The sequence below is a fragment of the Natrix helvetica genome (genome assembly GCF_964273705.1).
Source record: "Natrix helvetica genome assembly, chromosome: 3".
Classification (NCBI taxonomy): domain Eukaryota; kingdom Metazoa; phylum Chordata; class Lepidosauria; order Squamata; family Natricidae; genus Natrix; species Natrix helvetica.
In genome coordinates this window covers 14,939,629-15,011,717 of record NC_138549.1, presented here as the reverse complement: position 1 = coordinate 15,011,717, position 72,089 = coordinate 14,939,629, and the positions used below count along the sequence as shown (strand labels likewise).

At 42.2% G+C, this 72,089-nt stretch overlaps 1 protein-coding gene across 2 annotated transcripts; it reads right to left on the bottom strand.

Annotated features, from left to right (window-relative positions):
* Positions 1–25,332: 25,332 nt before the first annotated feature.
* NDFIP2 (Nedd4 family interacting protein 2) lies at positions 25,333–69,873 on the bottom strand. Of its 2 annotated transcripts, XM_081947077.1 has the most exons (9): positions 69,390–69,873; positions 51,219–51,375; positions 48,654–48,790; positions 46,944–47,003; positions 39,710–39,797; positions 33,160–33,284; positions 31,166–31,232; positions 30,431–30,536; positions 25,333–28,602 (listed from the first exon to the last, which is right to left on the bottom strand). In XM_081947077.1, the coding sequence occupies exons 1-8, from the start codon at positions 69,435–69,437 to the stop codon at positions 30,433–30,435; spliced, it is 786 nt and encodes a 261-aa protein (XP_081803203.1). In that variant the 5' UTR covers positions 69,438–69,873; the 3' UTR covers positions 25,333–28,602; positions 30,431–30,432. The 2 variants fall into 2 exon arrangements, with proteins under 2 accessions (XP_081803203.1, XP_081803204.1); XM_081947078.1 differs by lacking the exon at positions 46,944–47,003 and having other exon boundaries at positions 69,390–69,731.
* Between the last annotated feature and the right edge of the window lie 2,216 nt (positions 69,874–72,089).

The window sequence follows — 72,089 nt, the reverse complement described above, 5'->3', positions numbered from 1 at the left end:
GTTTTACCTAAATTTGTCCAATTTGCATGATGTTTGCTAGCCTCAAAGATTATCACAACTCTATTTCTGTGGAAAAGATAGCCTCCTTAACTAAGGGATCACTTTGCCACGGTGCAAATATCTGTAGCTCGGATGTAGGATGAAGGTGGAGGTTTGTTCTCTGAGCTTGTCGGTTGGTTTCCGAACATTTCGTTACTAGGCTAGGTAGTTACCCTGTTTCCCTGAAAATAAGACCCAACTGGAAAATAAGCCCTAGCATGATTTGTTAGGATGCTCATAATATAAGCCGTACCCCCCCCCAAACTAAGCCCCAGTTAAGATGGATGCATTTAGTACTGCATTTCCCTGAAAATAAGACCTAACCCAAAAAAATAAGGCAAGTCTGTCTGAAGCAGTTCGACTCCATCTAGAACTGAAGATGGAAAATCTCCTAACACTGGAAGGTCTAAACACCCAAAACCATTCAAATCTTGCTTAGATTGAGCTGAATTAGAGATCCAACTAACCAAGTTTTTGATGCTCCTTGCAACCCTCCAGTCACATTAGCTGTCAGCTGCTACCATCAATTATTGTAATACTCTACATAAAGTGAGGTTGTGATGGTTACATTATTGGGGAATCTTTGAGGACACATATGTTTTTACTCACTGTAAACCTTGCTGAATTCATCAGACGCTATTTCCAGATACATTTGAATAGGATTTGCATCTGCAGCCTTCTACCCACAATTTGAGAATACTCCCCATCCTATTTCGGGGAGTATATTTGAATCAGCCGTGAAATTTGGGAAAGAAAAAGATAAGAGGAAGACGAGCAAGGCGGTTTTCCCTATGAAGTAAATGAGAGGAATGGTTTATTCTCAGATCTACTGTGTTTCTCCCAAAAGAAGGACAGGTCTCATTTTCTTTTGAACCCTGAAAACATGGCTAGGTCGTCTTTTTGGAAGGTTCTAATGATTGAATCACCTTATGGAGTTGGTATCGACAGCCCCACCCAGCAGGAGCCTACTGCTGGCCACTTCTTCTGCGGCCACTTGCCACCACTTGCACGCATCTCCCTGGCCTCTGTTTCACCTTCAGATGCCTGCCAGAAGGCATCTGCAACTGATAACAGAGCTCCGGATCGAAGAAGCAGCCGCAGAAGAAGGAGAGGCAGGTGTTGGGGTGTGCGAGGCTTGGTACGTAAGGCAGCTCCACCCCCCACCATCCCCACCCTACCTTATTTTTTTGCCTGTATGCCTCACCCCACCCCCTGCAACCCAATGTGGAGGGGGTCTAATTAGGGCTAATTTTGTGGGTGGGACTTAATTTGATCGCATGCACTCCAAAACATGACAGGGCTTCTTTTCAAGATAGGGCTCCTTTTGGAGAAACATGGTAGGAGCCAAGAGTCCCTGTCAAGATTGGAAGTTCCCAGTCTCACTCCAGATCTTCTCAACAAGCTATTGAGGCAAGTTTTTGATCCATCGCACTCAATGTAAGAGGGTTCCCCTTCAACAGGAAGAGACAAGCGAGAGAGAGAGAGAGAGAGGGAGAGAAAGAAGGAGACACAGAGATGAGCTTCGACCAACAGCATGAAATTCTTCAGGCAGGCAGCTGTGGCTTGTCAATCTCAGCAACGCTCCCCACCCAAAAAAAAAAAAACTATTTTATATCTGCTACTATAGAATTACACATCCCAAGATTGTAAATGGACCTAAACATTCAAACTCATTTGTTGAAGAAAAAGACAGTATGTCCAGTTTCTCAATGCTGGAAACTTCTGGATTAGTGCACTGAAGTGCTATCCTTCTGTCCTCAGCTCGTCAGCAAAGTATGTTGGCATAAATAGTGCCATTCCCACTGCCAATCCCTATTGTGTAAGATTAATAAGGGTTGGTGAAGTTAGAAGGGTCCTTAGAGGTCTCCTAGTCCAACCCACTACTATGGCAGACAAATGACTGTCCGTTCTCTCCAACACCCACAATTTCTGGCAGCAAGCTGTTCCACTGATTATTTGTTCTCACTGTCAGCAAATTTTAGGTTGGGACTCTATTTGATTAGTTTCCATCCATTGCTTCTTATCCTGTCATCAGGACTCCCTCTTTGACTCCCTTTTCTTCGTGGCAGCTTCTCAAAATATTGGAACACTGCTATCACGTCTACCCTACTCCTTCTTTTCACTAGACTAGAGACACCCAATTCCTGCAAATGTTTGTGTGTTTTATCTTTGTTGCTCTTCTCTGCACTCTTTCTAGAGCCTCAAAAATTGTCTCTATAATGTGGCGACCAGTGATGAAATTCAAATTTCTTTACTACCGATTCTGTGGACATATCCTTGGTGGGTGTGGCAGGGGAAGGATACTGCAAAATCCCCATTCCCACCCCACTCTGGGGCCAGCCAGAGGTGGTATTTGCTGGTTCTCCAAACTACTTAAAATTTCTGCTACCGGTTCTCCAGAACCTGTCAGAACCTGCTGAATTTCACCCCTGGTGGCAACCAAAACCGAATGCAGTATTTCAAGTGTGATAGTATATCGTAGTACTAAGAACAGAATAACAAAGCTGGAAGTGAACTTGTAGGTCCTCCAATCTATACACCTACTCAAGCAGGAAACCCTGTACCATTTCAGACAAATGGGCACCTAATTTCTTCTTTAAAGCTTCCAGTGTTGGAGCGCGCATAACTTCTGGAGGCAAGTCATTTCACTGATTAATTGTTCAAACTATCAGGAAATGTAAAAGTTAATACTTCACACGATCTTGATTCTATCCTTCTGTTAATGTAGCCTAGAACTGTGTTGGCTTTTTTGGCAGCTGTTGCACACTGCTGGCTCATTTTTAAATGGTTGTCCACTAGGACTCCAAGATCCCTCTCACGGTTACTACTATTGAGCCAGATTGCATCTATTCTGTACTTGTGCAGAAAGTAACATGATTGGTGGAATTTTACTTCCTCTCCAGCCTGCTTTGAATCTAGAACAGCCAAGGACAAATGAGAAGAGGGAAAAATGGGAGAATAGGTTTTCTTTCCCTTCCCCTATCTTTTTTTCTAAAAGACGCTATTCCATTCTGTCTCTGTCTCTCTGTCTCTGTCTCTGTCTCTGTCTCTGTCTCTGTCTCTCCCTCCCTCCCTCCCTCCCTCCCTCCCTCTCTCTCTCTCTCTCTCTCTCTCTCTCTCTCTCTTAGTGAATTAGTGAATGTGAATGTCCAAAAGCTAAGTCATGACACTTGGCCTGAGTTCAGTTCTTGACACATAACTCAAGAGTTCACATATGCTGGGGGGGGACGGACACTGGAGGAGGGAGTGAGGCAGGAATGAAGTGAAGCACAACTGCAGATCATCAGTCTGGCTTAACCTTGACAGGGAGCAATGAAACAGGAAATGCCTTGTGACACTGACTGGCAGAAACACAAATGGATGAAGGAAACATGCTGCAGAGAGAAGATCTCAGACAATCAGCTGGAACACAGGAAGAAGGTTCAGGCAATAGCCTGTCATAACAGAGATTAGAGGAAACTGAGAAAGGTTGGTAGACATCTCAGAAGGAGAAGCTGTTCCAGATACATTTTTAAAAAAAACAAAACCTGCAAGACTATTTGCACAACGGGTATGTCAAAGAACAAATAATATCACAGAGAGGTAACATTAAAAAAAAAGGGTTCCATTGATGTCATAATCAAAACACGAATAGAGCTGTAGGGCAAAAACAGATGCAGAGAAGACAGCAAAGGGGGAACTGGGTTCATTCTGTTTCTTATGCAGAAGTTCAGCCAGGATAAGGTTTACACATAGTTTATGTTTTGGTTGACATGATTCTGGCACCTTAGCTAAAACCGCCACTTCATCCTAAGAAAGACAGCAGTAGGAACAAGATGCTAGAAGTGCTGGTGAGGCTAAAACATAGGAAGAGCAGTTGCAAGATTTGCTGTGGTGAGATTCAGCCAGTTCGCACCTATTCGGGAGAACTGGTTATTAACTTTCTAAGCAGTTCGGAGAACCGGTTGTTGGAAGAAATCTCATTTTTGTTTTGTTTTTTACTTTATAGAAATAATCCTGTAAGGAAGGCAGGAAGGAAACATTCTGGTGCTGTTTCTAGCCTAATCTTTATTGCCCTGCTTATAGAAACCACCTCTTCAGTTAATACTTATTACATTGTAACAGCTAAGGCAAAGCGCCCATCGACCTGAGTGACATTGAGTTGGCCATGCCCACACAGTCACATGGCCACCCAGCCACGCCTACCCAGCTGATCATCAGGGCAGAGAACCAGTTGTTAAATTATTTGAATTCCACCACTGAAGAATTGGGTATGTCTAGTTGAAGGACAAGAAGGACTAGAGGTGACATGATATTGTTCTGATATTTGACTGGCTGTCACAAAAAAGAGGGGAGTCAACCTATTCTCCAAAGCCCCTGAAGGAAGGAGAAGAAGCAATGGATGGAAAGTAATAAAGGAGAAAGCCAACCTAAAATTTGCTGACAATGAGAATAATTAATCAGTGGAACAGCTTGCTGCCAGAAATTGTTTTGCTTTGATCTGTAGAGAACTGCAAGATATAAATAAGGGATGGATGGGCTGGTGAGCTGAGTGGAGAGAAAAGGAAGAAGAGAAACAAGGGTCTGTACTTAAATGGAGCAAAACATACCCCAGCCAATTTGTACTAGGTAAAGATAAAGGTTCCCCTTGCACATATGTGCTAGTCCTTCCTGACTCTAGCAGGCGGTGCTCATCTCCGCTCCAAAGCAAAAGAGCCAGCACTGTCCGAAGACATCTCCGTGGTCATGCGGCCGACATGACTAAATGGTGAAGACACACGGAACGCTGTTACCTTCCCACCAAAGGTGGTTCTTATTTTTCTCCTTGCATTTTTACGTGCTTTCGAACTGCTAGGTTGGCAGAAGCTGGGACAAGTAACGAGAGCTCACTCCATTACGCGGCACTAGGGATTCGAACTGCCAAATTGCCGACCTTTCTCATGGACAAGCTCAGCGTCTTCGCCACTGAGCCACCATGTCCCTTACCAATTTGTACTATTATTATGCTATTTAGCAGCGTAGCATAATAGGATAAGGAAAGTAAGAGGAGCATTCTGATTTTAATGTTTTTTCTTTCCTCTCTAAGAACAAATCAAACCAACAGTCCTAAAGCCCAAGGAACACAGGTAAAAGCTATTGAGTGAAAGAAAATGCACGTGAGGGGAAATAAAACTCAGGAAGTTAGGTGTGGTGGAATGTGTTCTAAGGAACAAAAGACCTATTGTTCTCGCAAAAAAAGCTTACCTTGGTATAGGAGAGAAATAAAAAAAAGTGACAGTTTTTAACCTAATCAGGGTCAAGCATGTTGAGGGAAAATAAATAACATGAAATAAGGCAAGAACGCTCTTCTTAACAGTACACAAAGATCGGGAACAATTTGTCAGGGTGTGCTTTATGCTTCCGATTTGCAGATGTAACAGGAGATCTGGTACAAGACAGCCCTCAGTCATTGAAGGTGACGTTTGGGCCAATTCTTTTCTCTCCCCCTGACTTCATCCAAATCACAGGGCTAAACATGCTACCTAGACCATGAGTCCCCAATCCCTAATTCTGGGACTGGTACCGGACCGCAGCATGCCGAAAATCGGGCCGTGTAAATAAATGGAAACCTATCCATGGAATGCAAGCGGATATCTATATTATGGAGGAAATATTAGTGTTAGTGATCTAGAGAGCCAAGATGGTGTAGACCATGATCCAGTGTCAACTCCAACATCATCCATGGAATCTCATGGAGTAATTTTGGATCACTCACTCTTTCTCAGCCCCTCCTTCCTCAAAACATTGTTGCTGTAGAGAGAGAAAAATGAGGGAAATGCTATGTATGCTACCTTGAATTCTTATTGCGTTGGGAAGATAATGGATGATAATGTAAAAAACATGCAGAGTAACCCATGTTGTTCTTTATTCAGATGACTCTCAGGATCCTTAATATAGATATGGGTTATGGTAGTGTTTCCCAACTTTGGGTCTTCAGAAGCTGAGGTTTTTAATTGCCAGAATTGTAATCCCAAAGACTTCGAAAGCACCACCTTGTCAGAGAGTCTTTCCTGATTATACCTAAGCACAGCGAAACACATCCTGGCATCCTCTGTTTTCTGTCATATCTCCATAACGTTCACTTCATCTCCTCACCTACCTAAGAGACAGATTTAAGAAGTCCTAAGCAATGCCTGTATCAGCTGTTAAGGGGTGTTCTTAATATGTAAAATAATTGGAAAATGGGATACTGGGTAAAGGCAGGGGTGGGATTCAGACGGTTTGGAATGATTTGCTAATTTTGCATCTGGTTTGCCGAACTGGTAGTTGGAAGGACAGGCTGGCCACACCCACCCCTCCCCTCCCAGGAGTCTCCACGCAGCCTTTTCATCATGTCAGGTAAGTACAGGGCCCTTGCAGAGGCTCTGGGAGGGTGAAAAACGGGCCTCCCGGACGTCCAGAAATAGACCTGTTTAGCCTACAGAGGATCTCTGGAGCCCAGGGGCTGTTTTTACCATTCTGAAGACTCAAGGAAAGCCTCCAGAGCCTGGGAAGGGCAAAAACCAGGCCTCCTGGAAATTCTGGAAGTCTAGAAATGGGCCTGTTTCCTGCCTCTAGAGGGCCTCTGGAGCCCAGGGGAGGCCATTTTCGCTCTCCTGGATGCTAGAAGAAAACCTCTGGAGCCTGGAGAGGGTGAAAACACCCTACATCCACCGTGCTGCAGGAGGCCAAGTAGGCCATAGCCCCCTAGCAACCAGGCAGAGAACCGGTTGCTAACATTTTTCAATCTCACCCCTGGGTAAAGGTGCATGTGTCCATTTTTTTAAAAAAAAGAAAGAAAAAGAAAATGGGTCCATGAAAAGATGCAAAGAGAAGCAACTTAGTTCCAGAACGTCAGAATGGCATCGAGTGGAGATCAATGTGGAACACAAATTAGACTGTCAAGAATGCATTTTATGCTGAAGTTCCAGTTGTGCACATTCTCTCCTCTTGTAAAATTATTACCGACCATCATAAGGAAACAGAGTGTTGCAACACATGCAGCTCACTCTAGTCAGAGAAATTGGGAAAACAGAAAAGACACAGGACAACGTCAACATTCTTTCCCTGAGAATGAAACTTTTCTTTGATGTACTCCAAATCATTTCTCATTTATGAACAGTGCAAATGAAGATTTACGAGCTGGGCAATTTACAGCCTTGAATTCAACAGAGTCATTATACCCAGTTAGCAATCGAGCCTGGGGGGGGGGGGGGGGCGTGAAAGGGGAGGAGGCACACACCAATTCCTTTCTGCAGGACTGGGCAGGCGAAGTCAATTGAAAATCTGGCCAGTGTCCATGTTTGCCATCAAATGTATTTTGCCAGCAGCCATGCTATCCTTCCAGGTAACTTTTGTCTAGAAATTCAACATTATTACAATTGGATGATAGGAGGGGCCACTCCTTGCTACGCCTTGAAAGAGGTCTTTGAAGCATTTGGTTTTATAATCCTTGGCGGAATCTATCAAAATCTCCCCTTCCCATTTCTTTCAGGATATATAACTTACAGAATACTGACAGTTGGTACAGTGAGCAGTTAGCATATTTTTGTTGTTATTGCCATATACAAAAACTCAAGTGACCACAAGATGGCATCAAAGAGTTTTTTTTTAATCCTTTAACTCCCTGCTACCATCTAGAGACTTGTTCCTATTTTTGCAGCCTAGATCTTATTTATATATTTGGTTTTTATTATTGATTACTAGCCTGCCAGTTGAAGATTCTCAATAAACTGTACTTCAGCTGCATGATAAATTTATATTCACTGGGTTTTTACTGCCTTCTCTGTTTTGATTTGAAACTTCAGAATGATTTAAAAAATGATTCGGGATTTGGGGGAATTCCTTCTAGCCCACATAAAAATATTATTAGCTTTCTTTAATTGTTCACCTTTGCTCAGAATTCCTCAAGTATTTCAGCAGAAGATAAAAATCCAGTATGTTAAAGAGTTGTGATAACAACTATTGGACATAACCAGTGGTGGGATTCAAATTTTTTTACTACCGGTTTTGTAGCTGTGGCTTGGTGGGCATGGCTTGGTGGGTGTGGCAGGGGAAGAATACTAAAAAATCCCCATTTCCTCCCCACTCCTGGGAGAAAGATACTATAAAATCTCTATTTCCACTCCTGGAAGAAGGATAAGGGAAAGTTCCTACCAACATTGGTATAGGTTTTCTTCTTGCACACTTCTCACACGTGCTGCTAATGATCCCGTTTAGTAACTAAATGGGTTCAGGTGGGAAGAAAGGTTATGGAATCACCCTACTCTGATCATAAAAATCCAAAGTAAGGTGTGCTGAGCAATATGAACACTAAAAAGCCAAAATATTACAATGGTAGGACTGTGAGGATTCTCAGTCATTGAGGTTAGAATTGACACATGACAAATGGACTTTTGTTTGTTTGTTTGAAATGATTTGCTGCTTGTCCAAGTCGCTAGAAGAAAAGAAGCTCAGCTGCCATGAGTCAATTTCCAGACATTACAACTGTAGGTGTATTATAAGATTCTTGGGAAACTCTTGAGGGTTTCCTCAGTGATATGATCAACCCAATGTCCCCAAGGAAAGTTTTAACCACTTTTAATCAACCTTCTCTAGACTTATGGAAAGCACCCAACAAACTTGGCCCACTGTAAAACAAACTGTTGGCTAGTGTACTTGAAACACTGAAATCGCACAAACATTTCTTCTGTCTTGTAAGGAATCATGGTGGCGCAGTGGTTAGAATGCAGTTTTGTAGGCTAACTCACTGCTCACTGCCAGCAATTCGATCCTGATTGGCTCAAGGTTGACTCAGCCTTCCATCCATCCAACGTTGGTAAAATGAGGACCCAGATTGTTGGGGACAATAGGCTGACTCTGTAAACAATTCAATTAATTTCAATTTATTAGCGCTTATAGACCGCCCCCTCTCCCGAAAGGGACTCGGGGCGGTGTACAGTCCATGTCAAAGAACAAAATTAAAACAATTAAAATTACTACATGGAAAATATATATATACAAATATAAAATGGATAGATGCATAAGAGGAGGATAAAAGATGTGCAGGACTGTATTGCTAATAAATAATTAAAATAAACAGACATTAAGATCCCAATACCCAATAAAATTAAGACTAGAATAATACCCTTAAAAACCAGTAAAATATAAATGCCAGGAGATAGGCGTTGAAATTATGCCAGGCCAGCCAGTCGAAACAGGTGATTCTTTAGTTTCTGCCGGAAGGAGCGGAAGTCGGTGGTGGTTCTGATGTCGGGGGGGAGGTCATTCCAGAGGGTTGGGCCCATCACAGAGAAGGCCCTACTCCTTGGCGTCGCCCGCTGGCATTGCCTAGCGGACGGCACCAGGAGAAGCCCCTCTCTGTGAGAGCGAATTGGCCGCTGGGATGTATGTGGGAGGATGCGATCCCGCAGGTAACTGGGCCCTATGCCATGGAGCGCTTTAAAGATGGTGGTCAAAACTTTGAAACGCACCCGAAAGACCACAGGCAGCCAGTGCAGCTCACGCAGGAGCGGTGTCACATGGGAGTACCTGGTACTCCCCATGACCGCCCGCGCGGCTGCGTTCTGGACTAGCTGCAGTCTTCGGGCGCGTCCCAAGGGAAGCCCCATGTAGAGAGCGTTACAGTAGTCCAGGCGAGACGTCACCAGTGCATGAGTGACCGTGCATAGGGCATCCCGGTCCAGGAGGGGGCGCAATTGGCGCACCAGGCGAACCTGGTGGAACGCCCCCCTTGCCACGGCTGACACATGATCGTCCATTGACAGCCGGGCATCTAGGAGGACGCCCAAATTGCGCGCCCGTTCCACAGGGGGCAACTGCTCGCCCCCTATGGTCAGCGTTGGAATTAGCTGACTGAACCGAGGTGCCGGTAGCCACAGCCACTCAGTCTTGGAGGGGTTGAGTTTGAGTCTGTTGTCCCCCATCCAGACCCCAACGGCTTCCAAACACCGGGACATCACTTCGACAGCCTCACTGGGGTGGTTTGGGGTTGAAACGTACAGCTGAGTATCATCAGCGTAGAGGTGGTACTCAACCCCAAAACCACGGATGATCTCACCCAGCGGCTTCACATATGTGTTGAACAGGAGGGGCGAGAGGACCGACCCCTGTGGCACCCCACAAGTGAAGGCCTCAGGGTCGACCTCTGCCCCCCCGTCAACACACATTGCGACCGGTCGGAGAGGTAGGAGCCGAACCACCGTAAAACGGTGCCTCCGACTCCCATCCCCTCCAGCCGGCGCAATAGGATACCATGGTCGATGGTATCAAAAGCCGCTGAGAGATCTAATAGGACCAGGATAGAGGAGCAACCTCTATCTCTGGCCCTCCAGAGATCATCAACCAGCGCGACCAAAGCTGTCTCTGTGCTGTGTCCGGGTCGGAAGCCGGACTGGCGTGGGTCTAGATATTCGGATTCGTCAAGGTGTCATGGAAATTGCTGCGCCACCACATTCTCAACAACCTTCGCTAAAAAAGGAAGGTTGGAGACTGGACGATAATTAGCCAGCTCCATTGGGTCCAGTGAAGGCCTCTTGAGTAAGGGCCTCACCACCGCCTCTTTCAAGGCAGTTGGTAAGGATCCCTCACCCAATGAAGCGTTCACCAGGCCCAGAAGCCAGCCTCGTGTCACCTCCCAGGATGCCAGTACCAGCCGGGAGGGGCACGGGTCCATTAAACATGTGGTGGGCCGCAGCCGTCCACGCAACCTGTCCAAATCCTCGGGGGCAACAGAGTCAAACTCCTCCCAGAGTGGTCTTACAAGACTCACTGTTGACGGCTCGTCCGTGCCACTGGAGGGGGCCCATCCGCTCCGGATCTGAGCGACTTTGTCCTGCAGATATTCCCCAAACTCCTCTGCTCTACCCTGCAAGGGCACCACCCGTGCCCCCTGTGATAGGAGGGAGCGGGTCACCCTAAACAGGGCGGCAGGGTGGTTATCCGTGGACACAATAAGAGCGGCACAATGTCTACGTTTGGCCGCTCTCAATGCCACAAGGTAGGTCCGTAAATAGGATCTTACCTGTGTTCGATCAGACTCGGAGCGTGAGGACCTCCACCTGCTCTCTAGATGTCTCCTATGGCGCTTCATCGCCCTCAGCTCCTCGGTATACCAAGGGGCTCGGGCGGATCGCTGCCGCAGGAGAGGTCGCAAAGGAGCAACCCGGTCCAAGGCCCCAGCCACCGCCATATTCCAGGCGGCCACTAGGTCCTCCGACCGAGCGCGGGTCAGGGCTACAGGTAGCGGCCCAAGCTCCGTCTGGAACCTCTCCGGTTCCATCAGGTGCTTGGGGCGGTACCAGCTTGGACGAGCTGGCTCCGCCTCCTCGCGGTGAGGGGTAGCGACAGGGAAGTCGAGCCGGAGACATGAGTGATCTGACCATGACAGGGGAGTAATAACTAGGTCCCCTATTCCCAGATCACTCGTCCACTGTTCAGATACAAAAACAAGGTCCAGTGTGTGACCACCCTCGTGTGTGGGGCCCTGAATTAGTTGGGTCAGGCCCATGGCTGTCATGGAAGCCATGAATTCCCGAGCCACCTCAGATGCTGCTCCCGTCGACGGCAGGTTGAAGTCACCCATGACCATAAGCCTGGGGATCTCAACTGCCGTCTCTGAGATCAGCTCGAGGAGCTCGGGCAGGGCCACTGATGTATAGTGAGGAGCCAAGTATTCAATCAGCAGGCCCAACTGCCTCCCTGGGCCCCATTTAACACCTAGGGACTCACAACCGGGTATCTGAGGAACAGTGAACTCTCTCGGTTCTAGACTCTCCCGAATAACTACCGCCACCCCGCCACCCTTACCCAGGGCCCGGGGCTGATGGAATGCACGGAAACCTGGTGCGCTCATTTCCACGAGGGGTAAACCACCCTCGTGGCCCAACCAGGTCTCCGTTATCCCTGCAAGGTCCAGCTCCCCCTCGGAGATCAACTCACTAATGAGGGGGGCCTTGTTGGTTACGGACCTTGCGTTGCACAGCATCAGCCGCATGCCCTGGCCCTGTAGTTCCTGACCACCCAGTCTGCGGGGGTTGGTACAAATGACCGGGCATAGCCAACAGCCACGGTCTCCCAACCGACCTCGTGATTTTCTCCTATCCTCGCATCCCCCCCTCCCAACGACCGATGTAATAAAACAACCCTCTACTGGAATAGCTTGTTCCCTCTCCCCCCCCACCCCGCTCACTCCCCTCCTTGACTCACCTGCTCGACTGTTGCTTGCTTCTCTCCCAGCCTGGTTACCCCACCCCCCTCCCTGGAACCCCCTAAGAACAGTGTAAAACATTTCGATAAAAAGCCCCTCAGCTTCCGTTTCTTCCACCTCTCGGGGTTCACAAACCCGTCATCAAGGCAGGCCCTTGAAAGCGCCAGGGGCCATACCTGCGAGAGAGGGGCCTCTCGCAGGCGGAGCAGGTCTAGCCTTGAGTAGATTGGTAAAATATTAAAACCCAATTGGGTAAGGTGCAGATGGTAACAGTTAATAGTTAATAGCCGGAGGCGAAGATGTTAAAGATGTTAAAGAGGAGCTGGGGGGGAGAATGTTCCCAGTATTTCCAGAACGTGAAGGTGATATTTCCAGTAGAGGTGAAGCAGGTGGAGAGATCATAAAAAATGGGGAACAATCAAGGTGGTTGAAAGTAGATGTAATTACAGACGTAGGTTCTTTAGTAAATGGAGGGTGGCCTTCTAAGCCCAGCTGTTCTTAGTCTTAGTCTAGTCTGGGCAGTCTGGTTCCAGGTCATCCCCAACCATTATTTAGGTCTTCTTCTTCTCTACTGATTCCTAACATCCTCACCTTGACCCCCCTATCCGGCGTCTCAGTTCTCAGTTCTCTTAACATTCAGTTCTCTTAACATTCGCAGCAGTTTGGGGAAACGCTTCCAAAATTATCCAGACACCAGAGCAAGTTCCCGGGAGCCTGGGAGCAGCCAGGATACGGCCAGCTGTTATGGGGGAGTCCCTGGCTGCAGTTCTTTCCACACACCCAACAACGCAGCCATCTCCCAATGCCGTTCCCTGCTGCCCCCCCATTCTGCTCACCACTCAGTGTCCTCAATGTTCTCTGGTGTCCTTTGGTGTCCTTTGGTGTTGTAAGGCAGCTCCAGAGCTTCCATTGCCTCCCCGTCCTCTCTGGTGCCGCTGGCTTGCCTTTTCCCCTTTCCTCTTTCAAACTTCGCGCCACGCTGCGCGGTTGTGAATGCGCCGCCGCCGCCATTGCCTCACAGCTTCCTTCCTCGGCTTTTCGGCTCCGCTCCGCTCCGCTCCTTTTGCCTCCAAGCTTCTCCGACCACCCCTGGTGGGCTAAAACAAGCCCCAAACACTCCAGGGTGGTCGGGCTATCCAAATCTCAGCCCCCCGATGCCATGGGGGCTAGCGGCAACCTCCTACCCCTGTTGGGCGCTCCACGGTAAGCTAGGAGCTCAAACAGGCGACCGCCATCGCCGGAAGCTCCTCCTCCCAATCTGCGAAGAGAGGGGTGCAAAAGCACTTGGAAGCACTATATAAGTCTAGTTGCTATTGCTAATGTTACTAAGCTATTATTGCTGCCTGTTTTGGTCAGAAGAGTGCTGCAGGAGACCATTCAGGCTGAAAACAGGCCATGGGGGCCAGCAAAATGCTGCAGGAGGTGTCCATTCTGTCTCTCCCACCCTGATCCACGGAGGAGAACTACACTGCTGATCTGGCCCTCGAAGAAATCCAGTTAGACATCCCTGTTATGGGGCATCTGGATGAACGGCTATCCTTCAGCTACATGTCCAAGCTGGTTCATCTTATAGGTTTATATCTTTTCCCTACTTCGGAATTGTTCATACATGCTTATCAGTGGTGGGTTCCAGATTCCGTTCCAACCAGTATGGTTGGAACGGCCCCGGCGTCACCCACATGGACGCATGTGGTGCACGCTTGCGTCGTACTTGCCTGCGATGCTTCCGCAAGCCTCTGTGATGCTCCAGCTGCTCGGCGGAGTGTCGCGCAGGCGTCGTACGCACCATGAGTGTACGCAGAGGTGCCAAAGGCTTAAAGGACAGGTAAGGAGCTCAGGCAGGTGGGCCCTCTGGAGCACCATACCGGAATGGTACCCGGTGCTCCGGGCAGGCTCCGGTATGCCCGTACCGGGGCGTACCACCTGCAACCACCACTGATGCTTATGAACCTCTGTGGTAAAAATGCATTTCAGAAACATTGACAGCTTCTAGACAACTGACAGAGCTATACTCAAAGGTGGGATTGAAAAATTTTGCTTGGGGGGCATGGCCTACCTGGACTCCTAAACCACGGTGGGGGGTTCACACTTCCCAGGCCCTGGAGGCCCTCCAGAGGTCAGGAACAGGCCTGTTTCCTGACTTCTGGAATGTCCAGGGGGCCTATTTTTCATCCTCCCAGAGCCTCTGTGTGGACCTTGCACTCACCTGGCATAATGAACAGACTGCATGGAGACTCCTGGGAGGGGTGGGGTGGGGTGGGCATGGCCAGCCAGTCCTTCCAACTACTGGTTCAGCGAACCAGATGCAAAATTAGCATCCAGTTGACTCGAACTGGTCCAAACTGGCTGAATCCCACCCCTGGCTATACTTTGTAATTATTATTAGGTTGTTGATATTAATTTAGTACCCGCAGTAGCGTTATCATCTCTAGCTTGATGTAAATGTTCTTAGGTTGGAATAGCAGTCTTCATTTATAACACGGAGTTCTAAGCAGCTCTTTGTGGCCTTTTATTGACCCAATCTCAGCCCAAAAGGTAATGAAATGTTGTTCCTAATGAACGTGAAAGAGCTTTGTTCTGGCAGGTAGAAGTTTCTAATCTGCCAGCTTAAAATTGCAGGTTGAAGGGAAGCTTCGTTGGGTTGAAACCAAGCTGTCAGAGAACTTGATAAGAGCAATAATTCACTGGTGAATCAGGCAATTTGTGGTTGTGAAACCCTCCCCCCCCCCCAAATTAACAAGGAATGTTCAAGACCAAAAAAGGAATATCTAAGTATCAGTGGAGTTCAAAATAAATTTCTTTAGGATAGTTTTACAAAGGGTGCCAGCTTCCCTCAGATCTCAAGAAATCCTTAGATCTCAATCAAAGGTGAGGTTAACAAAAAAAAACACCAGGAAGCACTATGAACTGCAGATGGTACCGTTCTTTAGAACTGCAGGGAAATCTACCGCATTTCAACTTTTGGAAAAATCCCCTGTAGTGCTTGTGTTGCAACTTGTGTGTGCTAAAAGCAGGTTTCTCAGTGTTATGGATGTAAACGTGACAGAAAAATATAGGTGGCAAACATAAAAATACCAGCTGATAGAAATAGGACTTCCTTCAAAGAAACTATGGGTGAGATTGGGCTGCGGGTCCTACTTGATTTGAGTGGCACCTAGTCAGGGGTGGGTTCCGGCAGGCACTAGTGCCGGTTCGCTCGTCTGTGCACTTTGTGTGCATGCAAAGTGCAATTTAAATTGTTCTGCACATGCCCAGAACTGAAAAATAAGATGGCGGCACCAACCAGGAACCAATTCAGAGGCATGGCAGGCCTGGGCCGCTCCTGGTTCCAGCAACCCAGGCTGCCAAGCCACTACCAGTTTGGCCGAACCCAGTGACGTGCGGTGAGGTTTATGGCTGGTGAGGCTGGTGATATCATCAGGAAGGCGGGGAATTCTTAACAAGGTGCTGGCCACGACTCGGTTTCCAGGGTCCTTTCACGACCGAGCTGGCAGGGAAACGGTAGCTGATGGTCCGAAAAGTCCGTCGCACTTTCTGCTTTCGCAAGCAATGTCCCATAAACCTGCCGTTGCTCAGTGCGAGGAAGGGAGCCACTCGTGCATGCACATTCGCCCTGGAACATGAGCTCTGGCGTCAGAACTCGACAGAAGGTGGGGAATGGAACCATGTGTGCAGGAGGGAGGCTGAGGCTAGAGGAGCCTCCTGCACCTCCCACTGTCCTGCACACGTGGTCCCATTCCCCGCCTTCCTGAGTCAAAATGAAGGGGACCGTGGCTCGCACAGTCCCATTCCCCAAGGCTCCTCAGCGCCTTTTCCCTTTTCCATTTTTTTTCATGATGAGAGCGGTGAGGCTCTGCCTCCCCTGCCTCCCCTGACGGCACATCCCTGGCCGAACCAGTCTGAACCAGTAGGAACCCCCACTGGACCTAGTCCTCATTATTGTTATACCCCAGAGCAAATTTGCTAAGATAAGGCAGTGTTTTTGAACCCAATCAAGTTTACAATGAGTGGACTTCAAATCCCAGAAGTCTAGGAGATGAAGTCCCCCCATCTTAAACGTGATGAGGTTCAGAAATACTGGGATAAGCTAGATCTCTCTCTCTCTCTCTCTCTCTTTCTCTCTCTCTCTCTCTCCCTCCCTCCCTCTCCCTGCCTATCTATCTATCTATCTATCTATCTATCTATCTATCTATCTATCATCTATCTATCTATCTATCATCTATCTATCTATCTATCTATCTATCTATCTATCTATCTATCTATCTATCTATCATCTATCTATCTATCGTACCTTAAAAGACTTCCACACAGAGAATAAGGAACCATATAGCTGCTTTTTCTTTCTCAGGACTTGCATTTGGCAAGTATTAAGCAAGGTCAGAATCCATAACATTCTATTTGTCATACCTCAGGAAATATGGAAATAGAGAGTGTTAAAAGTCAGATTGCATTGGGTGGAATTTCCCCTGCTTGCATTAATGGATGATTTATTCCCAGTGCAAATAACAGCATGAAAGGAAAGAGTTTTTCCAGGACTCTAGTAAAGAACACAAGATTAAACTTTAGTTCCTTCCATGGTGCAGCAGTCCTCATAATTATTAACTCATTCTCAAAGCTTCTATTTATATGGTCAAAAGTGTGTGCATTAAATTCGGTTAGCGCCAGGTTTGATTTGGTTGGCCGTTGCACCAAGATAAGAGATGGAGCATAAAGAAGAGCTACAAGCAGAAGTTACTTTCGAAATGTTGTCAATTCACCTCATTCTTGACTTGTAACTCTGCTGCCATTTTTATCGGTGACCTGTTTATGTGGTGGTTTTGAGATAAATAGAAATACAAATAAATCACAACTTCAATAGATTCCCTCTGACAAGATTGAAATTAATGCTTCAGACCAGGGGTCAACAACCTTTACATTCATAATTTTAAATCCCGCGGACCACTAATAAGATCTGCCTAATGATCGGAAGGGTGGGCGTGGCTAGGTGGTCATGTGACTGGGTGGGCGTATCCAACACGATGTCACTCACGTCAAGGGGCACTTCAACCAGCCTCTACTCACCCCTCCTCTCCCAGCCTTTCCTCGCCTGCCCACCCAAGCTCCTTAGGGCCCCAACAGGAAGCAGTTGTTGGAGCTAAACAGCCAGAGAAAGAGTTGGCAAAACAGCTCAGTTCAAATTGGATCTGACCGAGAAGGAGGCTCAGCAGAAGCACCTCACTGAGGACCAGGAGGCTGAAGCAGAGCAGGAATGAAATGCTACTGGTTCGGGCCAGTCTGCCCAAACCAGTAGTAAAAAAATGCTTAGCAAAGTAAAAAAAAAAAAAAAAAAGCTCTGACGATCAGCTGTCCTGCGCGATGAAAGGAACTTTTTTAAAAACTTTTTTAAAGCATTTGGGGTCTGTTTTTGCTCCCAGGGGGCTTCCCTGAGGCCTGTAAGGCCAAAACCGGGGGTGGGGGTGCTGCGAAAGGGAAAGAAAGAAAGAAAGAAAGAAAGAAAGAAAGAAAGAAAGGAAGGAAGGAAGGAAGGAAGGAAGGAAGGAAGGAAGGAAGGAAGGAAGGAAGGAAGGAAGGAAGGAAGGAAGAAAAAAAAGAAAAAAAAGAAAAAAGAAAGAAAGAAAGAAAGAAAGAAAGAAAGAAAGAAAGAAAGAAAGAAAGAGGGATGGGAGAAGAAAAGGGAAAAAGAGAGGAAGGGAGGGAAAGAGGGAGGAAGGACCACAAACCTGGCACTAGACGCAGCTTCAGAGGATACCTTGAAAGGCCACAGTAATCCAGGGCTGGAAGGGACCTGGAGGTCATCTAGTCCAACCCCCTGCTCCAGCAAGTCATTATTAAAGTGAGTTTCTGTCTTTTGACACACCACCCCAGTCACATGACTAAATAGCCATGCCCACCCAGTCACATGACCCCCAACAAGCCATGCCCACAAAACCAGTAGGAATTTTTTTTAGATTTCACCACTGAAGCAGACCCTAAGTTGGAATTTCTCCCCCTCTCCAACCCCTACAAAGAAAAAACCCAACGGGGGAGACTCTCTGCAGCAACACAAACGTTCATTGCACGTATCTGGCCCAGGGGCCGTACTTTGAGGACCCCTGATTTAGTGCAATATAAAAAATTCAAATAATTTTTTTGCAGATCACCAAAATTTTCTCTTGGATCACGAGTGGTCCACGGACCACCAGTTGGTGACCGCTGCTTCAGACAATGTATCAGGGAAGAAAGTTTTCATTTAAAAAAAAGGATGAGTCTGTTGCCAAAATCTCCTGACAACGTAGGAATTGGAGAAATAAAACAGAATTATAATTGATAAAATACTATTTCATTAAGCTTGCAAACCCAAAATGATTTGTCTTCTGCAATGTTCTTTGTTTAGAAATAACCAGCATTCATATTACATTTTACTTTATAAAATATTCTTATATTTGCAAATGGAAAGGTAAGTGATTCGTCTCCTACAGTTACATTTCCTGTTTCTGTTTCAAAATAACCAGCGTTTATATTACACTGTTATGAAGAGCTCAAATAATCTCAAGTAGCTTCGACAGCGAAATAGGCGGCATATAAATTTAATAAATTTCACAGGAATCCTCTCCACAATGTGCCATCTTGCTGCAGGAGCAAGTGACAAACGATTTCATGCTTAATTTTCAGAAAAACTTTCAAATGTGGGTGCGGATTTTGAGATAATGAACTTTGAGCATTTGCTGTCATTGGGTGTTTGGATGTTCACCAGTGGTGGGTTTCAAAATTTTTTAGAACCTATTCTGTAGGTGTGGTCTGTTTTTTGGGAATGGCTTGGTGGTCATGTGGCCTGGTGGGCATGGCCAATTTGCAAAATGTGGTGAAACTCACTTAACGATGCTCTTGCTTAGCAACCAAAATTTGGGGCTCAATTGTGGTCATAAGTTCTTTCTTTCTTTTTCTTTCGTTCTTTCTTTCACCTCTCTCTCCCACTTTCTTTTTCTTTCTTTTTTCTTCCTTTCTTTCTCTTTCTGTCTCTCTCCATGTCTGTCTTTCCATGAGGTGGAGACGCAGCAAGGCTCTGCGCAACCGGCAATGACTCCGGAGCCCATCCAGGAAGACGAGGAATGCGAGGGGGACCCCACCCCCTGGGGATGGGCTCCGGAGTGATCGCCGGCCACGCAGAGCCTCACCGCGCCTCCACATCATGGAAAACATAGGCGCCCGCACACAGCCCATACAATTACAGCTTCGGAGACTTCGCAACGGTGGGAACTTGTTCTCACTCGCCCAGGCTTCTGCAGAAGCTTCCCTCCGAAGCCTTCCGAGGGAGGAAGGGCCAGTTGGGGGAGGGGCTTTGGTCCTGCTCCGGGTTGTAATTGTGTGGGTGTGCGTGCACCTATATTTTCCATGGTGTGGGGCCGCAGCAGGAAGATGAGGAATGCGAGAGGACCAGCGGGGCCTCGTCCTTCGGAAGAGGACCTGTCCCCTAAGAGGGCAGATGTGGTGGCATCAGTCTTGGGATGTTCTGTGGAGCCCCCCAGGGAAAAACGCCACAGGAGATGGCTTTTTAACCAGGCAGCTGTCAGAGAGAAGATGGCAGGGTGCGCCCGTGGGCTTCCCTCTTCTCTCTGACAGACGCCGCGTTTCCAATGGAAGGGGTGGGGAGTGCATGTGTTTTCCTCCCTCTGCATGGAATTCCCACTCCCTATTGGTAACGAGGCGGCTGTTGGCGGGGCAAGGCTGGTGCGGATAGGTGGGGCAAGCGAGCGGCGACTGGACAGGTGGGGGGAGCAAGGGGGCAGGCAATGAGAGGGAGCGTTCCAGTACATGGCCTCTGGAAGAACAGATACCAGAAGACACGCTAAATTTGACCAACCGGTATGCGTGTACCGGGGCATACCCCCTGAAACCCACCCCTGGTGTTCACTCAACATACAAAACAGACAGGGATAGTATTCACTTACCTTCCTTACTGGCTTGCAAATGTAAGAGGGCACACATTTTATATTATAAATCACACACTTGTATGCTGATGCAGCTAATTCTATCTCTTACTCAGGTACAACACTGCAGGCAGATTAATAATACTCTCAACCGACTTTCATATTTTAAATATCTCAGTCCAGTATAGTAGTGGTTTATTGAATGATTAGTCTATAATATTCTTTATTGAGAAATATAGTGTGTTTTTAATGCAGTCACAATAGTTAGAAATCAGATCTGCTTATTTTGTGAGTTCTCACTTGCATTCAGTTTTGTTTCCATTCTAATCAATCCAATCGTGTTGAGATTTTTAAGGTATATAATGCAGGACCATGTCCTGATTTTTCTTAGTACACAGGCTCTTTGGAACAGAATGTTTGTTTGTTTGCAGATTTGCCTCTATAAAGGTTTAGAAATACAAGCGGTTCAATTAAACTCCTTTTGCATCAAACACGTTTCTGTCCGTGGCAGGTTGTGACACAGTATGGATGTGAGCATGGATGACGAGATCTGGATCACAACAAATGGGAAATGGTTCTTTTTCTTTTAAAAAATGTTGCTTCCTTCTTATGCCCAGAGGAAAATTCTTCTATTTTCCAATTTTGTGGAGGAGGGGGGAGAGATAGGAAAAACTGCAGTCAAAAGTTATTTCCATCAGAGTAGGGTGCCTGATAAAAACTAAAATCACCTTTAGCTTATGTTAAAAGTCCTAATCAAACCCAGCTAGCTTTGAGATACAATAATGCCGTTAATGTAACTTTGTGGTTTGTCCCAGAATGTAGTTAAATTAAACGCACATATGGAACTGGTATGAACAGGAGGGGGAAATGTTATTTTCACCCTTAAATGGTTGCAAATGACACCCACTCAACCACATGCCGCATTACGCTAATTAATATAACTGAAGCAACGGCTGACATATTGGAACAGAAACGTGGATTTTTGAGGCATCGGTTTTGACATTCAGACACTTTTGGAGGGCTGAGAATACTTCATTGGCACACACAATAACGATTGCTTGAGGAAATATATCTCGCTCCCCTACTGCATCCAGTTAAAAATTACTGCAGAAAATCAATGAGAAGCAAATAATTAAATATAATCTGGTTTTTCTGTGGGCAGGGAACAAAATATAGCTTGTTTAAAGTTCAAAATTGGGAGAGATCAAGTTGTTAAAATTAAATATTCTTCTGGCTCACAGCTTAGAAAGTCAATAAGTTCCCAAGAGGTTACTTGGGCATAGCTTGCTAAGATAGTTTAGACCGTTAAACAGTTATTAAGCACAAATATACAAATCAGGAGTTTGCCTTAATACTAAATCCAAAAGTTTCCTTCCTTCCTTCTCTCCTTCCTTCCTTTTGTAGGAAGCTAGCATCCACCCCTCTCCTAAGAAAACAAGATATTTTAGGAAATATTTAAAAGGGCAGAATATTTCCCCTAAAAGGGAGGTAGAAACTCATCCCCTCCCTTTGTCAATGGCCCACTAAGGCCTGTGTCAGTCTACTCTACATAACAAAGATCTACCTCCTTCAGGCAGAGACATAGGACGAATTGCCCAAAGCTTCTTCATTACATCATCACCCAGCAAAGGCTCAACCAAGCTTGGGACTCAGGACAGCCTGCATGGCCCTATGGGAGTCTGAAAACTAATCAGAATACAAGCTCAAATTCAAAGCCCAACGGAGGTTTACATCTATCTATCTATCTCACCCATGTGCCATTTTTGCCCAGGCCCTCGAACCATGTGATCCTGTCCACCATTACAAACCATCTTTCCAAACAGCCACCATTGTTTCCAGTGTCTTTCTCCCCACTTGGAACTGAACCCAGGTGGACATTTTTTCCAACAATTCCTTCCTTCCTTCCCTCCCTATTGTGATCGATCACCTGATGCTTGCAATATTAACCAGTGTTAGTTAATACTATGAACTTGATGCTATCCCTGCCTTAGTCATATTCCTTTCATCCAGAGACATAGGAGATTCTAAAAGGGAAATACAAGTTCATATTTACAGTTACCAATTAGGACAGCTATTTCACTAATAGGTCATTCATTAAACGCTTATATAGCTGATTATATGAAGGCTTCTCCTATAGATACATTGACTAAAACCAAATAAACTCATTATCCATTAGATTGTTACCTGGATAGTCAGAAAACAATTGGTCATTGTTTGGCTTGTGTAAATATATGTGTCCCCCCCGCCCCCCCCCCCCCAAAAAAAGGTCTCGTAACACCACTTTATACCTGGGCTTTTCATAGATAGATGTAGCTACAACACTGGAAAAGTGAAGAGATTCTTACTGATGACAAGGTGATTAGGAAAATATTAGAATGTGCAGAAATGAATAGATTAACATTGGGAATTAAGGAGAAAGAACAAACTGAATACTATATGATATGGGAATTATTTTATCAATGGTTAGAGGAAAAAATGGAAGTTGGAAATAAAAGGAGATTAGAGTAGAAAATATGTTTAGAAATATAAACAATATAATTGCTAGTATTATGATGATGACGACTATTATGCTTAATGCAATTGTTACTTTTCATTAGAAGATATGTTAACAGGAAAAAAACAAACAGGTTCATTATGCTCAACTGTTTAATATACTATAATTCTAAGATTAGAAAATCAATATCAATGTAAATGATGTTGTAAATGTTGATGGTTATTGCACAGAGATATTTGTTCCCAGATGACTCACTGTCTCAGGAAAGATGAAATGTTCATATTTAAAATAAACGAATACTTTTAATTTTTTTTTTAAAGATAGGTGTAGCTATAGCATGCAAGACGCACCCTGATCAACAACCAAGAAATAATGAGAAACACAAGTAAATCACTTCCAACCAAACATTTGAGGCACATTTGGGTTGTTTTGGGATACTCAGAGACCCAATGAAACTAGCTATCAGCAAAACTTCACTGTTACAAGTTACATTTGCTTTTTCTCATACACAAACCCAAACTTTGCATCTACCTCCCCAAAGGGAATCTTTTTTGACAAGATTCCTGACTTTCATCCTCTCTACTTATGTCCCTGCATCATCTTTTATCTCCTTTCACCTTCTCCACTGTTTGAAACGTAGATGGACCTGGAACCTGAAGGTATCTGGTAGTGTGTGTGCTGTCATATATGGCAGAGGTGGGCAACAACTATGGCTGGCTCAGGAATTCTGGGAGTTGAAGTCCACAGGTCTTAAAGGTAGGAAAGGGGCCATGATTGCTCATCCCTGCTATACAGTGATTCTCAGGATAAACTCTTACATCCTTTTTCTTATCATCCTCATTATCACTTCTACAAAGAAGTATGAATGAATTCTTTTGGACTGACGGAAGGCGGCAAAGTATGAAAGTCTCCAAGGTAACTTTCCTAGGGACTTAGCCATTCCAATAACGGTCCAGTTATTAATGAAGCAATAATCTTATTGGACGAAGAGTTCATTAGGATATATGATTTATTGCTTTTGACTTATCCTGCTTATGTGGGTTTTAAGTTATGGTTGTGGCTTATCTTTGTACAGCTTGATTAGAATTGAACCAATTGTGATTTATGAAAACCACAGTAAAGCTACTGTTAACAGTGTAAGAACCTAAGTGACATTTTCCTCTTTGTTCTGTAAGCGATTTGCTTGCCCGTTCTTGTGAATCGACACTGCCAGGAGATAAAATGATTTTCAAACCTATTGCAAACCTACATTTTGCCAATTGATCTAGGTTGAAGGACTGAAATTTTACAGCCAAAGTTTAGCAGTGGTAAGGAAATGTAGAGGACCATGGAGGCAGCCTTTGAAGGATTTCAATGATGCTTGAAGCAAATGTCATCTTAGGCTGGCTAGAGGAAGAAAGTTAAGATTGTGCTGCCCGGATTTTCTTTAGTATAAAAGGAGAGAGAGTGAAGCTTTCAAGATTGCTGTTACAGTGACTGATCTTCAGTAGACCAAGCAGTATCTGTTTTCTGACTAGTCTTCTTTGAAGATTTAACATGAAGGAGATGATAAAAACCAAGTTCTGGAAAATATTTTTCACAGGTCCAACTAACCTAATCTCAAATGGTCAAAGAAGGAGCTGCTTGGTGGGGAAACAAGGAAGAAGGGGAACAACAGAATATACGATTGCTTACACACACAAAATCAAGATTTGCCCCCTTTATCCTCTCCATATAGAGAAAGAGGGACCAATGTTACTTCTTACATGGAAAATGGAACCATGTTTGCAGTTATTCTCACTAATATGTACAAAAATGATATAGACCTGTTCACACTGATAAGGTTAAAATTACAACTTGTTCCACTTCACAGCAACAAACTGGGAGTGGAAAATCTACTCGTTTCCTCTTCTTTGCAGTTTTACTTCTGTTGTCATCAAAAAAAGACCCAGACTTCTCAGAAAAAAAGCTGGTCTCTGAAGCCAAAATACGTACATAGACCTAAGCACTGAACATAAATTAGTGTGAGGCTACTGAAAGTCATTTCAGATTTTCCCTAGCTGTTTATTTTCACTTATTTTTCAAGATTCTTATAGTCTAAACTTCCATTACAAAGCTGACATCAATGGCACATTAGGATTTGTGTCTTTTGTAGCTATACATTTTATACCTGAAAATAGTCATGTGCCATTAATTCTACTTATTCCATCAATATTCTGCTCTATAAGCCACTTTTAAATTTTCTCCTTTAGTAATAATAATTATCACATTTCATTTCAGCCACTGCATACTCCAGACCCAGAGGGAAAATAAAGCGAAACAAATGAAGGAGCCTGAAGAGAGGAAAACATGCACTTCAAAAATCAAGAAACTGAAAATTCCATGTCATTTCTGGGAAACTGTGATTGTTATTTTTTTTAAAGTTTTCAAAAACTACTGTTCAAAAAAAAGCACAACTATCTAGAAATTATAACTTATATGTAGTTACATGTCCACAATCCTCAATTTAAGTAAGATCAATACAAAGGTGAAGACAGAATTAAATGTTTATTGTAACAGCGTAATCTGTAAGTAAAAACATAACTTTTGGCATCATGGCCAGAACAATTTCATATAGCCAGAAGTCTTCAAAGGTTTGTAATGTCTGATATCAACATGGATAACTTTCTTCCCCAGCTGTTTGCAAGTTAACTACGGTAGCCATTTGGTTTTTCCATTTAACTAGACTGAACTGAAACTCAATTTTAATTTGCAAAGAATAATTTAACCAGTGGGCTATTTAAAATGGGTACTGCTTCAATCTCCAATACAGACTTTGAAGAACTCGGGTTTATCTAAAAGGCATTTTGATCCATCCACTTGTAGAAATTGATGAAAGTCATTAAAACTAAAGAAATATATTTGTGTATTGTCACTATTCTATTAAATGCATTTTAAATTTAATCCAGTTTGTAAAATTTTAGTTTAAATAAGCATGTTAAAATCTATCCTTAAAATATCCTAAAACCAAGTCCATTGGCTTTTATTAACATTCATGAGACATAATGGCTAGAAATAATATCCAATCATTATAAATTTGACATATATCATGCATTCTTGTGACAAATTATATGTTGTTTCTTGCAAAGAAAACATATTGCTTTAGCCTTATTAGTTTGTTTTCTTAATAGTTTGCTTTGCTTTCTGTGAAATTGAGCATATTTCTCTTAAAATAAATTCATTCCGATTGTGGATTCAGAAATCCAACAATATTACAGTATTGCATAATTCATAGGCTTTTTTTTTAAAGTAGCTAAAGCTATTTTACAAAAAAAATGTGATTTCAATTTCAGGAATGCAAAGTTGATATGAATGTAAATTTGCATTTATAATTGCCTAAAGGAAGACACAAAATTGCCTCTTCTCTGTTCACATTTCTGTTGTGGTGTGTGTTGCTCCCTTTTCTCCTGCTGTACATATAAATCTAAAGGTTTAACACAAAATAATGTATTTTTCTCTGCATACAGGCAATGACTGTAGTCTTTCATAAAATACCTGCATCTTTTGCTAATTAGGGTATATGCATAATTTAATTTGAAATCCTGAAATGAAACAGAATGTTAATTATTCTTTGCCAATGCATTGCTCCAATATAACTGCTTCAAATTGAAGCAAAATTATACATATGAAATTACCCCCCAAAAAAAAAGTCCAAAAGAGAAAGTGTTCAGCTAATTCATCATTTTGTTTACAAAAGAGGTGTAGAAAGATTTTTTTTTAATGTAAAAACTGGAAGCCTTTATTCAAAAATCCAAATAAAATAAAATAAAAACCAGAAAACAAATTATGCAAAGGAGGGAGTTGGAAGGAAGAACAAATACCAAAGAATTCAAGGAAAAAATACATAGGGACTCTTTTTTAAAAAAGGATTTTGTTTGCATTCAAACCAGGAATGGGCATTTGTTCTCCAAGTCTTAGCATTTTTAAAAAATGATGCTTAAACAATCAAGACTATAAATCGCCAACCTTATGCATACAATGGATACAAGTTGATACATAACTCAGAGGGAAAACATGTATTTCCCCTTAAACGTTATATGAAAATGGAAGAGTGCAAGAATTCAAATTAAGAAATAAAGGTGCATTTTCCCACTCCCAAAAATATAGAGTGACTGGCAGGAAACAGAGATGAGGCTTATTACAACCGTATGAGAATATAACAGAGTGTTCAGTCCCAGAGATCCTTAAGGAAGGCATAAGTACATTTGTTCCTGCTGCCTAGATATATGTTAACTCAAGATAAACATCATTGTTGTATATGAATATCGTAAGAACTAAATTGCTTACGTTTCTGCAATCAGAAAAGAAAGAAAAGAAAAAGCACCTAATGAGGATTAACCTAAACTCGGCTTCGTTGGCATGAAAAACAGAACCATCTTTTTAAAAGCCTGGCTTATTACTGAAATCCCTCGTGGGAAGGTCTTCTCGTAGCCTAACAACAATGTAAAGTGATATTCCATGTTGAAAAACCACACCATCCTTTCAACTGGGTAGTGTTGCAGTAAATCTTCTCTACTGTGAATCTTCCCTTTGCCAAAAGAAGACGGGCTGGAATGCATAGAGAACTTACATTCCTAGTCTTCAATTGCACATTATGACCATAGGCAGATGGGGGAATAGTGAGGCAAGAGATACGCTTAACAAGAAAAAGGCAGAATCAGGTTAGCAACTTCCTTATGCTAAACCTTAATGAGATGATAAATGCAAGAATGAATTTATAGTTCCATACCCCCACCCCCGAATAAATGGGACCCAAATTCATCCTTCAGTCACGCACTTAGAACATTCCCTTGTTCAAATCCACATATTAATTTTTTTGGCATTACAGTTGCATGCTTAAAGCTTTCTTGTGGGGGCTTATGCTAATCAAATCATCCAGCTGAATTAGCCATGTGCAGTTCAATTGATGAGAAGAGATTTTAATTTGCATACTTCTACCCTCACCCTTCAAATATCTGTAACCTGAACAGCTACTAGTCTGGTGGGGCTAAAGCCCATGTTTCTCTGTCAAAGCAAAATTGCAAAAATAATGTGGGAAGAGCTGAAGAACAGAACTCCTTCTCAAATTGACAACTAATCAGATACACTCTCCTCTTGTGATTCTATTTGTATTTCTTCTCTGGCTTCCTGCAATTATGTAAAATGACAGCAGGACAGCAGCAATCTCTCTTATTCCCTTAAACTAAGAATCAAACCAAATGTATGAAGCTGCACGATAACTGCAGCTTAATGCTTTCTTCATGAAATCAACTCCTACTGTATTTCAAAATGGCAGTGATTTAAAAAACTCCATTATACTTTACGCCATTATATTGCCAACATCGATGAAGAGGCTAATTTTACACAATTAAACCACAATTTAAAAAAAGTGTACTGGGGCAACCTGGTTCAGCCCTCAATAAAAAGCTTTTCAACACATGTTTATAGAGCTACAAATTGTATGATTAAAAATGTTCTAATGTGCATAATCAGATGAATGTAAAGTACATCCCAGAAGAGTCCCGAGCAGTTGGTACAAGTTGCCTGCGTTCCCCCCCCCCCAAAAAAAATAGTTAGACCAACAAATGGATAGTACATAATACTGTGAAGAACGGTTACCCCTTAAAAATATTCCAGATTCAAACATGATTTAGTTAAGTCTTACTGTATTCAGCTGCTTAGCCGACTATATGCATGGATTTTATTTTTTTTAAAGTTCTTGCTGATTAGCACATATATATACTGTATATGTATATATGTGCAAGACAAAAGGCAATGCTTAATATAAATATTGACTAGAATGAACAGAACTGGCACTTAAGCATGAACCATTCTGCCATTCACTAAGCGGCAAAAAGAATCCTGCTTCAGGTACAGTAGTCGTCTTTCCCTATTCGGCGGAAGGTAACTGTTGGGTTGGAAGTTCACATTGATAAAGAGGAATGCCTGGTTGCTGCAATCTGTGAATGAAAAAAAGCAAGAATTACATTTCAGTTTACGTGAACTGGACCGAGCAGGTGAACAAGAATCCATTCATCTTGTCATACATTGCAATGAAAGGTGCTACTTGATTACTCAAACAGTCAAGTACATACAAAGAAGCTTCGAGATAATCAAGACTACTTCACTAGGTCTACAGGCCATGTATTTTACATCCTTTACTTCTGTGAGTGTCAAAATAGTTGTTTGTTTAAAATCTCTTTTGGAAATATCAACCCTATTAAATGCTTGATTAGTTAGTACCATTGTAAGAGTTTTCAGCAGCAGTTCAGCCAAATTTTGCAGACTTTTCCAAAGTGCCACAAAATCCCCCTGCCTAAACAAGTATCTAGTACCAAAATGCTAAGTGTTCTCTTTTTAGGCATCTAGAGAATTATATGTGTGCTTTTGTTTGTAATGCATTTATATTGCAATTTTCATTTTGCTTTATACCATGAAGTATTTTGCAGGCTGTTGTCACAGGGCTGGTTATTACAATGAAATTTTTTTTTTAAGTTCACTGGAGTTAATTAATGTGAAGCCATAATAAATTGGCAGGCTACAACTTTTATCACCAAAGTCCTCTTAGCTAATAACTGATAGGAAAATATATTAATTTTAAATATTGCTAACTGTTACACGTGGGAAATTTGTCCATGGTTCTTCTCTGTCCCATCTCATATTTATAGTTGTAGCCATTTGAAGGTTTTATGTGATCTTAACTAACTGCTTCTTATATCGCTACAACTTTCAGCTGAATTATAATCTTTAATATGCATGTGGTATGCCTACCTCAGCCTTTCCTTCATTCCCTCTTTTCCATATAATCTTTGGTTTATCTTCTCACTCTCCAATTGTAACTAAGGCTTAAGGATCTGTAAAAGGATTTGTATCTTTCTTAACTCGCCTTCATTTTGTCTCTCTCTCTCTCCCCCTATTATAGAATTTAATTTCCTTGGGAGAATTCTTATGAGATTGTAGGTAAGAGGGTATATTCGTGGGTGAATCCAATGGAAAAACACAAATTATATATAGTACCAACTTAATTGTCCACAACAGCTTTTACCACAATAAAACACTAAACTGGCATAACAGATGATCAAGAACACGCCAGAGAAGGAACGTTGGTCCTACCTGAATGTTCTTCTCAGCGTGGCGCGGCACGGTCCAGGAGTGGGTTGTTCAATCCTTATTTGCCCAAGAAACTGAGTCAGAATTTAAGCCACCCCTCCAACTAGCCCATACAATTTGCTAGGCTAACACAAGCAGGTGGAAAGAAAGAACCTGTGAGCCAAGTTCAAACGCCTTCCATCCAATAGTGACATCAAATTAATTGAAAGAAATGAAGAAGAAAAAATTAAACTATTCTAGGAAAGAAAACCAATTATCACTAACAGCAAAAGTTTTTACATCTCTTTTCGGGCAAGACTGAGTTGGAATTGGATATCAGCAGGGGAAGCTAGAGGTGTGGCTTAAATTCTGACTCAGTCTCTTGGGCAAATAAGGATTGAACAACCCACTCCTGGACCCTCCTGCGTCATCAGCTGGAAAAATCAAAACTTAGTACTCCTTGTGATGAATATTTGTAGAGCAATTTTTTGGGGAGGAGGGGAAAGTTATTGACAAATCAAGCTTGAAAAATCAAGGATAAGAATTTTTTTAAGTGTAAAGATTCCCAATCTTGATAAGACAACGTTCATATTTTCTGGGGTTCAGCATGTAAACATTTCCTTCCATTCATTGTTGGCTAATCCTTTCCTTCAGGTGCAATTTAGATATTTACTTATAAAGAGGAATAACATGGCTTACCTTTAATACAAGAAGAAAAATCTTGTTCTATGAGCTGCCGCCATACTTTCAGACATATTTCTAACTTTCAGGTAATTAACAAAACCTCGGAAAAATAGGAGGAGGCCTAAAACCAGAAACAGAGTATGAAATATTTTTTAAAAACCATTAAACATTCTGGCACCTGCAGCATACCGCTGGCTCATACTTGAGTGGTGATTACTAGAACACCTAGATCCCTCTCGCAGTTGCTAATATTGAGCCAAGTACCACCTATTCCAGATCTCTGTGTTTGGATGTTTTGTTTTATTTTGCCTATGTGTATCATCTTTTCTCACTGTATTTTATTTTACAATGAAAGATTTAATTTCAGTAACAATTGCAGTATGGAAATCAAGTCACCAAAAGTCATAACTTTAGAATACTTAAGTATCTTAAGATGCTACGAAAATTCTGCTTATGGCATTGGTCTGTGACAAACCAGTTATATCCATTCTTGACACAGATAAACGTACTCACAAGGACACATGCACCTATTCATGATATATAAATTTGCCTTTGGATTTTATAGGGCAGGGGTGTCCAAACTTGGGAACTTTAAGACTTGTGGACTTCAACTCCCAGAATTCCCCAGCCAGCATGGCTGGCTGGGGAATTCTGGGAGTTGAAGTCCACAAGTCTTAAAGTTCCCAAGTTTGGACACCCCTGTTATAGGGAGTTAAAACCAGAAAATTAAACATTTCGATCAGCACTTACCAAGAACAAGAAATATCCACCAAAGCCAGTACTGTCCATTGAAATAGCCAGTAAAGTAATCTGAGAACTGATAAGAGAAAAAAAAGCCGCAATATAAGTTATCACTGTAATATATGAAAGATTACTGATGCAACAGAGTTTTGGATATACAGAAATGCCACAAGGAACAAGAGTTAATGAATTTTGGGAAAAAATGTTATAATACTATTATTAGAATAGTAGAAATTGTTAGACATTTTGCTATGTGTAGTTGCAAACAAAGAAATCTAAGCAATTTGTGGAGAAACTATCAAATACGAGTCTTTTTATCACTATAAGTTCACCACAATTGTTCTACTGGTACATTAGTACCTGCCATCCAAAACAATATAATAATCTTTTTATATTAAAACCAAAAATCCCCAAGATACTCATTTGAGCACAATGTAAGGCGAGCATCAAAAGCATGTTGAAAACCCTGTAACAATTTTCAACTGTTCTCCAGATGTACTTTAAAAGGTTGGTTTAAACTTTTAAAGTCATAAATAGCTTGGAATTTGGCTATCTAGATGACTACCTATTTGAATATGATTCTGTTTAGAGGACCACAGACATGGCTTCATAAAAATGTTCTTCCTTTCTGTGCTTTGCTTCCTGGCCCCACAAGAGAGGGCCATCTCCTATGTTGTGAACAATTAGGGAAAGTCCTTTCTCAGAAGCTGGATTTGGTTAATCTTCTTTTCGAGTATAAACAAGGAGTAATGATATTCTTCGGGTAAGCTTTGTTTACAGTCAAATTAAATAGGGTAGAATAACAGAGTTGGAAGGGATCTCAGAGGTCTTCTAGTCCAACCCCCTATTCAGGCAGGAAAACTTACACCTCTTCAGACAAATGGTTATCCAACATCTTCTTTAAAAGATGTTGGAGCATTTACAACTTCTGGAGGCAAGTTTTTCCCACTGATTCATTGATCTAACTGTCAGGAAATTTCTACTTAGTTCTAAGTTGCTTATCTCTTTGATTAGTTTCCACCCATTACTTCTTGTCCTGCCCTCAGGTGCTTTGGAGAATAGCTTGACTCTCTTGTTCTTTGTGGCAGCCCCTGAGATATTGGAAGACTGCTATCATGTCATCCCTACTCCTTCTTTTCATTAAACGAGACATACCCAGTTCCTGCAATTCAATTTTATTTTATTTTTTGCAAAAGGAATTTAAATCAGATAAAAATTGTTACTTCTGCACTTTTGAGGTGGTATTGTGAGTTGGAAACAAATGTTTCCATCCAGGCCCAATTAGTCTGGCACTTTGGTCAAAGATTAGGAAATAGTGAGGGGGCGGAATCATAGAATAGTCTTTAAACAATGGAGTTTGTGGTTGATTCACTGTTTATTTTCCTTATAAATCAATTCAGGGTAAGGAACTGATTGATTTCCTCTTATTAGCCAATAATGCTGTTATTCCAAAAGGCTGGAAAACAGAAATATTTCTTTTTTTAAAATCAATGGTTTTTTTTTCAGTAAATGGAAAACACTTTCAGATGAATGTTAATGCAATAAAGAACTTTGAGATTCATTCAAATATACTTATAATGCCTCAGCTAAATGAAAAAATTGTAATCTATTTGCATTTGCATTTTTCCTTTAAATGTATACAAGTACAAATGCCTTAACCACTACACCAAACTGGCTCTCATTTAACATAAAACTCAAACTAAGTAGTTCATAACAAGCCAAATCATATTCATATTTCAGTAAGGAAAAAAGGCTTTTAGTGTTAAATAAACGTAAAAGCAGTTATTCTAAAGGCAAAAGTCCCAATAACATCACAAAAAACTCGGTTTCAATATACAATAGAATTTAAGGTTTCCCTATGTTGAATTTTTAGTAGCAGAGAATAATTGATCAACCTTATAACAGGCTAAGGAATATATAATTAAAGACTTTAATTGCATATAATTTAATATGCTTCCATATTGAAACCAAAAAGCAGAATCCCCAAATTTAAAAAAACTCACCCGGACAATAAGAATCCATTTGATCAAAGACAATCCAAATCCACAGATTGCACCATATCTTCCTGCTATGGTGTTAGTTATACAGAATGATAAGCAAAATCCAATCCAGTTGAAAATGAATGCCACTAAAAAACAACACACACACACACACACACACACACACACATTTTTTTGTTAAAACTTGAATTAAACGGGAAAGCATTTGAGAATTTAAATATTTTTCAAATGGAAGGCAATTATTTACAGTTAAATTACTTGGGATAGAGAATGGGTGTTGGTCCTTACCTGATACGCTCATTTTCTGATAGAGTAGAGACAGCAGCCAGACTGGGTATGCTCCGTCCATTAACCAATTGGACTGAGTCTACACTTATGATGTAATCGGGCCCTTGTGGCGCCTCCCCAGTTTCAGATGAAGGAAAACTGTAGACTCACGTGAGAATTGTGAGCAAAAAGTGAAAATCCATAGTCACTGTATCTCTCTCTCTCTCCTCCGCACAAGGAATCCCCTCACGTGACCCGTAACAGGACAGGGCTGGCTGCTGTCTCTAATCTACCAGAAAATGAGTGTATCAGGTAAGGACCAACGCCCATTTTCCTGTTATCGTAGAGACAGCAGTCAGACTGGGATGTACCAAAGACTGGGCTGTCCACTAGGGTGGGAAATAGTAAAAAAAAAAAAAAAAGGTCCGTTAGGGCACTTGTTGCAGCACCCTGTGCCCAAAGGCCGTGTCAGCCGACGCATACTTGTCCAACTTGTAATGACGTATGAAGACTGTGGGAGACGCCCAGGTGGCTGCCCGGCAAACTTCTTCCAAGGTGGCTTGAGTGGACCAAGCCACAGATGTTGCAGTGCTGTGTGTAGAGTGAGCTGTAATGTTTGCAGGGACCTGTATGGATTGAAGTTCATAAGACAGTTTAATACAGGGCCCTATCCAGTGCCCCAGACTAGACGATGAAGCCTTGGTACCCAAGGAAGCCTGGCGAAAGGAGATGAAGAGAGCTTCTGAGTGGCGGAACAAGGTGGTGCAGTCGATGTAGAACTTGAGGGCACGACGTACATCAAGAATGTGCCACTTGCGCTCCCTCTCGTGACAGGGAAATCAGGTAAGGTCAACTCCTGACCTCGGTGGAAACAGCTATTGACCTTCGGTATGAATTTTGGGTCCAGTCTTAAGACAACTCGGTCTGGATGGAACACGCACAAGTCATGCCTGACTGAAAGAGCAGCCAAATCAGAAATACGTCTGGCTGAGGTTACAGCCACCAAAAACAGCGTTTTGAAGGACAACGGTTTCAAAGAAGTGGATCTCATAGGTTCAAAGGGTGCGGAAGTCAAAGCCTCTAATACACGAGGTAAGTCCCAAGTCGGATATCTATGTATGGGAGGGTGACCCCTCAAGACCCTGAGGTGGAGAAGGCGGGTGCTGGGAATGAGGTGACTCTTTTTGAGATTCATCCTAAACCCACAAGGTGATTCCGCAAGGTGTGAATGGTGAGGGCGAGATCTCTTTCTGCCTGAACCGGAGACCTGGACAAGAAGAGGATGTCATCCAGATAACAGAGAATCCGAACTGGGGATGACCTGACGTAGGCAGCCAGTGCTGCCAGTACTTTTGTGAATATCCTGGGGGCAGAGGATAGACCGAACAGAAGAACTCGGTACTGGAAGTGCCTCTCCCCATAGGAGAAGCAGAGATATTTTCAGTGGTCTATGAAGATGGGGATATGAAGGTAAACTTCGGTCAAGTCTACCGACGTGAGGAAATTGCCTTTCCTGACTGCCTGGAGGATGGTGTGCAGAGAAGCATTTTGAACCGCTGATAGACAATGTGGCGGTTCAATGTTTTTAGATCTAAAACTGCTCTCCATCCTCTGGAATTCTTCGGTACCACAAACAGGCGGGAATAAAAACCCTGCCCTTCCTGATGGGGAGGAACCGGTTGGATGGCCCGGATCTCCAACAGGTGCTGAATGGCCTGTTCCATCAGTGCCCTCTTGCGAGGACACCGAGACACCGGGCATGGCACGAAGTGTTCCTGGGAGATGGAGAGGAATTCTAGCATGAGACCAAATTTGACAGTTTTGAGTACCCAATTGTCTGTTGTGGTCTCCTCCCAGCGGTGGGCAAAGAACGCCAGGTGGCCTCCGATCGGAAGAGAGTCCAGATAGTCATTTCCTACGTGAAAAATGGCAGTTGCCTCGTCCACGGTAAGATTTCTTGGAGGGGAAACGCTGTGTGTTTCTACTGGACCTGACCTGGTGAGATCCCTGTCTGGGAGTGTAGGATTGGCATTGGGGATGGGGGAAGGAAGGTCCCCCACCCGCCGGTCAAAAGGGCAACTTCCTATAGAAGGGAGCGGGCCGACTGTCATGTTTCTTGTAGATGGATGAAAGGACCTTGCGCTTGTTTTTAGATTCCGTGAGGTACGGGTCTAAGGGATTACCAAATAATTGGGTGCCACTGAATGGGGAGGCTGCTAGGCGCCACTTGGATGGACATCCACCTGCCATGGCTTGAGCCAAAGCAGACACCTGGCTGTGACCAAAGAGGCCATGGCTTTAGAAGCGAATCTAGCAGCATTAAGGGAAGAATCAGCCACAAATTCAACCGCTGCCCTGATCTTGTTGAGATCCCTATGTGATCTAGTGTCAGAAGGAGCGATGTGCTTCTGAAGCTGTTCAATCCAAACCAAGGGCACCCTGGAGAAAAAGGAAGTGGCCATAGAGGTCCTAACAGCCCAGGCCCCAGCCTGATAGTTTTTGACTAAGGTTTGATCTGACCTTTTCTCCTCAGGCTTGAGAACCTCCTCAGGGGCTCCAGAGACCACAGTAGGTGAAGACAGGGCTGCAACCAGTGCGTCCACTGGGGGAGTCTCAAAGAACTTGGTGAGGTCTGGTGCAATGTTGTAGAGACATTTGTCAAGGTTGGTCGGCTGTGGGCTCGTGCCAGGAGACTCCCACTGCTTCTGGATGACGTTCAGGAATATCTTGGGAACAGGGATCATCTGCTTTTCCACCGTGGGTTCGGTGAATGAGGTACTGGGACCCTCAGTTGAAGCTGGTTATGCCGGTTTATCTTGTGAAGTAGAAGCTGAAGCAGAAGATGCTAAGTTAGCAGCTTTAATGGTCTTAAGTAGAAGGGACTTGAAACAATCAGTTTTGAATAATCCGGTAAAGGCAGGGATATCTGGGGTGAACACCTTGTCATCAGCGAGGTCTGAGTCCCGCAGGTTATCTTGCTCCCCGCCAACTGAGGCCTGAGAAGTAGAGGCAGAGGGATCAGGTTGCTGAGTCGCAGCAGAAGATTTATGCTTATGGCCATGTGATGGAGCAGGTTGGGGTCGCTGTTGTAGGCCAGCAGCCATGACCTGTTTAATGGTTTCAGCAATGATGGTTGCCATATCAGCAGGAGAGGTGTACATGGTGTGGGGGCCCCCAGAGCCATGTGTAACCGGGAGAGAAGCCTGTTCAAAGGTGCGCTCCCTATTGAGAGGGACATCAAAGAAATTGCCTCTGTTGTCAGGTTCCATCGAAGACGAGGACTCTGAAGAAGACAATTCCCCTTCTGAATAGGCCAGGGGTGGTGGTCAGGGCCCATGGGAGGCAAGACAGGCGGAGCTGGGGACACCACTTGGTGATCCTCGGAGGGAGGGAGGGAGGGCTGGGCAGTTAGAATATGTTGTTGTTTTTGGGTCCTCTGAAATTCTTTCTCAAGGGTCTTCTGCCTGCGCTCTTCTGCCCTGGTAGTCGCTTTAGAGACCTTGGGGTTTACTCCTGAGGAAGGGGCCTCTTTGGCTTGCTTCTTCCTGCTGCTCTTTGCCCCTGATGTCCCTGCCTCCTCTAATCCTGCATTCATATCCATAGCTGGATCAGCCATTCACCCAAATCAACACCCCAATAAGATAGGCAATAGTCTCAGCCGTTTGCTGGCCAAGCGCTCCTGATCCGGTACACCTGGGGTGATGCAGCGTTGCTGGGCACTCCAAATGGCTGCTGTAGAGTTCATGCCTTTTTTAAAGCGTCCAAAATGGCCGAATTTTTTTTTTCCTCTGAGGCTTTTCCAAGCCGCAAAATGGCCACCGCTATCTTTGCGGGCTTTTCCGACCCACAAAATGGCCACCGATACTAAGTGTGGCAAGGCGATCTGCAGAATGGCCACCGGACTCGCCTGGAATCGCTTTGCGCGAAACAGCTGGTCACGAGTCCCTCCAAGTGCCCAGAATCAAGGAGCGCTGCGGGGAAACAGCCGTGGAGCTGTAGCTCGTGAGCTGGCCGCTCTGATTGCAAGGCAGGCTTCCTGAGCGAACTTGTGGTCGCAGGCAATCTGACAGCTGAGGAGAGACAGCCAGAGATCAGTTTTGAATTTCCCTCCAATTCGTAGAATAAAGGATTATTTAAGGAACCAATTCACCAATTAAAGATTAAATAATTTGGAGGAGAGATCAATTCTCAGAGCCAGTCCAGGTTGGACTGAGTCTGAAACTGGGGAGGAGCCACAAGGGCCCGATGACATCATAAGTGTAGGCTCAGTCCGATTGGTTAATGGACGGAGCATACCCACTCTGGCTGCTGTCTCTACGATAACATGAAAATTGATATCAAGTGATAGAAAGGCAAATTATTAACCCCTCTAGATCTTGCCAGCAGAAAGCCAACGTAAAATCACAAAAATGATTTTTTTTTAAATGGTCCTTAGGTGTTCTTGTGTGAGATATTATATTTCAGATAAAAAATAGTAACAAAGATCTAGATGAGAACTGCAAGACTGAAGTGTATCCTGGTGACAGTGGAATCCATGGATTAGGAAATGGAAACCTGGCCAAGAATTGTTTGATTGCAATCAGATTTCTGGCTTCAAGGGCTGGTGAAATATCACGAGAGGATGAGTTATGTTTGGATCCTGCCTGATGCCACAGTATCATAGAAATATACTGTTGAAATCAGTGGAAAATATTGGTTTCTATCAACTTACTCCCATGTGAAAGATGGGAAGTTTAAAGATGCACTTTTTCCTCTTTTTGAGGTGAATGACATCTCTGTTCATTATTTCTGAGTTTTACCACCGCTGAGAAAAAAAAAATCAAATCTCTATTGCTTACACCAACATTGGAGCATCTGTCGCTATGGCTTAAACAATCACATTGTCTTCTAGTGCATTAGCATTTACCAAAATCTACATAATTGGAAAATGTAGGAAACGGGTACCTCAAGGACTGTCTATGTCACATTTGTTTGCCTTTGTGTTAAGAACAATGTTTGATATCCTCGTTTTGGAGTCTGGCAGATAATGGCTGGAGAACCCTATAATGGAGGCAGTTCTCTTAGTTCAGAGCACTTTCTACTGCTGAGTTTCATATCGGCATTTCAATCTGTACTTTTAGGCCTGTCTCGAGAGGCTTTGTAGCTGCCATGGTTTATAATTGACGTTCCTTTTTAAAATATGCTTTTAGCATGTCACTATGGGAATTTGCATTAAAATAGGAGCATCTTTAACAAAAAAACACGTCCCTCATGGTTTTGTATGCATAAATTATGGGGAACAATGCAATTGCTGTATCTTCATTCCCAGTAGAACATTGTTCAAAAATGGTATTTAAGAAGAAAACTCAAAAGCGTTATCTTAAATATTTCAGATAATGTATTTTATGCATTGCATTATGCAAATTTTATATAAACCAGGCCTTTTTTTAAGAGTCCATTTTTATCTTGTTCATCTGTTTACAAGAACTTTGTCCAGGATATGTATCCAGTGAATTGCCATTGATAGGAATATTAATCAGCAAGAACTTTCTTCCCATAGTACTTTATCTTACCTATGATAAAAATGCTACAAGTCTTAGAACTTTAAAGTTGTAATGAACACATTCGTCACAAGGTGGCAGTCACATACCACAAATGGATTGCACCCAGTTTCATTACCTATTATATTTCAAAGGCATGCATATAGAAATAAACGTTTTCTCTCCATCCGCAAGAGATAACGTCAGGAACTTAAGTGACAAAACATATGCAGTTATTCAGTACATTGCATTTGATTATTCGGCAATAAGGAAAAAAAATAATTGAAATTATTAACTGCAAATATATATATTCGGCATTTGCAGGAAAGACAATCCCATTTACTCCAACTCATTCCATATCCTATCAGCACTTCTGCCTTCCTATCAGTAGCGCATATACATCAGGGGTGTCGATCTCAAGGCCAAATTCAGCCCATGGGGTGCTTAGATCTGACCTCTGGGATCACCCTGGAAATAGCAAAGTACCGGCCCGCGGTACCTCTGCCAGCGAAAAGGGTGGTTGGGAGGGCCACATGCTCCATTTTTGCTGGCAGAAAGTTGGGCCACCACAGGCGCCCCAAACATGAGTGACATCAAGCTGGCCAGCCCACTCTGGCCATGCCCCCCCACCAGGCCCCCCGAGGTCAAACACAACCCTGATATGGCCCTTAATGAAATCGAGTTTGACATTTCTGATATACATGTATGAGATAAATATTCTCCTTTAAATGAAAGTAACTTAAAGCAATAATAGAAAAGTTACTGACTGAAAAAAGCCAACATAAAAATGCCATCATTCCCCACACGGAGTTGGTCTGCATCACTGAAGTCATCTCTCGGGGGATATTCTTCTTCCTTTGAGAGGACAAGAAATGATAATAAGTAAGATTTTGTCAATCACAACTTTTTCCACGAGCAGGAATCTATGTATAAAACCAAGGATGCATTACCGAAGGGAAGTACCTCAGTTATCCGGTTACATCAGACGTAAATTGCCATGACCCTTCATTAAAATCAGATCAACAGTACATCTTGAAAATGGATCTTATGTTGCATTTATTACTAGCAGCCATACGCCCGTTTTTAAGTCATATTTTAGAGTAAAAATGGTAGATAGAAATAGATGGCAGAAAGAGACCAAGTAGTCCATCGAGTATGCCTTTTGAGGTTTTTTCTTTTTAATGTATGTATTTTAAATTGTTTAGTTATTTTATTTGTATTTTTCTTTCTAATGAGGTGGCCTTTAGATGGCCTTTCTCTACCACTCTGTGACTAATCTAAAATTAGCTAGCAGGTGGAATTCACGTGCTTGCCTGTTAGAACATTTTTCCTTATTTTGGCAGAACCTATATATATATAAAAGGTTTAGGAGTTTCCATAATCAGTCCTTAGCTAAAGATCATTTCTATGGCACACAGCACATATTACCAGTTATTGTGCTAGCCACAGTTGTAATAGACAGCAGCCCTTGAAGCACCACAAAATGAGAAATATGGAGGGTAAATGCATGTTATTTTATTATTCGATTCTAATCCCAGCTTTGACACAGAGAAACCTCTAAATGACCTCAATGATTCTCAGGAGTGCTAATGACCAGATGACTAGAATATAAATCATTCCATTCTCCACCATTCAGTCAGAACTGGAGAAGCCTCTTGGACGAGAAGCGAAACGTCTTCAAGGAAAAAACAAAGTCCAGTTGCCTTTTGAAAAAAAAGCACCTTTGGGACTATGTGTTTGATCGTGTCTCTTAGTAGCTAAGAAAGTTCTATTTCCAGAATGTTGTGTGATCCTCTGCAAGTGAGTACCTTTCATTAAGTATAGAGTTTGTTTTCTTGGGATATTCCCCTCGGGAACATTATGTTGTAGGGCACAAAAGATTCTCTCTAGATTTCCTCTTCCAATGGTAAACCAACCACTAGATTTTTAAAACCAACACACTCCAACTGTTCTCATTTTGTGACTTGAAACACTTTCTTTTGTTATATGTGAAAACAGGAAGGAATGACTAATCCATAGTATAATCATGAGTTTCATGTACTCCATTCAAAAAAGGCAAGTATATTTTTATAAGGTGCAACACCTGGCTGCCATTTATAGCTCGTATGCTATTTATTTTTTTATTTTATTTTGCCCTAATATATGTCCATTGGGCAGAGCATTTCACTAGACACATTGAATTACATTTCCGCATAATGTTTAATGGAAAGCAAGTAAGAATGTAAGAATATTGTATTACTTAATACTTAATGTGTAAATATTGGCTAAACAATGGGAGGCTAAGATCACTTTTAAGGATACAAAGGCTGACAAGATCATTGATTACTGAAAATATATTTATAAGACAAACCAATAATGAACTAACCACGAAACCCAAATGTTTTTATCCACATGTTGGCCACAGTGGGGCCATGCAACTGATCCATATGGGAAGGATGTGACACTTCAGAATTTCGTAACATTGATAAATTACAAAATACGGTAAGTATACAACTGATACTTCACTAACATTTTACATCCCCCCGTTTTGAGACATGCAACACATGGCCATTCAAACATGCAACAACAACAACAGTAAAACTATCACAACATTCAATCAACAAAGTACTGAAAGCATTCTAAAATTAGTGCTTTGCTGATATTCAAACGCCAGAGGGTGCTAACAGCCTAAAAAAAAGTTACATGAAGTTGTCTGGGCAAGCCATCATATATTTGTTTTGTCTCTCGCCTCCGCCCGCCATTCTAAATTGTATAAATCAGTTTATCTGCATGTAATTTCTAAGAACTAAAATTTACAGCACAACAACACTGAAGTTGCAACTCTTCCCAAATAATCTGTTTTTCATTTTGAAATTACAAATATGCAGGTGAATATTCAGCAGAATTATGCAAGCTAATTTAGAAAGCATGCACGTTATCCTTTGAAACAAGGTAAACTGCTATGCTGTTTTAAGTGTTGTTTTTTTAAATCAGTGTATGTCTCTTTTTAAAGTGGGAATTATTCTTAAACACTAGGTTTATTTCTTTAAAAAGACTTCCAAGCAGCCGAAGTAGTATCCTTTAATGCATATTAAATTCATGTATCACTTTCTACACTGCAAAAATATTGAAATAAACAAAACCTTTAGAGATTTCTACTTGCTACCTCATCATTAGAAGTTATTTGCCAAAATAAGAAAATTAAACAGGCTGTTTTCCTTTTAAATTGCTATAAGAATCCCTGAAATTATGTTTGAGCGGGATAAACAAAGAGAGGATCACGAAACCTGGATTAAGGTACTATAACTCTAAATTGAGATTACATGCCAACAAATGTTAATTCTTTTATAGAAAGAAATATAATGATTTTGCTACCGTGTTTCCCCAATACGACAATACGACATGTCCTGAAACTAAAACCATGCCAGATTTTCGGGGTGGGCAAAAATATAAACCCTCCCCCTAAAATAAGCCCCAGTGCAGGGGTGGGTTTAGCCAGAACAGGGGGCAGCCCTTCCCTTCCCCGGTCACTTCAGGGCTTCTTGGCCCCTTAATCGGATCAGTTGGGCCGCTCCGTTCACAAAACAGCTGATTCGCGGGTGCCACTCAGGCCTCTACCTACAGCAAATGCCAGTCGCTGTTGCAGCCAATCGCTGCTGCAAAAGAAGCCGGAGCCCAAGCAACACAATCCAAATGCCTCATGCCCTCCTTGCCTAACGTTGACAGTCACAGCTCGCAATTCCGTCCACGGAACAGGAAAAGAAGGCATGGAAATCAATACACCTGGGACATCGGAAGAAACCATGCGAGGAGACGCTGCTGCCGAAGTTCAGGAAATCTCCTCCCCCCCACACACCTGCAAATCGTCCTTTCAAAGAGGAGTTTCACCAGGATGAAGGTGACACAAACGCCGCCTTCATCCACCTCTTCATCCTGGTGAAACTCCTCTTTGAAAGGACGATCTGCAGGTTGGGGGGGGGGGGGAGATTTCCTGCACTTTGGCAGCAGCGTCTCCTCGCAGGGCTTCTTTCGATGTCCCAAGAGTATGGATTTTAATGCCTACAGGAGGTAGGAGCTTCTCACCTGCATATTCACATTGAAGGCTCAAAATGGGGCGTTTTTGCGAATGGCTTGAAAATGGGGAGGGAGATATTCCTGCCTCTGCCCCTGTTCTGAAGATCGGCACAGGATACGTAAGAGACGAAATCCCCCCTCCCCATTTTCAAGACGTTGGAAAAACGCCACATTCCAAGCCTTCACATTATCCAGGATTGCAGGATTGAAGGCATGCGGGAGGGAGGATTTTGTCTCTTATCCTGTGACCTTCAGAACAGGCGGAAAGGCAGGAATACCCCCCTCCATATTTTCAAACGGTTTGCAAAAACGTTCCATTTAGAGCCTTCAGCATATTGCAGGATTGAAGGCTCAGACTGAGGCATTTTTGCGAACGGCTTGAAAATGGGGAGGGGAGATTTTATTTTCTCTTACCCTGTTCTGAAGCTCAGCACAGACTCAGAATAGGATAAGAGGCAAAATCCCCCCGCCCCTTTTCCTGGCAATCGTTCTTTTCTTGGGATCTCAGCGCAGACGCACATCCCCCAAATGCTCTATCCGAAGCCTTCTCTGCGTCTGTGCAGAGCTCCCAAGGAAAGGATGGTGTGTGTGTGTGTGTGTGTGTGTGTGTGTGTGTGTGTGAAAGATCCCTAATTTCCCCCCCCTCCCCACAAGGCAGCCACATCCCTCCACTAACCTGCTTTCCTGCTTCATTCTCCACTGCCACGTGCAGGGCAAGAAAAGTAGTTTGTTAGTTTACTTCCAACCTTGCGAGATCTTTTTTTTTTTTTTTTTTTTGTGAGAACTTGGAAGGTATTTTCTGGGATTTTTTTTACTATAGGCACACAGTCTACTTTTCTTGTCCTGCACGTGGAACGGAGAATGGAGCTGGAAAGCAGGTTAGTGAAGGGATGTGGTTGCCTTGGAGGGGGAAGGTGTCTGTGTGTGTTCGTTCGTTCGTTCTTCCAGGAAGAGCCCCCGCCCCCCCGCGAGGCCAGAGCAGCACAGTCAGCTGTTCCACGGCCAGCAAGCAGGGCAGGCGAAGTCCAGGATGCAAGGAGAACTTGGGTCATTGTGGCCGCAGGCAAGCAGATGGTGGGACGAAGAGGGTGGGGCTGGTGGGCTTGCTGCTTCCTGCACCTGAAAAATAATAAGACCTCCCCCTCTAATAAGCCCAAGGCCATATTTCGTGGGTCAAAAAAATATAAGACCCTGTCTTATTTTCGGGGAAACACGGTAGTTTTTAATTAATTATTTTTAACAGTAGTCTCAGAATGAGTTAAAGCACTGAATTCTCTAATTATTGAAAATCATGCCAAGTCACATCTTGATATATGACCCCTTAAATCTGCTGATCCTAATTACATGGGAAATGTATGATATTATTACAGGCACATGAGAGAATGAGAAACACACATCTGAACTTTACATTCATATCTACAACTTAGATAGATATCCTATAATATATTCATTTATGACTGAGATTAAATAACCAGTCTTCAACATGAAAGCTATCAACACTTTAACTATTTTTATATGTAATTTAATTAGATTACACTATTTTTCCTTGAACATTCCAGTGAGCAGAATTCAAGACAAACAAATATTTGATACATTAAGCTAGCGTATTTCATAATAGTAGAATCTGATCTCTTATTATAAAACAAAACAAAGAAGTGCAATTCATTCTTCCAATTGCTTCCCACTAGAAAATTAATTGTATTGGAAACCTTATTTGCTTTTAGAAATAGTTTTTTTCCACACATACACACAATTTCATCCAGACCTCAGTTGCTCCCTGTACTGGAAACAGCATCTAATTCTAAAACTTAAAAGCTCTCTAATCGGTATTAGGAGCTACACAAATGAATACCAGGACTATTTAGTTCTTTAAATTAGATCTCTAAGAGGAAGCTCAAGCATCAGGTAACACCTGTGGGAAAGCACCTGGGTCCTTTCCAAGAATCACTGAGTACAGGTAATTGATCGACAATAGTTCGTTTAGTGAACAGTTCAAAGTTACAACAGTAACAAAAGTGATTTACATTCACTTTTCACACTTACAACGGTTGCAGCATCCCCGCGGTCACCCGTTCAAACTTCAGGTGCTTGGCAACTGGCATGTATTTATGATGATTGGGGTGTCCCCAGTCACGTCATCACTTCTTGTGACCCTCCAACGAGCAAAGTCAAGGGGGAAGCCCGAGTCACTTAAGAACCGTGGCACTAACTTAACGACTGCAGAGAGTCACTTAGCAAGGGGAGCCAGGAAAATTGTAAAATGGGGCAAAACTCATTTAGCATCTGTCTCGCTTAGCAACAGACTGCTCAACTGTAGTCGTTAAGTCAAAGACTACCTTTACTTGCTGAAGGCAACCCTGCAATTCTGAAAGAAGGTACAGTATATGGCTACTTTACGATGTTGGCGCGTGAGTGCTCCAAAGTATTTTGGGGAGAATCAAATTCAAAGCAAAGTGTACACAATAAATACACCAGTGCTTTGGAGCAGTCTGGAGTGTGGATGACCTACTCTACCTCATTCATGGTGTCTGGCCTTTTAACAAAAATGCCTCTACCCTGTTTCCCTGAAAATAAGACCTTCCCGGATAATAAGCCCAATCGGCCTTTTGAGCACATGCACTAAAATAATTCCTCCCTCAAAAAATAAGCCCTCCCCAAAAATATAGCAACACAGCAGTAGCCATGAGGTGACCCCACTCTCTGCCTCCTGCACCTCAAAAATAATAAGACCTCCCTGAAAATAAGGTCAAGTGCTTTTTTGGGGGGGGGGGAATCAAAAGAAAATAAGACACTGTCTTATTTTCAGGAAAACATGGGTATAATTATTCTCTGTAATTATAAGAGCTAAATATCCTTACAGAAAATTCTAAAAATGAAGATGGAGATGAAGCCAGAAACATTTCTTCTGGGTTTAATGGAAAAAGACTTAGAAAAAATTTTTTTGGGAACTTTGCTTTTATATATGTTGACCACAGCCAAGACTACTGTATGCCCAAAAATGGAAGGGCACTTTAATTCCCACCATGGATGAGGGGCTACAGAAGTTGATGGAGCTGGCAGTGATGGCTAAATTGTATGTTTTGATCAAAGAAAAGAAATATACTGGTAAGCTCTTTTGTGATTCTGGACTTTTGTGTTTGAGGTGGGGGGGGAAATGAAACTTTGATTTTGGGTTTTACGGATTAGACTGATTTGTTGTTATAGAAATAGTTTATATTATTTTGGAAAACTAAAAAGTTGAGGTTCGATGTTAATGCTTTATTCTACTATAACAGAAGGAGTCGGAAGTCAACGCTTTTTCTTCTTTTTGTTTCTTTTCTTCCTCCCGTCCTCACTTTTCTTTTCCCTTTTCCTCCCCATTGTATCCTCTTATTTGCTTTCATATTTTTGTACTTTATAATCTAATAAAAGTGTTTTTTTTAAAAGAGCTAAATAGCCTCATGAACAAAAATTAACCCATGCATAATGTGTTGAAATATGCCCTACCCTGCTCTGTGCAGCTCACCTTTAAATAAATCTATGTAGGACTCCCCTTTAGTATTTATTTATTTATTTTCAATTTTATTGATTTATTCAATGTGCACAGCCGCCCATCTCAAAGCAGCGTGTCTGGGTGGCGAACAATCATAAAAACAATTAAAACAGTCAAAAAACACAATACAAAAAAGAAACCAAATGCAAAAAGCAGCCAAGAGATATTATAATCCATCAGTGTCCTGTATTCATTTTATTGGGACTATAATCTTACTGCATGCACTAGGACACTTCCAAACAGAAATGAACAGAGCTGCAATGTAAATCACTTTCTTTTATGAAAGTATTATAATTCATTTTGAGAGAATAACTTTATTTATAAAAAGAAGAGATTTTTCTTTTTTAAAAAAACATGACTGTTTGCCATAAATAAACTTCACTGCAAAATCTAAACTTCAGAGAATGGAACCATACCTCTGGTGGACTCAGGAATATTTCATCAAACAGACTCCTAGACTCCCTAAAATGGCCGTGCTAAGCATGTAAAGAGAATAAGACAGAAGAACTAAACGTGTGTTAAATCATTCTGTACAAGTCAAAATGTTAAAACTCTTATCTCTGCAAATTAATTTTTTAAAGAAAATTTAAGATACAATGAAGTTAAACCACGGACACAGGAACCCAGTAATTCAAAGAGGGGATTTTTTTTGCGGGGGGGGGGGAGATTAACGGTAAATGATTCCTATTAAACACAGTGAATTTTGCTCAATCATTTGTAGCTGACTCAATCGCATTTTTTTTGTATAAGAGCATTACATGAAACATAATCTAATAGCATTACATGAAATATATTTTAAAAAACTGATTACTACTATCCGTACAAGATTATACTGCATTATTACATGCTTTCTTGGATTGCCTGGAAAGTATACAATGTACAATATCATAAAAATATTACTGTTAACACAATATGCACAGTATTTACAGATTAGAATCTGTAACTTGCATCACAGATTAAATACAAGGGGCTAACCCGTGTAAAGTCTTCTATTACTTGTTTAGGAAATTGAGCCCCTAATGTAGCATAACTATGTGGCACTTTACCTTGCGACATTATCAGATTAAATACAACCCATTAGTATCTACAGAAATCTACAGGAATTTTGGGGGGGGGGCGCGGAAGCTACCATTGCTGCTTGTCAAAGTCTGAAAAAAGCCACTGCACCAACTGAATTTCTAAGTATAGGTAGTCCCCGACCAGTGGTGGGTTCGGGATTCCATTGCAACCGGTACAGTGCAACGGGGCCTAGCGTACCTCACATGCACACGCAAATGCGTCCTTACCTCCATGACGCCTCCGCGACACTCCAGCTGCTCGGTGAAGCGTCGCACAGGTGCCTTACGTTGCGTGCGCGGAAACGCTGAAGAGCTCAAATACAGGTAAAGAGCTCAGGCGGGCAGGTGGGCGCTCTGGAGCACCATACCATAATGGTACCCAGTGCTCCCGGCAGGCACTGGTACGCTCGTACCGGGGCGTACTGTCTGCAACCCACCACTTACAACAGTCCGTTTAATGACCATTCAAAGTTACAATGGCACTGAAAAAAGGGACTTATGGTTGTTTATAATACTTAGGACCATTGCAACAGCCCCACGGTCACTGATCAAAATTCAGATGCTTGGCAACTGGCATGTACTTATGACGGTTGCAGTGTCCTGGGGTCATGCAATCCTCTTTTGAGATCTTCTGACAAGCAAAATCAATGGGGAAGCCCAGATTCACTTAACAACCGTGTTACTCACCTAACAAGTTCAGTGATTCACTTAACTGCTGTGGCGAGAAAGGTCGTAAAAAGGGGCAAAAACGCACTGAATAATAGTCTCACTTAGCAACAGAGCTTTCGGTTTCAATTGGGATCATAAACCAAGGACTATCTATACACGCTGCACTTGCTTGGGTAGTTACCATTATAGGCAAGTGATTGGGTCCCTTTCAGCGATCAAGTTTCGAAATGATTAAAAGACGTCCGTGCTTAAATAAGAAATATGTATCCTTACAAAAAAACCTATGCAAACGTACAGAAGAACTAGGAAAAGCACTTGATTACGGTGCAAACAAAAACACAGACTTATGCAGTGTAGGTTCCAAACTACGCAATTACGTAGCACAAATTGCTTACTCACCCTTTGGGCTGCTGCTTCTGCCGCCACAGCTGCCATTGCTGCAGCTTTGGCCTTCTCCGCCTCATCGTAAGTGGGAAGAGAGGTAGCTACACTGTAGGGAGGCGGCACTGGGTAAAATTCGTTGGGTGATTCGACTTCTGTAAAAGAACAAGAGACTCTTCTGGGTGGAAATAAACAAGCAGGGGCTACCATATTTTTCAGAGTATAAGGCATACCAAGATTGTGAAGACAATTTTTTTAAAAAAAGTTTTTGCACTCTGCAGACCTCCCAAAAACGGCCCATTTTTTTGCGAAAACGGGCCCATTTTTTTTTAAAGGGCATGAATAGCCTTTAGGAGGCTTGTAGAGTGCTCCTTGGGGGTGCCCCCCCCAAAACAAGCAAAAAACGGCCCATTTTTCACAAAAACGGGCCTGGTTTTTGTCAAAAAAAGGGCATGAATACTTTAGGAGGCTTGTAGAGTGTTCCTGGAAGCTGGGGGCAAAGTTGAGCAAAAATTGGCTCATTTTTTGCTCATTTCTGCACTTCCCAGGCCCCAGGAGCACTCTTGAAGCCTCCTAAAGGCTATATGTGGCCATTTTTGCAAAGGGGGTAGGATTTTGGGAGGCAAAAAAATGCTGTATTCAGTGTATAAGATGCACCCAGATTTTCGGCCTCTTTTTTGAGAGAAAAGGGTGCATCTTATACTCCGAAAAATACAGTAAATCCGGATAAGACAAAGCTGCTGTTAGTTCATCACAGTTCTGTGCCAGTGTCAGGATTCCAAGTAACACACCCAATGGAATCAAGACTCCAAGGCAGCCATGTTCCTCAAAGTATAGATTTATTAGGCATGTCATATTGGCACATCTGCAGAAACCCGACTCTAAACCCCGCTCGGGTTTTCCCCTAGTTAAAAGTAAAGTATTCTTTCCACTGCCCAAGTAGTCTTTCACATGGTCCAATCAGGTCACAGTCCAAGGGTCACTTGGTCTCAGATCCCACCTCCTTGCACCTGGTGGGAAAGTCCTTGGTTCTCAGAAGAAAGAATTTTATTTTGGCTACAATCCCCCAGCTATCTCTTCTTCCCCACTCGCATTCCCACAGCTCGACTCATCTCTGCTATGGTAGCCTTGAATTTGCCAGGCGGAAAATGGCTCCAGGGCTGACAGCCAGTCTTTGTCTCTAGAGGAAGCTTGGATGGGTGGACAGGGTGTTGTTGATGAGTGGGGGGATGTTTGGAGTATGTACCATGCTTGATTTGTTTTGCAGCTACTGGCATGTGACTGCACCTGCTTCTCTTTCTCCATCCTGGTTGTGTTTCCTCTTTTGTTAATTGCTCGTTTTGTTGTTTGATGTTGCTAGTCATTGACCGAATAAATAAATAAATTTCAATTTCAAATTTCAATTTCAATTACTTTAGAGAAAGCAGGCCTACGTCTTGGGGTTGTCCTGGATTAACAACTAGTTCTCAATGGACAATTGGAGGCTATGTCTAAAGGAATCTTGCCTAACTACACTTGATGCCCGTTACAGTCCTACCTGGGAAGGCCAGCTGCAGTACTGTAAGGTGCTTCACTATAGGCCAGTTTGAAACAAACATTGATTTAAACTACAGTAGCCCACATATTACCTGGCACTAAATGCTATAAGCACAATACATCTATGCCACAGGTATCAAACTTGTTGCATCACATTGATGTCACATGACAAATCACAATGTTTTTTGCCTTTGCGGAGCGGAGGTGAATGTGGCCTATGCGTGACGCATCTTGCCCGTAGGCCACCAATTTGATACTCCTGATCTATGCTGTATGCCTGGCAGTGGATGACAATAGATTTCTGTGTGCAGTTTAAACTCCTATGTAGCAGAGTGTGGAGATACGTTCAGAATTATCTCCTTCAGCTAGAATCAACCCAGCCAATATGATTATCTGAGAAACATTGTGTATAATTTCTCCAGTGCTATAAAACTTTAAGGGAGGCATTATCATGCTGCCCATATTATGGAACACTAAGTTTGCTCCCGTGCTGTTGGTTTTCTGGATGTAGGTCAAAATGGGTCTCACCTGAAGAGTTTAACTTCATTCACAGGAACATTTCATATTGTTCCATTAGATTTTCAATGACTGCAATGTATATGTTACATTTTTATTATTATAAGACTAGTTTTATTGCTTAATATTTATATTCATGTTTTTGCACTGGTGAATCATATGATCTAGATTAATTAAATACTAATACTGCCTTTTTCATCAATTAAATCAAAGATTCTTTTTTTAAAAAAAACCCGTTAAGATTATCCTATTGGGAGTATAGTCTACATTTAATCAACATCAATTAAACAAAACACGCTAATCTCATCATGCATAGAGAGGAAGCACGGTCAGACAAATTAATTGCATGAACATCCAATTTAGCCTCTTTGCGGTGATATGTAAAACAAAATCATTTGACTTCTGCACGAAAGAACTGAGCAAAGCATCTTTAAGCAGGTCAGCAGAAGCAGGCACAGGAGTGCTGGTGGCACTATTTCAGCATTGCTAAAAATACCTGGGGTGGTTATATAATCATGAAAAAGGCAGTACCTGTTGGTGCAGCTGCTTCTGTAGCAATGCTACAATAAGGTGGAGGGGAAGTATCCACCTCAGGTAAAGGTGCCTCTGTTTGACAAGCTGGTGCAGTTTCCGTAGAGGTGGACGGTTGTTCTACTGTAGATTCCGCAGGATCGTCTTCATTATGAAGCTTTAAAGAAAAATAAATGGAATTAAATATTATGCATTCCAGTATGACATTTGACTAGAAGACAATATCTACTAAAGTGGTTGTGCTATAAGTAAACAAGAGAGTAATACTTGAAGCATTCAGACATTTATGGCAGAACAATAGGGGTATTTCTTCCTCTTGGAGTTCTGTGTTGCTTTGATCTCAACTATGATGGACATCAAAAGCATTATGACTGACAGGTTTCCCCCCCCTCCCCCAGTCCTTCTATATACATTGTGTTGTATGTTTTCTCCCTGATATTAATAAAGGTTTCAGCAATTGTATGCTGGGATATTCCACAATGAAATGAAGGAAGTGTTTCAAAAACAATTTCTCTATTTAGCATCTAACTCTCTTCTTGCAACTGATTTTTTGAATATGATTACAGCACACTGGTAAAACACGATTCCCCTTGAAAATACTATTGCTCAAATATTCCCTTCCAGTAATTATGGCAGCAATGCTATGAAAAAGAACAGCAGGGTAAAATTGTCTGAAAAACAACTCCTGGTGCTATCAAAGCAGTACAATAATAATAATAATAATAATAATAATAATAATAATGATGATGATGATGATGATGATGATGATGATGATGATGATGTCACACCAACGTGATGATTTTAACCATCAATTTTAACTTGGTAGTACAAGGGAACAAGCCAACGACTTAATAGCTGACCATTAATGCCCCAATCAACCCCATAAGAAGCCACACCCAACCAGGCATGTACACGTTCCGGTAGAGAAAAATTCAACACAAGTCCAAAAGCTCGGAAGGCTAAACCTCTGTTCCCAGTGACTGACCCAGATTGGATCCTTTAAACATTTTTTTAAAATTTCAGAGTTGCCTAAGATATCAGTCAGAAAGATTCAAAGTAAAAAGAGATGAGAATTTTTCTTTTTAAAACAAAAAAACAAAAAAACTATTTCGTTATTTGTGCCCTAACATGTGTAACAATCATAGGTAACCAAGGAGACGACTTCCGGCAGACGAAGGTGACAGACGCGCGCGTCCGCCTTTTCGCTGCTCCGGTGGGCTCCCCTGAAGTCTAGGGGGAGCACAGGGTGCCTTGGAGTGGCACCCTGCCATAGGGGCGGCTTTCTGGGACCCCCTGGAACAGCGGCGGCCGCAGGGGGGTCTCCGGCTTTGCCCCAGGAGCCAGGGAGCATAGGGAGCATGCGGAATGCCATCGCGCGCTTCGCCGAACACAGCCTGGAAGGAAACAATTAATTGGAACGAAACAGCTGAAGAGCAGTGAGGCGAGGGGTCTCCCCAGGTCTTTTACTATCCTTACTCTTTTGACTGTTCTGCAGTTTTCTTTTTGAGACTTTGTTTCAACTTCTGGAGGAGTTTAGATTGTAGGGGGGGGGGGAAATTCCACCCCCCTTGGAAAAGCGGCACTTGAAAAATCTCTCCCTTTTATGGGGGAGAGAGAAAGTTTGAAATCTACTTTCACTTCCTTTAAATAAAGGGGGGGGGGGTTTGACTACAATTGCGAGAGAAAGGATGGCTGAACTGATTCTTCTCTAAACTATCTATGGGAACTTTGACTTTGTTGCTTCCTGACCACCTGTACTGGCTGAGCCAATATGGCCAACTTCCTCCTTTTTCTTTGTCTTCATGAATGAGACTCCTCCCTTGGAAAACTTTATGGCTTTCAACTAATTTCCACCCCAGAGATCTCTAGGAGCCTCTTCAAGTATGTTATTCCCCTGGATTTGGAACATTCTGACCCACCTATTTGCTCTAGTTCTGTACTAGAAGACTTATTCTCCTTTGGACTTGTTTGTTTGGTGATCCCTACCGGCTGTGCTCTCCCACAGACGCCATCTCTTTGTACAGAACAATAACTATCTCTGAGCCTCATGATGGGTCCAAAGAAATTACCGCCTGGTAAGGCCTCATCGCCCCCAACATCTTCTACGTCCAGCCCCGCTCACCAGTCACAACTGGGATCTTTTTTACAACCTAAAGCCTCTGAAGAGAGTGCAAAGGACTTGTCTACTCAACAGATGCTTCAAATCATCTTAAAGGGACAGGGCGAAATTAAAAAACAACTGCAGGATTTAAATGAACAGCTCAGAGAGACGAATCAGCAAGCCACACGGAATGAACAGAGGATAGGTGTGCTGGAGGAGGGGGCGGTTGGGATGAGAGACGAGATGAAGATAATCCAAAGGGGGAATGTAGAATTTGGAAATCAGATGTTAAAAATGGAATTTGAAAGGATGTCTTTTTTTCTTAGGTTCCAAAACTTGCCAGAAGTTGAGAACGAAGATCTTAAGGAGATTATGACCACAATACTAGCAGAATATATTAATAGAGATAAACAACAGCTTTGGTGGGACATAGACTTCCGGGTTGCTCAGAAGGTCGTTTTAAGCGCTCCGAAGGCTTCAGGGACCGTCCGGAGGCTTCCCTGACGCATTCGGAGCGCTTAAAACCACCCTCCGAGCAAACCGGAAGTGACTTCCGGGTTGCTCGGAGGGTCGTTTTAAGCGCTGCGAAGGCTTCAGGGACCGTCCGGAGGCTTCCCTGATGCCTTCAGAGCGCTTAAAACGACCTTCTGAGCAACCCGGAAGTCACTTCCGGTTTGCTTGGAGGGCGGTTTTAAGCGTTCCGAAGGCTTCAGGGAAGCCTCCGGACGGTCCCTGAAGCCTCCAGAGGGCCTCCGGGGGGGCGGTGGAGGCTCTTTTCACCCTCCCCAGGCTCCTATAAAGCCTCTGGAGCCTGGGGAGGGCGAAAAAAGCATGTAAAAATGGGGGGGGGTGCGTTGTGCGCACATGCGCACTGGGGGATCGCGCGTTGCATTATGGGTGCGGCACGCCCACACACAACCCCCCCGCGCTCCCCCCACTTGTGGCACGCGAGCCAAAAAAGGTTCGCCATCGCTGGTCAAAATTGTCCAAGAGGTTTTTTTTTTTAAAGAACCATAGTCTGATCTAAAGCCCCAAGATACAGTCAGTACATAAAGACGCAACACAAAGTAGGCAATGTAGAATTTCAACACGTAAACAAGATATCTGCATGTCTGAATGCTCCCTCGTCGCTCACGTACAAGTGTGTTTTCATGAAAAGGATGGTATTGCAGTCAATACTATGATAGTTTCTAGAATGAGGAACTTGGTATTTTTAAAAACCGCAATTATACTTGCCATCTGTAAAACTCTGCAGCCTTGTAGCTTAAATGAAAATCCTTTATCCCTAGAACAGTAAAATAGAATTTTCTTTTCTGTGTTCCACTTTTCAGCTAGACCTAAAATCCAACTTTATTTCTATTTGGTTTTCTACCCTCAAGGCTAAATATAACTGGATACCTTAATCTCTCCTCTTGGGATTTAATATCTAGTCTCATTTCACTGGTCAACAATAATTTTGTACCAGGGATTGCAATAGGTGTTCTAAACAGGTTTTTTTCATGTGAAATGTAAGCATGAAAACAGATCGATTCAAAAAACACCCCCAACAAAATAAAACTCCAAGGCAATAAATTCCTCAAAATTCCACTTAATTAGAGGTGTCATGTTGACACATCTGGGAAAACTCGAATCTGAAAGTTTCCAGGTTTTTCCCACCCAGTTGAAAGTTCACAACTCTGCTCCACATCCACAAGTTCATCACATGGTCTAATCCATTCTTCAGACTCGACTGGAGACAATCCCCAGTCACTCCCACCCAGGTGCCAGCAAATGTCCTTGACTCCCAGAGTACGGAATGTTGTTATGGCTGACTTTCCACTGCTCTCCCCCCCCCCCCCAAAAAAAAACCCAATTTCCCAGGCTAAAATATGTGGCAGTCAGGAAGCTAAAATGAAAAAAAAAAAGGCTTCTAAAACTGACATCTATTTCCATCAGACTTTTTTTTTAATGATTCCACCTTTGTTATTCTGTTCAATTAGTGGTATTATAGTTGTATATTTAACTTTAGTACCGTAATTGTAACAATTGCTGAGCAAAATCTAGTTTATTATTGCTCTCTGGCATAGATAACATCAAGACAAAGGTAAAAGGCATGACAGCAAGAACAGAACAGCCCCACTACACATTGATTCATGTTTGAACATGTCTACACAAGAGCCCAGTCCCTTCTGGACAGTTGTTGGCCAGTCTGGTGTCAGAGCTTACAACTGATTGTAAAAGTATCATGCATACCATGGCCATAAAATTCTGGAAATAATCCTGAAATGTTCTGCATCGTGAGTTGACATTCAAAATCTCAGAAGCAAAACTTCATCCCAGTTTGTCAAACAATGCTATGAAGTTCATCTAGGCTGTGAAGTAGATGAACAAGGCAAGAAAATGAGGACCTCATATTTGCTGTATGCCATTGTGTTGGATTTCCAACAGGGTGGTTAAAGGTTTTGCATGCACTATTTGGTGTTTGTCATTCCTGTTGTTTGGAGGGAGCCAAAAGACCGTTCGTCAGATAGTTATTGTTCCTGCCTAACAGGCACAATGTTCATGAGTTTAACGAATTTTTCTTCCAAGATGATGAAGTGGTGTTTTGTAAAGATGTTAGCTCGATGAAGCATTAAATGAAGCCGAAAAGCATTAAATGAGGCTGCATGGAAATCATTCAAAAATGTCTGCAAAAATTCTTTCCGGAAAATCATCACAAAGAAAACTATTGCAAAATAACGAGCGATCTCCTAAAGTTTTACCGAGCTACATGTTACTCTTGGGCCCTTGCTTGGATTTTCATCCTGAAATCTTGATGCAGTCAATGATGAGACAGTGGGCAATTTCATCTGGACATTACAGATAGAGCCCAGGATATGGCTGACTACTGCTGGGCCCTTATGAAAGATGTTCCTGAAATCAAGCGATGCTTTTATTTAGGTAACACTGGTGTGCTTTAAATTAACTTGTAAATATAGGCTATTGTCAAGTCAAGCTGTGTGTCAGGCAATAATCTTGTTTGATAAATAAGTTTCAGAAATATATTCAAATTCTGCCTAAAAGTTGTAAGATAAATAATTTTGTTTATCTGACTTTTTTGGGGAGGGGGGGGATTCCCCATGTTTCCATTCTTGTTAAATTTTAACAGAATCCGTTCCAAGTAGAATAGAATAGAGCTGAAAGGGACAACGGAGGTCTTCTAGTCCATCTCCCTATACCATTTCAGAGAAATGGCTGTCCAATCTCTTCTTAAAAACCTCCAGTGATGGAGCCCTCACAATTTCTGAAGGCAATTATCATGCTTCATCCTACCACAATGAGCTGTAATTATGCAAGCACACAAGAATCCAGGAACTTCTTGCAAGCAATTTATTGCAGAGAAAAGGCCACAATTAAAAAATGTATATCAGCAACTGTTGAGAACTATTTATTTACAACATTTCTTTGTTTATTTTCCATATTTGCACTTCTTGCATAATGCTGTCCCCATCTACTCTATGCAAAGGACTAAAAGTTATTTTTCCTTTGGATAGAGACGCATTTTCTCTACCTTCCTGGTTTTGCTAGCAGCCACGAAACTTTAACCCTATATGGCTGCTACTTCTACTTTATCAAGTAAGACTTTCCTAATGGTAAACATTAAATTACATATTATATATTATATTGCTCCTGCTTTAATTCTGTGAAGAAAAGCTGACAGCCAGACAAGAATTTACTGAAGAGATCAGATTTGGCAGATTTTGGATAATTAAAACATAACAACACTACTATTTATCATCCACTTGGACTATCTGCAAGCTTGTTTTAGAAACCTTAATTTTTATTTTTTCCCAAGTTGGTTGACTGATGGTTCAGCTGTTAGAAGGTTCAGCTGTTTCCAAAAAATGTCTCTGTGCCTAATTTTGCTTTGTCCTTTATATTTTATATAAAATGTTCAAATCACTCATCACTAATTCTGCACATTTGCCTATATAAATTAGGATAATCTGCAGAATACTATTTCTACAGTCACATTCAGGCATCCTGGAACTCAAGTCTGAAGGAGAATGAGGGTGAAGATCCTAGAGAAGATTTGAGTCGACTGGCTGTCTATGGAGATTCTCAAGTCATTCAGGTCATGGTTGTCCGAAAGGTGCTTTTTCAAGAGTCACCTGGACTTTCTGGTTTTTCTTTGAAGATGTTTGGTTCTCTCATCCAAGAAGCTTCTTCAGCTCTTCAGATTATTATATATGTCGGTGATGGACATCCAATAAGTATCAATTTTAAGCCCATTTTCTTTATGGCTTTTCATCAAATGCTTTGCTAAGCACAGCTACATCTACTCTCAAAATTTATTTATTTCAGTTAGACGTCTGAGAACCTTACTATTGACCTTTCAACAGAAACAGAATAACAGAGTTGGTGGTTTTCCAGTCCAACCTCCTGCTCAAGCAGAACACCTTATGCCATTCCGGATAAAAGGATTGAATTTAAAGCTTTTAGGTAGTATAAAATAAATGCTGAAGAAAAATGGTTGACTCAAAAGCAAGCTGGGAATCAAAGCAGCTCATGAAGCAGAGATTTTACATGGGCATATTGAAGAATGCCCATGCCCTCTCATGCATTTTGATCCAGCTGAAGCTTCCAGGTGGCATTCAAGGGCAACCCCTTGTAGTATGCATTGCAATAATCAAGCCATGAGGGATTGCCTGAAGGGATAATGAATCTAGGAAAGTAAACAGATAACTCTAGTGAAACTTTAATTCTTTCTTATCATACTCTTATCTACCGTGTTTCCCCGAAATTAAGGCCACAGAAGAAATGGGCTGGCAAGGCAATGTCAGAGTGTGTGAGGCCCAGCTGCAACTGTCTGAACATAAGTAGTAGGGCAGCTCCACCCTCCATCCTCACCCCAGCTTAATATTTATCTGTGTACACTGGTATGGGCGGCGTCTCAATTAGGACTTATTTTTTTGGGGGGTAGGGCTTATATTGGACGCATGTGTAAAAAATCAAGGTAGGACTTACTTTTGGGGTAGGTCATATTTTCACACAAACACGGTAACTATACTAGACACAAATATACAAAATTCATAAGCCCTGCTAATAATTAGACAGTTACCAATCTTCTCCACTCACAAAAATTAGGTTATTGCCCACAGTTGCACGATTAAATAGAAACACGTATTTTAACACTTCCCAAATAAAAGTCTCATGACAGGCAAGAAGAAACCTACAAGGGTTTCTGAGGTGATTAAGAGAGAATGGAAACTTGACTCGAAAGCTTGCTAAGATGTGTTTGCTTAAGAAAAATCTAATTAGATATATGTAAAGCAAATTTAATTAAGTACAAAGTAGATTTGACATGACAGCAAGAGATAACGGGGCAAGGATTAAACAGTTAGGCTACAGGGTGGGCAAGCTTTTTTTGGCAACTGGGAACCACATCAAATATATTTGGAAGGCAAAATGAGCAGGTTCAGTATACAAAACGGGTGGGGCGATGTAACACACATCACAGGAGACTTATGATTTCTACCATTCAAATGATCATGTTGCAGAACTAAGGAGCTGTTTTTGAGTTCACATATTTGCCTCCTCTTTCCCTCTGAAGTCCTCACAACACATGAGATCAGATTCTGGTAATGGATCTGAGGAAACTTCAAAACACACAGAATGAAAACAAACAAGATAGAAATAGCTGGCAAAGTACATGTTGTGGAATTCTTACCAATCATTTTTACCAGTAGTACCATGAAAGAGGTCCACATTTCTCTCTGTGCAATAAAATAATTTATTATGTCTTGTTTGTGTGTGCATTTGTGCACCAGAGTAGACGGGTGTTCTGGGTAATTTGACTAGGAGAGAGAAAGGAAGAGAACTTAAGAAGGAGTAGTCAGCACCAAGATGAACTGCGACCCAATAGCTTCTACCATGGTCTCCTCTACCAGCTGTCAAACTGATCCAGGCCACTCTTAAACTCTATTTTTCCTTTTGTAAAATTATCTCCCCATACACAATTGTGTCCATTCCATTGTTTTCACATGCCAAGGGCTGACAGGCAGATGTATTGTCTTAAAAAATATTCTTTCCAACTTTCTACTGGGTTGGAAAAAAAGAACCAGAGGGATGGGTAGGTAACCCTTTCTTCTTGGTTAAATCTCTATTTCACAAGCAAATGCAAAATACCTCAAATTATGACCTCCTGTTAAAGTTACAGGTTATCAGCTATGGCAAAATGTAATAAAATGGAATATGCACATTTTTAAGAATAAATGCAACAATGAAACAATAATATCTAAATCAGAGTTCTTTGACATTAAACACCACTGAATAAGACTAACTTGCAGCAAAAATTGATTAACTAGCAAAAGACAGGGTAGATTATAAAATTCAAAGTAATGAAGTGATGTAAATTGCCAGGGTCAGCAGATTGCAACAAACTTTCCAACAGATTGCAATTAAAAAGATTTAAGAAACAGAGAAGGGTTTCACGTCCCAGAGTCAGAGATTCTCAAACCCTCATTTGGGAATCCTTGAAAACGTATTCCAAATTGTCCTCAGGAAACACTGCAGAGCACAAGTCAAAGAGTTACTGTATCAGCCCTGAACTTGATTTTTCGCTCCCAACATCAGAAATCAAAAACTATTTTGACCAGAATCAATTTTGTCAAGCTTGTTAATAAGGCCCATGATGATTTTTCGTGATGCCTTGTTTTGCAACAACTAAGAGACAAGATTATTATCAACTGGACTTCCAAGCCAGCTGTATCATTTTATAATGCCTTGGTAAGGCCACACTTGGAATACTGCATCCAGTTTTGGTTGCCATGATGTAAAAAAAAGATGTGGAGACTCTAGAAAGAGTGCAGAGAAGAGCAACAAAGAGGATTAGGGGACTGGAGGCTAAAACATATGAAGAACGGTTGCAGGAACTGGGTATGTCTAGTTTAAGGAAAAGAGGGACTAGGGGAGACATGAGAGCAGTGCTCCAATATCTCAGGGGCTGCCACAAAGAAGAGGGGGCCAACTTGTTCTTCAAAGCACCTGAGGGCAGAACAAGAAGCAATGGGTGAAAACCAATCAAGGAAAGAAGAAACCTGGAACTAAGGAGAAATGTCTTGCCTTCAAAAATTGTGTGTGTCTACCATGGATCACTTTGTCCTTTAAACTGAACACATGTTTTTTTCCAATAAAGTCACAACTAACATTCTGTTTGATATTAGTGGGAATTAATTTAATTTCAGTTAATCTGGCTCTGTCTCATTATGTTTAAATTCGCAAGATTATCTTGCCTCCAGAAGTTGTGAATGTTCCAACATGGGAAGATTTTAAGAGGAGATTGGAAAACCATTTGTCTGAAATGGCATAGAATTTCCTGAGCAATGGGATAGCAAGTTTCCTGAGCCAGAGAGGTTTTCCTATACAGGGAATTGGATTAGAAGACTGCCATGGTCCCTTCCAACTTTGTTATTATGTTATTTTTTAACTTCATAGAGCGAAAGGCAAACTAAATTAGTACAGGTAAATTGAATGCTCTTCCAGTCAGGCTGCAATTTAAAAGAGAACATTTTGCTTCAAAAGGACCCAATTATTTTTCTGTGTGTGCATGCCAAAGTCCTTTTTTTTCTCTTCTGAAGTTATGAATTGTAGTTGAAATGAGGACAAGTGTATTCTGTGTCAGAGTCTGCAGCTTGTGCTGCCGCATCATAATCTTCCATAAACTCAGATACTTAATGATTTATACTTTACAATGAGTCATCTACTAAGTAACATTGAATTTTTTTTAAAAAAAAACCAAAATATTCTTCCATAAATGAAAAGGAATATTTTTTGGAGAATTTCTGTTAGCATTCCCCTCAGTTACATTAGTATTAGCTTTTCAGTGAAAGACCTACAGTAGAAAGCTTCCTGGATTACTCCAAACCTGAAGAAGCTTTATAATATAAACAACACTATTTAGATCAGGGGTGTCCAAACTTGGCATGGCTGGCTGGGGAATTCTGGGAGTTGAAGTCCACAAGTCTTAAAGTTCCCAAGTTTGGACACCCCTGATTTAGATTATACTGTTGAAAAAGTTTACACTATTTAGATCAGGGGTGTCCAAACTTGGCAACGTTAAGACTGGCTGGGGAATTCTGGGAGTTGAAGTCCACAAGTCCACAAGTCTTAAAGTTGCCAAGTTTGGACACCCCTGATTTAGATTATACTGTTGACAAAGTTTACCATGTCTGTTTTTCAAATTTGGAATATTTTAATTTGCTTTGCATTAGATTATTTTTCAATATTACTTGGAACCTGCACTTGATAGTTGATGGGAGAATGGACTATCCAGGTGACTTTTTGGTATTTTTTTTTAAAACTCATGATGTTACACCAATCTTGTTTCTGTATACTAATTTCTAATTTACTTCAATGTACATTTTAATGTGCTGATTCTACCTTGTAAAGCAAAGCTAAATTACTACAATTTCTCTAGAGTCATTTAAAACTCGCAGCAACCTCACCAACGGCCAGGGATCCTGAAGGTATAACTTTGTAATTCTTTATGTCTCGTATGGGTTTTTAATTTAAGTTTTATTTAATTGCTTCTATCTTCTTCCATTGCTGATTTTGCTAACCGTTTTCTGTTTTTTAAACAGCTTTAGCTTAACACTTTGCATTTTTACACTTAGTGTCACTTGGCAATTGGATTCTGCACAAAATCTGACTCAGAAGTAGTTTTAAGTAAATGAAAACAGGATACATCGCTTGAATAATTAACCAATTATCTCAAACTCCCGTTACTTTGTCCAACTACATTGTACAATGTATCTAGCTGTCTCAAATTCTCATTATGGAACAATATTCTATGTTGTATCTAGAATGTTGTCATAAAAGGACAAGTCAAACAAAGATTACTTTCTACACCATTTGACAATTCTTTTGCTGTAGCCATAGAAACCGATCAAAGCTTTAAAAATGTAGCTGATAGGATGGAAATGCAGAGCAGGGCATTTGTGTTATGGAATATGCACCTGGAGGAGGAGGGGAGGGAATCTCAGCAGGAACACTGTGGTTTTGCAAGCAGGAGACAGCACATTCCAGAGAAAAGTTCAAATTAAAGGGTCTGTGCAATCTTGAACTGGAGAAGGGAGAGTGGGAGGAAGAGCTTCTGGGTAACCATACCCTATAATCTCTCAGCGTATATATCTATCAGGTTGTAAGATTATAGCTTTACTATAGTAAGATTTTGCACACGAGATGTAAGCAAATGAAGACTTCGACTTGACGGGATTTCACTGTGTCATCTTTGGGCTGACAACTGTCTTCCTTCCCATAGCAATGTTAATCAGGGTGGATAAAAATCGATGAATTTTTTTTAAATTTAAATTTTTTAAATGATTTTTTATTACATTTATTTTAATAAAATGCTTATAAGACACACACACACACACACACACACACACACACACAGGGAGAGAGAAAGAGAAGGACCAGGGTGACATGATAGCACTCTTCCAATATTTCAGGGGCTCAGAAAGGGATCAGCCTGTTCTCTAAAGCATGTGAGGACAGGATAAGATGCAATGGGTGGTAAATTGTTAGAGAGACTCAACTTAGAATTAAGGAGAAATTTCCTGACAGAACAATTAATCAATGGAATGGCTGGCCTCCAGAAGCTGGGCTAGCTCTAATCACTGCAGGTTTTTAAAAAGAGATTAGACAACCCATTTGTCCAAAATGGTATAGGGTCGTGATGGCGAATCTGTGGGCACGTGTGCCATCACCACCTGGACCTCAGGTTTCTGGTGCTGCGGCTCACACGAAGACCAGCTGGCTAGCATGCATGCATGTGCGTAAAACCAGAAGATAGGTGTACATACACTGGCCATCTGGTCTTCGGGTTTCTGGCACTTCGGCATACGTGAATGCATGCATGCGTGCACGCGTTTGGGTTTGGCACTCAGTGCCGAAAAGGTTTGCCACCACTGGTATAGGATCTCCTGCTTGAGCAGAAGGTTGGACTAGAAGAACTCCAAAGGTCCCTTCCCACCCTTTTTTCCTATTTTTTAATCAGTCAGCGCACTTCAAGGCACATACTTTGAAAGTTAGTGAAGTGCCATAATCCAAAAAATGCAGGTTAAATTTAGAAAATTAAGGAAATCAGGAGAGCCAGCGTGATATCAAAATGGCAAAGATGAAAAGATTCAAGTGATTTTCAGAATAAATTGTCATCACAGGGGGGAGGGGGTAGAAAGAGCGAGGATGAAAGCCTTAAGCAACATTGACAAGAGATAAGCAGACACATGTCTCCACTAATCAAGCAAAAAAGGGCCAGAAAGGATCTCGTTCACAGGTATTTTCAAATACAGGAATATAACCAGACGAGGAAAATGATTTTCTTTTTTTAAAAAAAATAAGGTCAGAACGTCACAATTCACACCTAGGTAGAATCTGAACAGTTATCATAGATGACACCCATATTTTACATCAGAGGATTTGGTGCTGAAGATAACAGAATTCTCAGAGAAATTGCAACATTTACTTCAAAAATTTACTTGCAAAAAGATCAGTAACTACATTTATTAGTGACTGGAAACTCTTAATGAACTTTTTGCTGGGGGAAAAAAGAAAAAAACGAAATTGTGATTTGTCTGTTTGAAGATTAGAAAAGGTTGCTTACGGAAACTCTTAATGAACTTTTTGCTGCAAAATAAAAGAGAAAAATGAACCTGTGTTTATCGGTTTGAAGATAAGAAATGACTAGGCAGGAAGTTGTTAACTGAAGAAGACTCAGAAGAGCTAGTAAAAGGGAAAGAAAAAAACCAGGACAATGGTAAATACTAAAATAGCTGTCAACCTGCTAGCTTAGTGAATCCTGAATGGACAATGAAGTGAACGTGGTAAACAGTGATATAATGCAAGAAGATAAGACATAATAATTTGAGAAGTACTAGAGAAGACATAATACTTTGCAACACTGAAATAAATAGAAGTCATTTAGTCAGCCAGTTGGATGGAATAAAAAAAAAATGGATAGTTGCAAGTTATTACTGTAGTTATCCAAATGATAAGCATTTGCACCCTGGCATGGCTTCCTCCTCACCATAACAGCTGAAATCTCATAAGATGAGATGGAACACCATAATAAAAAAAAATGGAACACCATAATATCGTAAGACCTTGTACAAGAACATCAATATTTTTAGTTTCTAGCCATTTTTAATGTTTATGTAAATGGGGCTCTAATCACTAACCATAATAAAAGCTGCCTTGTAGACGCTATAACAATGTGATATCAACATCCTGGCTCCGGTTGGTATGATGTTATTAAATGATACATAAACTATAAGTTACAAATCTAATCTGCCTGGGACAAACAGTCTTAAGTCAAAATTAAACAAATTACTTAACTGTTACAGGAAACCAGCTGCTAATCACATTGCTTTCCTATCACAACAGTGCACAGCAATAAGAAATAGAAACTTGGGGTAAAGCTTTTACAAATCCTTAATGTAGCAGTAAGACTAAATTTGTTGTATCACAATATTGACCGATCCTTCACAAATATCTTCTGTCCAATACAAGTTGGAAGCAGAGGAAGTCTTATTCATATTAACTCAAAGCCTTGTGGTACAATATACCCTCAATCTGAAATTTGTGAGAGAGGAGTGAGTCAAATTGTTTTCCTCTGTCCCTCTAATGGTGTATACATCTGACAATAGAATAGAATAGAATAGAATAGAATAGGTTCTTTATTGTATTCTTTATTACTTTGAATCTCATATTAGCTTTCACCACCCAACACAATCACAACTTCCTACAAGATTTTGTTGAAACTTTTAAATTTGAAAAATGGAGTATTAGCAGGTACAATTTCATCCTCCAAACTATGGAGAGCAATCATTTTTAAAATACAGCATTTTCTCTCTTTATCAATGACCTTTCTATGTACTATGCATCATCCATAGGATTTTAAGCCATGTCAGCATATTATCAACTTCTTTATTTTCAGTGAACTACAAAGCCAAGATAAGCAACTGAAATGCAAATATGACACATAAAATCAGACAATGAAGAAACATTTGAATTTCCCTGTCTCTATTTCCTGTTGAAAGCAGCATTATAAATCCTTTCAGGGAGGCAGATTTGAGTCCCTATGGAAGCACTACAAGGTCCTGGCTGAATGAGGAAATTACCACCTACATTTTCCCAGGAAAAACAAGTATTATCTATTCAAAGCAGCAGTTCATTGGGCAGGAAATTATGTATTTCAACAAGCCCTGAAATGATTCTATTTATAAAAGAGAAATATGTGAGAGTGGTTCAACTTACAAATCTATATAAACAGAGGATCTGCATTAAGCGTATTACATTATATGCATGTGCTATTTAATATGTATAAACAAATATATTTATATTTCATATATACTGAAATGTATCTATATCATGTGCTTTCATTTTCCCAGATTGTGCATTTGTTACGTATGTGAAAGTTTAAAAGAATGAAAGTTATAAGGAAAACATCAGCAGGCACTTATATGGTATCTGTTCTATGCTTTAAGGAACATTTTATTGCTAAGCGAGATAGATTATCAAGATCATTGGATTCAAATTATGACCTAAAAATAATTCAGTTTGATTCTGTCTTAGGACAGCAAACCATACTTAACATACTAACATAGCCACAAAGTGAGGCAGCAAGTACACGTTGCTAAGAATTAAAGAGGACCTCACAACTTATCATTTCAAAGAGTGAGACTAATAAAACATTAGCGTAAGTTGTTTAGGAAAGAGGGAAACTCAAACTCACACCCCATGCAACTTTTATACGAAAGCATGTATGCTAGTTTGCAGATTTTTCTTTAAAAATGTATAGGGGGGGGGGAATGTTTTGTCCCTTAAGAAGTTTAGCCAGAATCTTATATATTTATGGACATTCTTCTCCATATAGAATATGCCTTCAAATACGAAAATATAGAAATCCTGGCTAGTATTGGGCTACTTGGATCCTTTTAAGAGGACATAAATACAGATGTGGTGTTGTTTTACCCCAAATAATACAAGCTTAGGATACTCTAGAACAGGGGTCACCAACCTTTCGGACCTCAAGGACCACTAAATTCATAATTTTAAATCCCACGGAGCACTAATAAAAAGATAAATAGTATTTAGTGAAATATTAAAAAATGCAAATAATTTTTCTGCGGATCTCCAAAATTTTCTTGTGGACCACCAATGGTCTATGGACCACCAGCTGGTGACCGCTGCTCTAGAAGGACAGTTGGGGATACTCCTTGAAACAGAATATTCACAAGGCTCAAGTTGCAGTTGATGGTTAATGAATCAGAAACAGTACCCAATATATTGTTGAAATCAATAGTATTAACCAAACTATGAAATTAAAATAAACCTTCTCCTACTTTTCTCAGAAAGCTGTTTAGGTGTGATTCTATCAAAATAAAAATATTGATATTGGTCCATCTCAGAGTGACTTGTTGGATTCTCTCTTTTCCCTTCAACTCACAGGTTGTTCTGGCGCTATCTTATTTCCTTAATCAGCAACAGAAATGCTACATAAAACTGACACAAGTCATCAAGTGGAAATCATACAAAGATAATCGCTGATAATAGGTCTGCTTGCGGGGCATGTTTTTTTTTTTTAAATTGTATGAGAATAACCCATTAGCAACACCAAGAAGATATGCAGAATTAACTCCCCAGGCTGAAAACCCAGATAGTTAATACCGATAGTTCTCGACTTACAATAGTTCATTGAGTAACCGTTCCAACAGCACTAGAAAAAAGTGACTTATGACCAGTTTTCACACTTACAACTGTTGCGATCTCCCCATGGTCATGTGGTCAAAATTCAAATGCTTGGCAATTGACTCATATTTATGACGGTCGCACTGTCCCGGGGTCACATGACTCCCTTTTGCGACCTTCTGACCAGCAAAGTCAATGGGGCAGGCAGACTCGCTTAACAACCATGTTATCAGCTTCACAATTACTGTGGTTTGCTTAACAACGGTGGCAAGAAAGTTCACCAAATGGGGCAAGAGTCACTTGGCCAATGTCTCGCTTACCAACGTAAAATATCGAAGTGCAATCTGCCCATCTGATCAGAATCTGTGGCCCCCTGGCCACGTGATCAAAATTCAAACACTTGGCAACTGACTCATATTTATGTCAGTTGCAGTGTCTTGAGGTCATGTGATCGCCTTCTGGCAAACAAAGTCCACGGGGAAGCCGGATTCATTTAACGACCAGAGTACTAACTTAACTGCAGCTTAACCCTTAAGGATTGTGGCAAGAAAGGTCGTAAAATGGTCATAACTCATTTCACCACTGTTTCGCTTAGCCACAGAAATTTTGGAATTCCGTTGTGGTCGTAAGTCAAGGACCACCCTCAGAAGTTTCACCCAAGTTCAGTGAGAATGAAATGGGTCAGGTCAATAAAGGAGAATATCTGAAGCCCAGAGTTGACATGAAGGTTTGATTGTTTTCTTGCATAGGTTTTATTACCCAAACTAGGTAATAGGTAAAAAAACCATAACTAGCACTGATGATGTTACCTATTGGGGTAATGAAATGTCTGCAATAAAACAACCAAGGTCAAAGAGCCCCAACGCACCCTCAGATCAGGTACAGGTAGTCATTTAGTGACCGTTCAGCTCATTTAGTGACTGTTCAAAGTTGCAACCAAAAAATGTAACTTATGACCATGCTTCGCAGTGACGACCTTTGCAGCCTCCCCATGATCGTGCGATCAAAATTCCGAACCTTGGCAACCACTTCATATTTATGACCATTTACTGCATCCCTGGGCTCACGCGATCCCCCCTGGTGACCTTCTGACAAGCAAAGTCAATAGGGCAGGGGTGCCCAATTCTGGGAGTTGAAGTCCACAAGTCTTAAAGTTGCCAAGTTTGGACACCCCTGCAATAGGGGAAGCCAGATTCACTGAACAACTGGGTTTACTAACTTTATCAACCTCAGTGATTGCCTTAACAACCGTGGCAAGAAAAGTCATAAAACGGGGCCAACATCTCTCCCTTAACAAGATTGAAATGTTGGGCTCCGTTGTGGTCGCAGGGTCGAGGACTAGCTGTAAAATTCTTGAAGAAGATTCACTTTTGGCTACCTCACCTCCTTCAGCGAAAACCGCTCAGAAAAACAACCGTGTTGTGTAATTGAGACAGGGGAAAACAAAACACGGATGTAACAGAGAGGCAGGATGGATGGGTGAGGGGAATTTTACAGACTGGCCGCAGCTTTAGAGGCTAGGAAGGAAGGAAGGAAGGAAGGAAGGAAGGAAGGAAGGAAGGAAGGAAGGAAGGAAGGAGGGAGGGAGGGAGGGAGGGAGGGACGGAGGGGAGAAGGAGGAAGGGAGGTGGAAAGGAGGAAGGGAGAGAAGGAGGAGAGAAGGAGGGAAGGAGAAAAGGTGGAGGGAGTAGGTGAGGGAGGAGAGGAGGGAGGGGAAAGGAGAGGAGGAAGGAAGGGGGGAAGGAAGGAAGGAAGGAAGGAAGGAAGGAAGGAAGGAAGGAAGGAAGGAGGGAGGGAGGGGGGAAGGAGGAAGGGAGGTGGAAAGAAGGAAGGAAGGGGGAGAAGGAGGGAAGGAGAAAAGGTGGAGGGAGGAGGTGAGGGAGGAGAGAAGGAGGGAGGGGGAAGGAGAGAAGGAAGGAAGGAAAGGAAAGAAGGAAGGAAGAAGGGGGAGAAGGAAAGGAGGAAGGAAGGGAGAGAAGGAGGGAAGGAGAAAAGGAGGGAGGAGAGAGAGGAGGAGGAAGGGAGAAGTAAGGAGGGAGGGAGGAAAGGAAGGGGAAGAAGGGAAGGAAGGAGGGAGGAGAAAAGGAGGATGGGAGTAAGGAGAGAAGGAGAGAGGGGGAAGGAGAGAAGGAAGGAAAGAAAAGAAGGAAGGAGGGAGGGGAAGGAAGAAAGGAAGGAAGGAGAGAAGGATAAAAGAAGGAGGAGGAAGGAAGAAGCGCTCCTCGCGGCTCTTTTTTTTCCACCCAGGGTCCACCGGGGACGCTCGGCCGGCAAGCCCCGGCCTCACCAGGCCCGAGCCCCGGCCCCACCCGCCGTCTAGACCCCCCCCCCCCAATTTCCCTCCGCAGGGAGCCGCTCACCACTTGGTACCGACTGACGGGCGGCGGCTGCTGCTGCTGCTGCTCCATGATGGCGGCGGAGGGGGTGTGGGGGCGTCGGGCCTAGCCGCTCTCCTCCTTTCAGCTCCGGCCCTGCTTCCTCTTCTTCTCCTCCTTCTTCGCTCCTCCCGGTTCCGTCTTCCTCCGTCTCTGCTTCGCTCCGGCGGTGCCGCTGGCTCCTCCCTTGACGACCGCCTCCTCCTTCTTCCTCCTCCTCCTCCTTCTCGGGCAGCCGGGCGATCGCTTTCCCGGCCGGTCGTTTCAGGAGCAGAGCGGGAGTGAAGCTCGCCTGAGAGGCGAGGGAAGGGCTGAGGAGGAGGAGGAGGAGGGTTCACAGGGGTTGAGATGCCTCCAGGCTCTCGGCGGGCGAAAGGAAAGCCGGGCGGTCTTTTCAGAAAAGCCTGGGCCGCCGTCAGTCAGAAAAGGTGTTAGGGTCTCCTGCCTGGGCATGAGGGTTGGACTAGATGACCTACAAGGTCCCTTCCAACTCTTGTGTTATTATTCTGTTCTCCTCCTCTTCCTTTACCCCCCACACGCCTATAGGGGTTGGACTAGATGAGCTCCAAGGTTCCTCCCAACTCTTTTTTTATTATTAAAAATTTTAATAGGTTTTACAATTATTACCCCACTTACCCTTCCCTCTTCCCCCATCCCTACCCCTCTTCCCTCCCTCCCTACCCTCCCACCTCCCAGAGCAAAACATAGGGTATAAACATTTAACAACCATACGCTAACATAAGCTAGCTAATTTTAACATGTTACTATTCTTGTGCTTTAACTCCCCCTTTATTAAACTAGCTTTGAATAAATTGTAGCATTCCTTATGCCTTCATTCATAAACTACTGAATTTTTTTAGTCCGGTATTTGTTTTGAATATACTCAATCCATCTTCTCCAGTCCTGCTTGTATTTCTCCTCTGAATGGTCCTTCAGATACGCTGAGATTTTGGCCATCTCTGCTAAGTTTACTACTTTTAATGTCCATTCTTGGATAGTGGGCAACTCTTCCTTCTTCCAATATTGTGCCACCAACAATCTTGCTACCGTCGTTAGGTTCAAAATCAAATTAGTCTCTATAACAGTACAAATTGAAACTATACCTAACAGGAACAACTGAGGCGTGAACTTTATCCTCTTTTTCAAAATATTTTGAATAACCCACCATATTTTTATCCAAAATGCTTTAGCTATATAATATATAAATATATATATGTGTGTGTGTATATATATATATGTATATGTATGTATGTATGTATGTATGTATGTATGTATGTATGTGTATATATATTACTATATCATACATATAGTAACATTTTAAACAATCCACAAGATGTATTTTGAGTCCATCTGGCCTCTTATTTTTCCAAAGTCAACATTCTAGTCTCACTATTGCTAATTTCCAAAAGTGTTTTTTAATATATAATCCAGCACAGTAAAGCTTGCTTTTCAGAAGGGTTTTTTTTTTTACATCCCAAAATGTCAATGACAAACAATTTCCTAACGTGGTTAAGAGAGAAGGCGAACCAAGCGTCTAACTGAACCGCAGCTTGAACAAGATGCTTATCTGACTGGCTTCCAAAGTGCTAAAATTCACTGGATATTGCTATTTTACAGCCTCTTTTGGGGAGGCTCTATATCAGGGGTGTCAGACTTAATTTCTTTGAGGGCCGCATTGGGGTTGTGTTTGACCTCGGGCAGCTGGGGCAGGCGTGGCCAGGGCGTGCATGGCCAGCTCAACATCACAAGCGTTGGGTGTTCCTGTGGTGGCCTGAGCACTCTGCCAATGAAAACGGGCTCCCGAGCTCCATTTCTGGCCGTGACAGTCTCCTGTTACCTCCTTCCAATGAAAATTGAGCTAGGGGAGGGGCATGTGCAGCCATCCTGAGCTCTTGTTTCCAGCTGTGACGGCCTCCTGCAATCCTCTGCCAGCAAAAATGGAGCTCGGAGGGACGCATGCGACCCTCCCGAACTCAATTTTTGCTGGCAGAAGCACCATATGGGCTGATCCTTTGCTGTTTCTAGGACGGCCCGTGGGGCAGATCTAAGCACTCTGCGGGCCGGATCTGATTTTGACACCTCTGCTCTATATAGAGCCAGCCCAATGAGTCATCCTAACCCTCTCATTAATCTGGGGTTTTTGATGAACCCTTCACACGTTCCTCTTTTTTACTGCGTTGGTTCCCCTAAAGCTCTCTTCATTCTGCCATTATTTTCCCAGCAGTTCAAAGATTAGTTATTCTTAATGCTACTATTGTGCTGTCCTGTGCTGTGAATAGGTGTTTATACTATCTGCTCTCCAGTGGTGGGATACGACCGGTACGTCCCGGTACTGGTGTACCGGTGCCTGCTGGGAGCACCAGGTAGCGTTCCGGAGGGCCCACCTGCCCGCGCTCCTTATCTGTATTTGAGCCAATTGGGGCTTTTGCGCACGCAGAAGGAGCGTATGGTGCCTGCGCGACGCTCCGCCAAGCAGCTAGAGCAGCGCATAGCATCATGGGCGGTAAGTGTGTATGCATGCGCTGCGCACATACTGTGCATGTGCACATCGTGGACATCCGGCCCCATTGCAGCATACCAGTTGCAACGAGATCCGGAACCCACCACTGCTGCTCTCGCTCTCTCATATCTGTGAGACTAATGGAGCTGATTTTCATCTCCATCTAACTTCAGCAATCCTTACTT

Bases quoted from the DNA above. Each gene is read 5' to 3' on its own strand.
- NDFIP2 (XM_081947077.1), bottom strand. From the start codon at position 69,437: ATGGAGCAGCAGCAGCAGCAGCCGCCGCCCGTCAGTCGGTACCAAGTG. The intron at 48,791-51,218 runs GTACTGCCTTTT...GTTCTTTTACAG, and splicing joins AGAAGCAGCTGCACCAACAG to AAGTCGAATCACCCAACGAA. The intron at 39,798-46,943 runs GTATGGTTCCAT...GTCCTCTCAAAG, and splicing joins TATTCCTGAGTCCACCAGAG to GAAGAAGAATATCCCCCGAG.